The 72,089-nt window shown below is 34.7% G+C and overlaps 3 protein-coding genes and 1 non-coding gene across 5 annotated transcripts; 3 read left to right on the forward strand and 1 right to left on the reverse strand.

Annotated features, from left to right (window-relative positions):
• Nucleotides 1-4,328: 4,328 nt before the first annotated feature.
• Nucleotides 4,329-31,091, forward strand: LOC110663520 (MICOS complex subunit MIC10). 2 transcript variants are annotated; one of them, XM_021822857.2, is made up of 3 exons: nucleotides 4,329-4,611; nucleotides 6,378-6,527; nucleotides 28,946-29,401. In XM_021822857.2, exons 1-2 carry the CDS (start codon nucleotides 4,500-4,502, stop codon nucleotides 6,524-6,526), a joined length of 261 nt encoding a protein of 86 aa, XP_021678549.1. In that variant the 5' UTR covers nucleotides 4,329-4,499; the 3' UTR covers nucleotide 6,527; nucleotides 28,946-29,401. The 2 variants fall into 2 exon arrangements, with proteins under 2 accessions (XP_021678549.1, XP_021678548.1); XM_021822856.2 differs by lacking the exon at nucleotides 28,946-29,401 and adding an exon at nucleotides 30,820-31,091 and having other exon boundaries at nucleotides 4,331-4,611.
• On the reverse strand, nucleotides 14,997-23,938 carry LOC110663532 (uncharacterized). Its single transcript, XM_058140506.1, has 5 exons — nucleotides 22,881-23,938; nucleotides 22,522-22,815; nucleotides 21,006-21,075; nucleotides 15,767-15,896; nucleotides 14,997-15,112 (listed from the first exon to the last, which is right to left on the reverse strand). The coding sequence occupies exons 1-5, from the start codon at nucleotides 23,936-23,938 to the stop codon at nucleotides 14,997-14,999; spliced, it is 1,668 nt and encodes a 555-aa protein (XP_057996489.1).
• LOC131176182 (small nucleolar RNA R71) lies at nucleotides 24,545-24,651 on the forward strand. The gene has a single exon (XR_009146307.1). It is a non-coding gene; the product is annotated as a small nucleolar RNA R71 (small nucleolar RNA).
• Nucleotides 31,092-54,246: 23,155 nt separating the features above from the next.
• On the forward strand, nucleotides 54,247-55,713 carry LOC110663531 (uncharacterized). Its single transcript, XM_021822875.2, has one exon. It carries the CDS (start codon nucleotides 54,247-54,249, stop codon nucleotides 55,711-55,713), a length of 1,467 nt encoding a protein of 488 aa, XP_021678567.2.
• Nucleotides 55,714-72,089: the final 16,376 nt, after the last annotated feature.

The following is a 72,089-nucleotide window of genomic DNA, read 5'->3' on the forward strand; positions in this document are numbered from 1 at the left end:
AATTGACCATTATAAGGTTAACATACCATTACATGGGCAAACCCTAATGTTATTCAAATATCCAAGTTCTCAAGTTCATTCATGCACTATACTTGCATTTCACTTACACAATCATGTTCAAGCACTCATCTCATGCTATGGGCAGCTCATAAACACTTTACTTCAAGTAAATTCATCAAACCCTAACCACCCCCTAGGCTGCTGAAATTTATAGGGATGGATACACATAATTTTTGTTTTATTTTTCTTACATTTTCTACTTATCTCATGGCATTAAGCATGAATCAAGTAAAAGTGCTAAGAGATTGGACACTAACCTTGTTGGAGCTACTCCCAAGCTTACCAAAACCTTTCTTTTTCCTCTTCAAATTGTTGTCCAAGGCTTGCTCTAGTGGTAAGGGAAATGTTTTGTGAAGAGAGTGTGAGGTTTTATAGTGATTTTTCAAGAGAATTTCTAGTGAGAAGTTTGGAATAACAATGGTGAAAGGAGAGAAAAGGGAGAAACGGCTGAAGAAGAAGATGAATGGTAGAATTTGTTTTCATTTTTTTCCTATTTTATCTCTTTTTTATTGGCTTGTTGAGTTGTGATTGGTGGAGGCTTTCTTAATGACATCATGTGATGTCATATTTCCCATTTAATTCATTTTTCTTTTCCTTTTCTTTTCTTTTTTATTCATTTTCAATTCAATTTTTACTAATATTTATTCACATTTTATGTCATAATGATTATTCACTTAACTGGACAAGTCGGCCAAAAATCACCTCTGAAGGCGAAATGACCAAAATGCCCTCCGTTTGGCTTAACAGACTAAAATTGTCTGTACCGATTGAAAAATTTTTCTAAGCATTTTCTTGGCATTCTAATGCCATAAAAACCTCAATGACTCTTTCCTGGAGTCCCAAAAATTATTTTATAAATTTTCTCCTGGGTCTAGGGCTCCTAGTTGCGAGGACCACAACTTCCAACTGGGTTACCCATCGCTAGGGCACCGGCTCACTTAATTTGGTTGTATTTTATTTCTAAAATTTTCTCTAAATTTTTCTTATTAATATTTATGTTAATTATAGCTCCTCACTTTAGTCTAAATATTTTTTTAGACGTTCTAATTGTTCGGACTAATACTGGTCACCGAAACAGTAGAATGTGCGGAATGAATACAGTGAGGGTGTTACAGACTTGCACCGTATTAGTTGATCCATCAACTCCAGCCATCAATATAGAACACATGTAATTGAGACATACATTGGAAGTGTCTTACCCTATGTAGTTTCGGTCCAGGTGTGCTTGCACCATCCCTTACAGCTTTTTGGCCCTTAATTTTGTGATCGGTCCATGGGTTTCTTCCTTGATTGCTACTTGATCTCTATCACAAAGAAAAAAAAAATAAAATAGATAAAATAAACACCTAATATATCAAACTGAATATGCAAAGTACAAAAAGTGGGTTTTGATTTGTATTCGCTAAACTACTAAGCTAAATTAAGAATGCTAGAATATAAACTCAGGCTAATAACATTTATGAATACTCAACACAATTAGACTGCAATAAATTCAGTAGAGATGGTGTATCCCCCATGTAACATGTATCACTCATTGACTAAAGATGCAAGTTTATTTAATTGAGCAAATTGGTTATAGAAGTTAATAACTTCCTCATCTTTTCTTACAGATTAGATTAATCAATAAGTATTTTATAAGTAATCTCTTACCATCGCACTAAATCTAAGACTAGAGTAGCTTATAATTAAGTTTAATGGTAACATTTATCATTAGAAAGACATCCCAATTCATGGTAACAAACTCATTCAACATGGTTCATTTAACCTGGACACTCATTTGTATAATGAAATAAATCATTATGTGCTATTTATAGTCAAATCATTCAAGCTATTGCGTACTCAAATTATCTTAATTTAGTAATATGTTTTCATGCATAATTAATTAGTTCGCCACCCTAACTAACCATATATTCAACATTCATAACATAAATCAAAATATAAGTGATACTCAATATAGAACAAATTTGGATTTTATTAAACTCAAATCAAAGTCTCATGGTAACATGTTCCATGGCTTCAACTATCTCCCTACTGAATTACAAAACTATTCACATATAACTAAGAACATTAAATATAAACAAATTAATAAAAAAAGAGAGAAAAGAATGTTGCCCCTTTTAGAATTAATTTGAGCAACTTAGATATGATTTTGATGATGATGTCACATACTCCAAAGGATGTGGAAACGCTACACAAGCTAAAAGAAGAGGAAAAAATCACACCAGCAATTAGATCAAGTAGTTGATATATTTAAATGCACAAAGAGAGAATTTGGTCACTATGAGTAGAAGAGAATTCAAAAGCTATAGATATGTATTTTGGGCCCTTTTTCATAAAGAAAAATAGGTTAATTAGGACTCCAGATTTAATTTGGAAGTTCTAGTTGCATTCTAGCTTTAAATTTTCTCAAGAATCTTATTAAAGTAGGAAAATAAGAAAACAACTCTCATTGTACAGATCTACCACTTGTACGACCTTGGGGATCCACACATCTCTATTTTATTTATTTTGGATCTCTTAAATAAAATAATTAAACCATTAATTAAGGTCCTAAATCTTGGTCCCACATAACTAACCATAAATACCTAAACACACTCAATATATGACCCTCAATGTAATCTGGTCTAATTGCTCTCTTTTCATATATCACCTTAAAATATATCAACTAGGGTCCATCTAAGCCCGCAAGGTCAGATTCACACTCTAAATAGTAGATCACATATATGCTCCATTAAGCCTATCCAAAGAAGCTCAACATAGATTGATGTCTGAATCTGTTCGCTCAATATATGACCCTCAATGTAATCTGGCTAAATTGCTCTTTTTTTCATATATCATCTCAAAATATATCAACTAGGATCCATCTAAGCCCACAAGGTCAGATTCACACTCTAGTTAGTGAATCACATATATGCTCCATTAAGGCTGTCCAAAGAAGCTCAACAGGGATTGATGTTCGAATCTGTTCGTTTTTCACCATTAGCCTCCAAATATCATGAATAAGATACCTTTAAGCCTATTTTGTCACTGGTTAAGTCTTCATCAAAATCACATTTCCTTTTGCCTTAAAATGCTTGATTTGTTTTTTGCTTCTTTTTGTCCTCAATTCACCTATTTATGCTTCATAACCTCTTACATGCTCTTGTAAATACCTAATAACGTAAAATAGACATTAACAAGCTAATTGAATAAGAAATAAACTCAAAAGACTAAGTATGTAATGATAAAGATACGACATTTTGAGCAACTATCAATAAAATATATATATAATATTTTTTTGATAATATTATAAAAATATTAATTATAGATAAAATCAAATAAAATATTATCATTTAACATTCCATATTTAAAATTTATAATTTAATTAAAATTATAATGTTTTATAGTAAAATTTAAGATGTTGCAGAAATTGTGATGATTTAACATAGTTTTACAACTTAACTCATAATATTTTTCATGAAATGATACTATTTTTCATAAAATAGTTAGTTACAGAAAATTAACTACCTTGATAGAAAATATAAACATATTTCACGTAAAATAAAATACATATATAATATTTTTTATAATACAATAAAAATATTAATTATAAATAAATCTAAATAAAATATTATCATCTAACATTTCACATTTAAAATTTTTAACTAAAATTAAAATTATAACATTTTAATAGTAAATTTTAATATGTCATGGAAACTATGATGATTAAAGTAATTTTACAACTCAACTCATAATATTTTTATAAAATGATATAAAATAGTTAGTTATGAAAAATTAATTATCTTAAATGGAAAATGTAACCTTGTTTCACATAAAATAAAATATATATAATATTTTTTTAATAATATTATAAAAATATGAATTATAGATAAAACTAAATATAATATTGTCATCTAACATTTCATATTTAAAATTTTTAATTTCAATTAAAATTATAATATTTTATAATAAATTTTAATATGTTATGCAAACTATGATAATTTAAGGTAATTTGATAGTTCAATTCATAATAATTTCATAAAATGATATTATTTTTTATAAAATATGTGATTATATGTAATTTTCATAATACTTTAGTTATTTTAATTTTTTCATATTTAATAAATTATTTGTTATATTTAGTGACTTATTACAGCAAGTAAATTTAATTTTATATTTATAATTTTTAAATAAAAATACCATATATCAATTATTTATTGAATTTTAAAAATGAAATAAATTTAGTTTGTTTTAAATCAGTGAAATTCCCTTTTATTATTGTTATTTTGGGCTTTACCTTGCGAAAGCCAAACGTCACTTGGAGGCTCATGCGAGTTTCAAGAAAAGAAAAATTCATTTCACACTCGTTGAGAGCATCTTCAACCGGAGAGAAAGTTCATAAAACAAAAACCCTCACCACCACCAAGCCCATCGCACAACTTCAATAACACATAAAATCAATGGCCGAGAACCTCGACGTCAACGCCAAATGGGACGCCTGTCTCGATCTTACGGTCCGTCGCTTCGTTTACTCTTCCTTGGCTGGGGCCTTTAGCGGTCTCCTTTTCTTCAGTCAGTTTCTTTCTCTTAGCCTCTTGTTTGATTGCCTAGAAAATATATATATATATATATATATATATATATATATATATATATATATATATATATATATATATATTTTTTTTTTTTTTTTTTTTTCTTCTGTGCCTGAAATTTCACTTTTCTTCGGCGAATCTCTTATTCAATGTTTAGTTACCATTCTGTTTCTAAGACTTGGTGTCTGCATAAGTGAATGTCTGTTGATATGTTGAACTGGGCTTGTTTCAATTTGCTCCGATGCAAACCTGTTGTGATTAAGCTACTCGATTTTTTTTTTTTGAATTTTTCTTACCCTCTTGATCATGTTATTTTTATTTATTTTTAATAATTTTCATTGAACCTGGAATTTTGATGCAATATGCATTTTTTTTTTTTTGTGAAATTGATAAGGAAATAGGTGTTCCTAATTAGGGTCTGTTCATAGAGAAAAGTATAAATCTTATTTGAATATAAAGAATTTTTAGGTCATGTCTTAAGGGAAGCTTCACTTGAAAATAAGTTCATTTTAAATATTTCTCTTCATACAATTGTTTTTGTGCGATTATATATGAGATGTTTATCTATTTAAGCTTAATTCTTTACATCATGAGCCATAATTTTTTTCTGAGGGGCCAATGCTTATCAGAGAGGTAATATTATTTTTGAAATAAAAATATTTTTCTAATGATTGATTTACTAAATTGTAACTTAAAAATGCTAAAATTATTGCTATAAGGATCATTTTTACTGGAGTTTGACCAACTTTTCTTTGGAATATTGATGTGGCAATCATATTAGGTGAATCTGATGGTTTGGTATAATTTATTATTAGAGTGAAGGAAATATAAGGTTTTATAAGATTTTATTACAAGGTGAGGGATTGAATGCGGTGCCACATTAATGCTTTTAGGAAGATTTGGTTGGATTCTAGCAAGAGTGACCCTTATTGCAATGGTTTAACAAGTGACTCTTAGGTCACAAATTGAAGTTGATGGATAGTGCTGAATTATAGGGATAAGTATAGAGACTAGGGTGACATTTACCCCGAATGTAGGTGGTCATCCAAATTTAAGAATTTAAGAATATAGTGATAAGCTCCTGTTGATATTGATAGCTGATTTTTAGAGTTTGATGGTCATTATTTGATTTTCCAATCTATGAATTGTCACCCCCCACTCAAAAGAAAAAGAAGAGGAAATAGAACCATATAAACTGCTTTATGTAATTCCTTCCTGATCTACTAATAAATTCTTCAACAACTTGTTCCAAGCAAAGTGTCTACATTGCAGTATTTTGGTTTGGGCAATTATATTTCTAATTCTAATATTATACATGGGTCTTGTTAAAAATATATATTTATGGTTGGCTGGTTATACGGGTTTCAATTTCAAAGGCATAATTCTTCAAGGCACAAAATTTTATCATTTGATCCAATGTCTGTATCAAGTATGTGTGCACGTGTGCATTATACACGCACACCCCATGGGTTAGCAGTTTCTCAAGAGTAGAGATGGCTCAAACATTTATTCCTTTTTGGAAAGTAAACTTAAACTGTATTATTGCTTTTTTTTTTCTTGTTATTATTATTATTGCTGCTGTCTACGTTTTTAGAATGCGAATTTGAATGTTCATCTATGATTTCTTTAATTATTTTAGCACTTTGTAACATGGTGGTGAAGCCTGTATAGTATCCTGTTCCAAGTTCCTGCACTTTATTTATGATCATGAATTTGATCAATACTTTCTTACTTGCAAACTAGGGACTCCGGTGACTCGTTGGGCATCAGTGGCATTTGGTGCTGGAGTGGGCATTGGATCTGCTTACACTGAGTGTTCTCGTATTTTTTATGGATCTCCTACAAAGTTGGCATCTCCTAAGCCGTCAAATGCTCCAGCGCAAGAGACATGAGGTAGGATAACGGTTTATGTGAAAATGAAATTGTAAAATGTTTTTACTCTTTTGCCCTAATAACTGTGATTTATTTTTAATAGTGTTAATGATCAATATATTCCTGTATGATATTACAATGAACATTATGCCTGCTTTTGGTTTTTTCACATGGGATGAATTTTCTAGGTGCAGTTTTTGATATGCATTTTTTTTTTTAAGGAAAACAGCTAATATCGAAGAGAGAGTTTAAAATAATTTCAAAACTTAATTGTTAATTAAATAATAAGGCATTAGAAAAAGTACAAAAAAGAACTTTTTGAACATGTTTTACGAGTTTTGAACTCTCTAGTCTTTAGTTATAGAAAAACAATTATGATGTGAACATCTACATGATTTCTGATTTTCAAAGTTGGGAAATGATTTTCTATTTTTAGCAAAATGAACATGCTTTACAGGTTTCCTAGAAAATGGGAAAAAGTTTTTAATAAAATGATTAATGGAAAATAGTAACTGATTTTCACAAGTAAAAAGGCCCTTGGTGTCTGTGTTTCCCTTCTTTTTATTGGTTGGGTTGATGTTTGTATTTGGTTACTTTACTCAAGACAGTTTTCAAAATAAGAGTCTTAATTTGTACACTTGTCATCATCAAGGTAGTTTGAAAAAGGCTTTCAGGTTTGATAAGAAATAACAAAAATATTAAAGTTTTGAACCATGTGATTATAGTTATAGTTTATAAAGTTGTGAAAGAACTATTTTTGACCATTTTGTATGATATGTTCAAGTTTTGTTGTGTATGTCGTGTCTTTTGCAATAGCAACCTAACATGATCTTAAAATGTGATGCTGCTTATAGTGTTTCCATATCCAAATTCATGTGTCGTATCCATATTTCAGTAAAACAGTAATATCTTTGTTGACTTTTAGCTATATACAGATATGGTAAAGAGATAGTTACAGAGACTAGAACATAAAAGAATCAAGAGAGAGATAAGAACAGATTAAGAGAGAATAGAAAAGATGAGTATTTTATTGATAGAGTTTCAGAATGTCTTCTTGTTGAGCTCTCCAACTCATTTATACAACTATTTTTCCTTGTTCTTGACAGTTATAATTGCTCCTTCCAAGATAACTACTTCCTAATTACTTCCTCCTTCTTTAACCACTTTTCCCTTCTATTCTAACTCCTCTACTCACTAGCATTCAATCTTGACATATTCTTATGCATGATTCTCCGATACATAACAAGACATTCTTGTCCCCAAGAATGTACAAAGTTAGGGAATTGAGCTTGAATATAAGTCCTATTCTCCCAAGTAGCATCTTCAATTGGAATATGAGCCCACTAAATAAGGTCTCGAACGACCTACTGCTATGCTCTAGTAATTGTCCTGGACTGTAGAATCTTCTCAAGCCTTGACAATAATTACATCACTCTCCATAATATGCTGAGCAATTGAAGGAACAACATTGTTGGCCGGCTTCTTTTTAAGGAGAGATACATGAAATACTAGATAAATATGAGAATAAGAGGGTAATTGCAGCTTGCATGCCACCTAACCTACTCTGGCCAGTGCTTGAAAAGTCCCATAGAACCTGGTTGCCAACTTCAAATGCTTCCTCAAGGCAATGGAGGTTTGCCTATAAGGTTATAACTTCAAGTACAACCGATACCCAACAGCAAATTCCCTCTCGCTTATTTTCTTGTCAGCTTACTATTTCATTCTATTCTTAGCTAGCTCAAAATTTTCTTTCAGTAACCCTCAGATTGTCTCTTCTTCTCTTCCAGAAAAAATCCTCAACTACATGCACCGGAGTTGTCTCAGAAGGAATGGGGGGAAGAATTGGAGGATAATACTGATAAGCACCCAAATGAACATTGCCTAAGGATGCAGACCTCTAATAGAACCCAAGAATCATCAACACCAAAATAAGTTTTCTTTGAACAAAATATGATGCAATCTCTATGAAAAAGAAAGAAGCACCAGAATATATATTCAAAGAGGAACAGATCAAGTGTCAACACAATAACCTAACTTGTGGGAGTTACATTGATCATCAAGTAAAATAGGCAAGTGATCAAGTTGTCTAAGTTCTAGTTCTTCCAGAAACTAGCAAGAAAGAAAACTCAAACTCTCTCTAATGGAGGCTCTCATGTGCAGCAGAAAAATGAAAAACTAAATGAAGAAAATGATATTATCTTCCTTATAAACCTAGGGTTACAGAAACACAGGCTGAAAATATTAAGACAAGAGTTAAAAATAATTGTACCATGTTGGCAATCCTAACAAGAATAGTAAGTGTATTAATTAAAGACAAAAAGGTGACAGCAGCATTAATTGCAAAAAGGCAAAAAGTGGCAGCAATTGGTCATTCTTTGTGGCAGAATATTGGGGCCTACTTAGTCAAAAAGTAGCTCTCTTTAATTCAAATGAACCAATGAGCTCTCTCCATGTGGCGTGAACCCTACTAACACCAAGGTGGCTGTCAAGTGGACTCTAAGGTGGCGTGAGGCATGTCCAAGGTGGCTGGTGACGTGACAATGGAAGATGACGTGACTGGTGACATGGCAATGGAAGCTCTAACTTGGCACATGGTGATCCACTTAGATTTTTGCAGCAAGCAAGCTAGGCCTTCCTTATGCAGCTCCCCTCCTAAGCCGAAAACCCTTTTATGATCCATGAGCATGCTTTGAAGTTGCTTAGCTCTCGCCCTAGTGATTGCCCATTTGAAGGGTAGTGGTGCTCCACGGTGATCCTCATCGTCCTCTTCCACTTGAGAAGAATTTGTCCTCGAATTTGTTTTTGCGCCAAGGAAAGGAATAAGATCAGTTACATTAAAAGTATTATTAACACCATAATCACTAGGCAATTATATCTTATAAGTATTATTGTTAATTTTTTCAAGCACTTGAAAAGGGCCATAACTTCTAGGATGCAACTTGGATTTCTTTTAGTTAGGAAACCTTTCCTTTCTCAAATGGATCCATACTAAGTCACCTGGTTCAAAAATCACAGGCTTTCGCCTCTTATTAGCATGAGATTCATATTGCTCATTTTTTCTTTTCTAGATGCAATCTAGTTTGTTCATGCATTTTTTTAATCATTTCAGCCTTTTTCTCACTATCCAATAAAGCAATATGATCAATAGGCAATGGTAACAAATCTAAGGAAGTAAGTGGATTAAAACCATAAACAAGCTCAAAAGGAGAGTATCCACTAGATGAATGCACAACCCTGTTATATGTAAATTCTATGTATGGCATGCATTCCTCCCAAGACTTTAAATTTTGTTTCACTAAGGCTCTCAAAAGTGTGACTAAGATCCTATTCACTACTTTTGTTTGGCCAGCAGTTTTGGGATAGCAAGTAGTAGAGAAAAGTAACTTAGTTCTCAATTTTCCCCATAGAACCTTCCAAAAATGACTCAAGAAATTGACATCCCTATTACTCACGATGGTTCTACGTATACTATGTAACCTAACAACCTCCCTAAAGTATTGATTAGCAACATATGTAGCGTCATCAGTTTTATGACATGGGATAAAATGAGCCATTTTTGAAAACTTATCCACAACAACAAAAATAGAATCATGACCCCTTTGTGACCTAGGCAAACCCAAGACAAAGTCCATGGACAAATCAACCCAAGGATGCTTAGGCACAGATAGAGGTGTGTATAGCCCATGAGGCATCACTTTAGACTTTGCTTTCTTGCAAGGCTCACATCTAGCACAGTCTCGCAACATCTTTTCTCATGTGGGGTCAAAAGAAATGCTCCCTAAGGACATCTAGTGTTTTGGCGGTGCAGAACACCATTTCCCTTTAAGCATGGCAAATGCATGTTTATGTTCTTTACCCTAAACAAATGGCTCATTTTTTTTGACAAGTTTATTTAATGGAGCAGCCAATGAACTAAAGTTAGGCACAAATCTTTAATAAAAACTTGCTAATCTATGAAAATTCCTAACTTCAGATCCATTTTTAGGTGTTGGCCAATCTCTAATTGCTTTAACTTTTTCATCATCTACTTCAACACCTTTGCTACTCACAACAAATCCCAAAAACACAATTCTTTCTAAGCAAAAAAGAATACTTTTTTACATTTGTATATAATTTTTCTTTTCTCAACACATCATACACAAGTTTCAAATAATGCAAATGATCATCAATATTTTTGCTATAGACAAGAATATCATCAAAGTAGACAACAACAAACTGTCTAATAAAAGCTCTCAAAACATGATTCATAAGCCTCATGAAAGTACTAGGGGCATTAATGAGACCAAAAGGCATCACTAGCCACTCATACAAGCTATGTTTTGTTTTGAAGGCAGTTTTCCATTCATTATCAACTCTCATTCTAATTTGATGGTAACAGCTCTTCAAATCAATCTTACTAAAAATATAAGAATCATGCAATTGGTCCAACAAATCATCCAATCTAGGAATAGGGTGGCGATACTTTACAATGATTTTATTCACAGCTCTACAATCAACGCACATCTTATATGTCCCATCCTTCTTTGGCACAAGCAAAACAGGAACCGCACAAGGGCTCATGCTCTCACGAACATGTTCCTTGGCCAAAAGCTCATCTACCTCTCTTTGAAGTTCCTTAGTCTCAGTTGTACTACTTTATAGGTTGGTCTATTCGGAATTTGAGCACCAGGAATAAAATCTATTTGGTATTTAATACCCCTAATAGGTGGCAAACTTGAAGGTATCTCATCCGGAAACACATCCTGGTATTTCTGCAAAAGAGACACAACAGAAGAAGGAAAATTGGGGTCAAGGTCAGAAACATTTAAATATTTCTCCCTATACATGAGAATGCACAATTGCATCCCACCACTCAAAGCTCCTCTCAACTCCCTTCCCCCAACATACAAGCTCATCTTTTTCTCTCTTCTTTCCTTTTGCCCCGAGTCCTCTCCTTTTGCCATTACGCTCACTTTCTTTTCTTTCACTTCTGTCTTTTTCTCTTTTCCATCACTCTTTTGTTTACTCTCTTCACTCTTGTGCTCAACCTCTCTTAATTTTTCTCTCCAACTCTCTTTTCTCTCCCCAACAGCCCTCAATATTCTCATTTGGTCCTCATGTGCTTGTGATGGTGACAAGGCCACCAAGGCTGGTGTGCCGTCATCTTTCTTCAAAGTGTGGTGATTCTTCCTCCCATCATGAATCACATACCGATCATGCTGCAATGGCCTGCCTAGCAAGATATGTGTAGCTATTATGTGTATTACATCACATAAGATCTCATTATGGTAGCTCCCTATAGTGAAAGGTACCACTGCTTGCTTAGTTACCTTCACTTTGTTGCAATTATTTAGCCATTGTAACCCATAAGGTTTAGGATGCTTAAGGGTAGGCAATTCTAATTTCTCCACAAGTAAGGAACTAGCCACATTGCAACAATTACACCCCATCTACAATCATGTTAAACAATTTCTCTTTCACCACACACCTCGTATGAAATATGTTTTCCTTTTGCAACTCATCACTATCTACAATAGGTTGAGCACTCAAGGTCCTCATGGTAACCGATGTAAAGTCATACCCATTGGATGGCTCCTCAATATGCACATCCTCTTCATTTTGATTCCCCTCAACTAGCATCAAAGGCTCGGCCTCCTTTTCTTCCCCACTCTCTACCTCCCCATCTTCCTTAATCACCATGACTCTCTTGTTAGAATATTGGAAAGCATAATGCCCATATCCTAAACACTTAAAACACTTCACATCTCTAGTCCTGGTAGTGGTAGTAACCCCCTTCTACTTATCTTTACTTTCTACCTTATCTTTCCCCTTCCACTCTTCTTTCCTAAACTTAGAAAATTCTTTCTCACCCTTAGAAGTCTTATCTACATTTGGTTTGTGCACTAACTCAGTCAAATTAGTGTAAGAGTGCAACTCAACAACATGTGCTATCTCTATGTTAAGACCAGCTAGGAAACGTGCCATAGTAGCCTCTGGAGGTTCATCTAATTGTGCCCTGGCTAAGGCTATCTCCATTGCCTTATAGTACTCCTCTACACTCTTCTCTCCTTGTGTCATCCTTTGCAACCTTTGGTGAAGTTCGCTAAAGTAGTGTTGGGGAACAAATCTCTCCCTCATTGCTTCTTTCATAGCCTTCCAAGAAGCAATGGGTCTAAGACCTAAAGTCCTTTTCCTAACCATCAATTGGTCCCAACACACTATAGTATACTCCTTAAACTCTACGGCTGCAAGCTTCACTTTCTTTTCCTCACTATAGTTATGACATTAAAAAATTATCTCAACTTGCCTTTCTCACTCCATGTAGGCATCCGGATTCTCTTTCCCATGAAAGGGAGGAATTTTCATCTTAATACTGCCCACATTAGTGTTTGCCCTTTTCTCTTGGCCCCCATACCCATAATCACTATATCTATTCTCCCCAAATCTAGGTAACCTACCTCCTCTTCTACCTCTAGCTCCCCTACTCCTAGGCGGTCTATAACCCCTACCACCATAGCTGTAGTTCCCATACTCAAATTCTTCTTCTATCTCTTCCTCAAACTCTTCCTCAACATGCTCTTCACCCTCAAGGTTCTCCACTCTTGGTTCCCCTATATTTCTCTCTTTCTTGCCTTCTGTCCCTAATACCATCTCTACCCTTGCTCTCTCTTCCCTTGTCATCCCTCAATGTATTCATGTCCAAGGTCAACCTCTCAAATTGTGCAGCAACGGCGTCCCTATACATAGCTTCATCAACTAGGACTCTCTCCCCAGTACTACCGATTTCATTTGACATGATTTTGAGCTGCAAGAAAACAAGTTAGTAGGAAATGGCTAACCCTCTCTAGGTGTTTCACACAAACAGATGACTTTTACCCTATAATGCACTCACACCCTCAAGCCTTTTACCACTCACCTCTTCTTGCTTGGTTCCCTTGGAACTAAGATACCAATGACAATTTAAACACTCACGAATTTTAAACAAAATGATCAAGAACGACAAGGAAGATACGAAAATAGCAATAAGTAAAAATGTGACTCTAGAAGCAAGAAAATGAAAACACCAAAGTAGAGGCAAACGAAATGCAAATGGAATGAAATTTTGAAACTGAGATTATGACAACCTAAGAAGATAATATCAAGCAACAAACCCAATTTTCACAGCCAAATACCAACAATTGCACTGGAAGCGCACACATAGGCACAAATTGACTCAAGTTTTGGTTCCGCATGCAAATGAAGGGATTTTAAGCTGAAATTTACCAGATATTTTCTATAATATGAAGGTAGAATTCAGGTAAAATTTGGTCAAATTCTGGGTTGGTTTGATGGGTGAACTAAAAATAGTCCAATTTCTCCACAAAATGTGGTTCAATAGGCAAACAGTGGTATTTTCACCTCAAATTTGGTATGAATCACAATATTTATACCCAAATGATGCTGGTAAAATTTCAAAACCAAATTAAAACTTTAACCCCACGTTTCTATAATTTCCCCCAATTCAACAATGGTAATAATTCACAATTCCAGCACAAACACCACAAACTCCAATGGGGCAGTAGATATATCATCAAAATTGCATTCCTATCAGTTACTAATCATGTCAATTCCCAATTTCAGTCATCAATTCACCAATCTCTCATAAATTACAATTAGTGCAGTAGGCTAAACATGCTTGATATTATGCAAGAGTTCAAAGAAATTAGCTAGCACAGATGGTATAAGTTGGAATATAGATTAAACCACTCTAAGACAAAACTGAAATCAAAGATAGATTTAAAGAAATTTCTCTAAAGCCCTAGATGAAGATTTTGGTGGCAAGTATTGGAAACAGAAATGAAAAATCAATTGCTCTAAGGATGGCAAGACGGGTTTCAGTCTCAAGAAAAGCATGGAAGATGATGAAAAACAAAAATCCTAGAAATGTCTTCTTTGGCAGAATGTCTTAGAAGCTTAAACCAAACAGAAAAATCAACTAAAGGAAGATAAATAATGAAAAATACTTACTTGATTTGATTCTCTAATACTCTGATACCAATATGATGAGCACCCAAATGAATATTGCCTAAGGATGCAGACCTCTAATGGAACCCAAGGATCATCAACACCAAAACAAGTTTTCTTTGAATAAAATAAGATGCAATATCTATGAAAAAGAAAGAAGCACCAGAATATATATTCAAAGAGGGACAGATCAAGTGTCAACCATAGTTATCAAAGGCTCAAGGCGCACCAAGGCGCCAAGGTGTCTTGGAGCCTAGGTACAAGGCGCAGGCATGCGCCCGAGAGAGCCAAGGCGCAAAAATAAAAAATATATATTAAAAATAAAAAAAAAATTATAATTATGCTATCACACCTCAAGTAACATAAAACTATATAATAATAACTAACAAATATGCAAGTAATAATTAGTTTATAATCCAAAAGAGATAAAAATAAACTACTAAAAGTTAAAAACACTAATAAACTACTAAAAATTAAAGTTTAATGAACTAATAAACTACTAAATGTTCAATCCACATCAATAGAAATATCAAAATCCTCTTCATCTTCTTCATCTTCTTCATTATTCTCCTCATACTCATCTTCCAAATCAACATCTTCATCATCATCATTTTCTTCCTCGTCTTCAAAAAGTGAAGAAGGAGAGAGCATGAAAAGAAAAAAATGAAAAATTGCAGCTGCTGTAACAGTGCAGAAACCAGAACAGAGAGAGCATGGCATTGGCAGCAAAAAAAAAAAAAAGATGCAGAAGAAAAAAGTGTAGTGCAGAAACAGTGCAGGAACAGTGCAGGAAAGAGAGAGAGAGAGAGCTTGGCAGCAAAAAAAAAATGCAGAAAAAGAAAGTGCAGTGCAGAAACAGTGTAGGAACACTGAAGGAGGGAGAGAGAGAGAGCATGGTAGTAAAAAAAAAAAAAAGAAAAGCAGAAAAAGAATACCTAGCATAGGGGAGAGAGAGAGAGAGAGAGAGAGAGCATGGCATTGGCAGCAAAAAAAAAAAAAAGGATACACTGAAACAGAAAGAAAAAAATGCAGCACAGGGGAAGAGAGTAGAGGAGAGCGAGAGGAGAAGAAGAAGAAGAAGAAGAAGAAGAATTAGAAAATAATAAGAAAAAATACATACCAGGTTTGTTTAATCTCTCCCTTCACTCCTCTTCTTCTTCTTCTTATTTTTTTCCTTTTTGCTGGCTGCTGGACAAACTAAAAAAAAAAAACTCTAGTAGCCTAGCTTTATATCCAGCGCCTTGCCTCATTGGGGTGTGCCTCGATGCGCCTCGTGCCACGATGCGCCTCGTGCCACAGTGCGCCTCGATGAGGTGGTGCGCCTTGGCTGTCCCGAGGCGCCTGGGGTTGCGTCTGGCGCGCCTCAGGTGCGCATTTGATAACAGTGGTGTCAACACGATAACCCAACTTGTGGCAGATTACATTGATCATGAAGTAAAATAGGCAAGTGATCAAGTTGCCTAAGTTATAGTTCTTACAGGAACTAGCAAGAAAGAAAACTCAAACTCTCTCTAATGGAGGCTCTCTATATGCAGCCGAAAAATGAAAAACTAAAGGAAGAAGATGATATTCTCTTCCTTATAAACCTAGGGTTATAGAAACACAGACGGGAAATGTTAAGCCAAGAGTTAAAAATAATTATTCAATGTTGGCAATCCTAACAAGAATAGTAAGTGTATTAATTAAAAAGACAAAAAGGTGGTAGCAGCATTAATTGGCAAAGGGCAGAAGGTGGCAACAATTAGTCCCTCTTTGTGGCAGAATATTAAGGCCCACTTGGTAAAAAAGTAGCTCTCTTTAATTCAAATGAACCAATGAGTTCCCTTCACGTGGCGTGAACCCTACAAACACCAAGGTGGCTGCCAAGTGGACTCCAAGGTGGCGTGAGGCATGTCTAAGGTGGCTGGTGACATGGCAATAGAAGCTGACATGGCTGGTGACGTGGCAAGGAATCTCCAACTTGGCACATGGTGATCCACTGAGATTCTTGCAGTAAGCAAGCTAGCCCTTCCTTATGCAGCTTCCCTCCTAAGCCGAAAACCCTTTTATGGTCCATGACCATGCTTTGAAGTTACTTAGCTCTCGCCCTAGTGATTGCCCCTTTGAAGGGTGATGGTGCTCCATGGTGATCCTCATCAAATATTCATATGAGGCCTCAAATGGGATCATTTTAATGGCAGGTTGTATTGTGCCACCATTCTGCTAAGGACAACCATTTAATCCAGGAGGTGGGTGAAGGAGTGGAAGCATGAAAAACATAAGTTTAGATCATTGAATTCAAAATTTTTTTATTTAGGATCACATGCATCATGCAAGATTCATTTTTATCTATTTGATTTCAATGATAAACAGCATATTAAAACTCTTTTAATATGTTTTTTGGATCTACATTTGTCATTTAAGATTTTAGAATTAACAGATTAATTCATTAGAACCCTAGATTAGATCAAGAACAAGTACACTAACCTTTTTGATGCACTGCAGTGTGTTTGGCACCTTTGGGATGCGCCTAGGATACCAGATGTTGTCCCTCTAGCTTGTCCACACCAAGTTCACCAATGGCAGCCCCTTGAATAGCTTCTCAAGCCTTTTCAATCAATTAAAAATTCAGGTTTTGCCGTTTGAGAGATTACAGATGCAAACAAGACACTAGAAACAATTTCTAGTATTTTTAATTCAAGAGATTGTTAGTTAATCTCTTTGAATTGATGAATGATGAAGAAGAAGAGAAGGGAGAGGAGCTATGGGTGGCGGCACCAATAAGACAAATAGCAAATTGTATTTTTTCTTTTCATCATTTCCCTTATATAGCTAGGTCACCACTTAAAACACTTGTCACATGTCACCTTCTGATAGGCTCTAAGTTTAATTGATCCAATCACATTGTGCCAAGTGTCAAACCTATATTTAATCTTGACTTTGATCATCTTACATGATTAAAAGACATATGGCAAGCTTATGTGTAGTGCCATGTGTCACTATCTCATGATGACACATGTCACCCTATGAAATGACCAAAATACCCCTTGTCTTAATTTTGAGTTCTCAATCCAAAATAATTATTTCTCTTCTTCTAATCAATTTATATCAAATATAAATTAATTAATTAATCTCTATTAATTAATTTCTCATAATTAAATTCATATTTAAACACTTTAAATATAAATTTAACTTATACTATACATCTAATAACCTATATTTGATTTCAAGTTATGCTAGGGACTTTGTAATTTAATTACAAACCAAACCTATTTAATTAATCAATTAATTAAATCATATTTAATTTGGTGATTACTTGTGTATGTGTGTGACTTACTAGGCTCATCACTAATTGGCAATGAGACATGATATCAACTCTTAATATCATCAGAACTCTTTCTTACCATAAATGATTTCTCTAAATCATTTTATGCACCTCATAGACTATGGTTAACACCTAGCATAGCATGCCATGACCACCCAATTAGTAATAAGAAATACCTTAAATGAATCTATAATCATATGTTACCATGTACTAGAATCTCTTTGTTACAAAATCCCAATTCGAGCTGGAGTCATGGTTTATGTCAAACTCCATTTGTTATGAATATTATGTTCTCTTTTAATTCCAGTTCTTGATTAAAAAGATTTTTTTAACAGAAACTCTTTTCTGAATAAATCTATCTGTCCTGGCCAGAAGCTTGAAAAAACATCAAGAACAATTGAATGAACATAGGATTTTATTCCTATTTACTTAGGGTAACAGATTCTATCTTGATCAATACCTACCTCCATATATAACTAGTAGGAGCCAACACATGTCTATATACCCATACACAGTACAAGTATGAAAGTAGTATCAAACTCAAACCACCTATATGCAAGATAACTGTGCTATCTCAGGTCTAAAGATTATATGCACTGATATGATTTATGACAATACATTGACAAGAGTAAACTCCATGTGCTTGTCATAAGTGTCACTGATTCGGCATACTTAGCATGTATAAGTGCCTATCATATTTGTTATATGGCATGAGACTCACCATTCCATCTTATTTACATCTCATATAAACAACTTGGGAACAAATATGATTACAATCTTTCTGGACAAGTCATGTCCTTATTGTGAAGTATCCTAGATTGTGAACCAATTTATGATACTTTGTACTAGAAATACTGTCACTCATATTCTTAACAACTTAAGAATAGAATTTTTAACAAAATATCAATGGACCTTTTCTATTACACATAAATATATTATGTAAACGGAAAAGTGAAAATGTCTTTTATTAATAAAATAGGTACAAGATACATACTAAATGATATGCTCTAGGGTATACTGCTAACAGTGGGTTGATGGTGAACAATGCTCGTTAAGTAAGCCTCTAAACATTGATTTAGTCTCTCTGTTTGCCCATCTGATTGGGGATAATAGGCAGAACATTAGGAGAGAGGAGTACCCAATTTCTTAAAAAACTCTTTCCAAATCAAGCTGGTAAAGAGTTTATCCCTGTCACTGACAATGGACACAAAACTCCATTGAGCTTGCAAGTGTTGTTATGGGCCAAAAGCAAGAAATGGCCAAATTTTGTAAATCTCCATACCACTACTAAAATAGTATCATTTCCTCCTGACTTGGGCAATTACTCAATGTTCATGTTGAGGTTCTGCCATGCTTGAGTTGGTAGTGGCAATGGCTATAGCAATCCAGGCATTGCACAAGTCTCTCCTTTAGTGTGGTTTTGACTTGACGATTCCTCTCCTCTCTTGCTTTCAGTTCCTTGCTTTTTTAGAATTGATATCTTGGGGTTCCTACAAAATAAAACACGAATAAATATAGAACAAAAATCAAAATAAGAAGGAAAATTCAGAAAAATTTGGGTTGCCTCCCAAAAAGCGCTTTTTATAGTTTTTAGCTGGACTTTGCTTTTATTGTTCATAGTCTGTCCGGAGAGTTGTCAAAGGTGCAATTGACTCCCCTCTCTATGGGTTCTCCCTCAAAGTAAGGCTTCAGCCTCTGCCCATTGACTTTAAATGCGCTTGAGGTTTCGCTCCACACTTCTACTGCTTCATGCGGGAAGACTTGGGTTACCTTAAAATGCCTGGACCATCTTGATTTTAGCTTCCATGGAAATAGTCAATCTAGAGTTGAACAACAGGACAAGATCTCCGTCTTTGATTTCCTTCCTCGAGATGTGCCTATCGTGCCATCTTTTGGTTTTGTCCTTGAAGATCCTGGTGTTTTCATAGGCGTCCTGTCTGATCTCTTCTAGCTCATTGAGCTGTAGAAGTCTTTTTTTCGCCAGCAGCTTTTAGGTCATAGTTTAGGGTTTGGATGGCCCAATAGGCTTTGTGTTCAAGTTCGACGGGTAGGTGGCAGGCCTTCCCATGGACCAAGCGGAAGGTTGTTGTTCCAATGGGAGTTTTATATGCAGTGCGGTATGCTCTTAATGTATCATCTAGTTTCATGGACCAAGTCTTTCCTTGAGCGATTGACTGTTTTTTCAAGGATATGTTTTAGCTCCCGATTTGAAATTCTACTTGGCCGCTGGTTTGGGGATGATAAGGAGTTGCCACTTTATGAGTTACTCCATATTTTTTCAATAAATTTTCAAATTGTCGATTATAGAAGTGACTTCCTCCATCGCTGATTATCGCTCTTGGTGAGCCAAACTTTGTGAAGATGTTCTTTCTGATGAATTTCGTTACCACTCTCTCCTCATTTGTTGGTGTGGCTACTGCTTCTACCCATTTTGACACATAGTCAACGCCAACTAGGATATACTTGTTTCCAAAGGAAGTTGGGAATGGGCCCATGAAGTCTATTCCCTATACATCAAATAGTTCGATCTCAAGTATACCGTGCAGGGCATCTCATTCCTTCTTGAAATGTTTCTCGTTCTTTGGCATTGATCACAAGCTAGCACAAAGGACTTTACATCCTTAAACAGATGTGGCAAGTAAAACCCTGCTTGCAAAACCTTGGCTATTGTTTTTGTGGTGCCAAAGAGTTCTCTATATAATGATGAATGGCAGTGTTGCAGAATGCGATCTATTTCCTCTTCCGGTATGCATCTTTTTATTAGCCCATCATTACATCTCCTGTACAGTAGAGGTTTCTCCCATGTATAGAAATTGGGGTGAGCACTATCGGTTTAAACCGAAAAACCAAACCGAACTGCCTTAAATTCGGTACTTCGGTTCGATTTTGTGTTTTAAAAAACTCGGTTATTTCGGTTCGGTTCGGTTTTGAAGAAAAAAATCGGTTTGAACCGAACCGAACCGAATAATATTTTTTATTTTTGAATTAATTTATTTTTATGGGGAATTTATGAATTATATATAATTATATATATATAAATTGCTAAATTTCATTAATTAATGATTATTAGGTTCAAACTAAAGTTAAAATTAAACCAAATAACTTAAAAATCAAGTCCAATTTAAAAAATCAAGCAAAATTCGGAACCGATTGGTTTGAATCGAACCGAAATAAAGCGGTTCTGTTCGATTCGGTTTGAACCGAATACTCACCCTTATATAGAATCGCACATCATGCAGAAATTTCTTCTTTTGCTGATAAGTCATGTTTGGAGGCGATACCCTGCATACAGGAAAATTAATAAAGTCAGCATACTATGGAACATATCCCTGGTAGTAAAATGAATCATCAATTGGCAAATCCTCGATGTCTCCTGTGTCTTCCAGTTTCAGCCTGGAGAGATGGTCAGCTACTTCATTTTCATATCCCTTTTTGTCCTTGATTTGAAGGTCAAATTCTTGCAGGAGTAAAATCCATCGAATCAGCCTTGGTTTTGCCTTCTTGTTCAAAAGGTACCGAATGGCAGCATGATCTGTGAATACAATGACTTTTGACCCAATTAAGTAGGATCTGAATTTGTCAATTGCAAACACTATTGCTAGGAATTCCTTTTCTGTGGTAGTATAATTGATTTGTGCGTCGTCGAGTATCTTGCTGGCGTAATAAATGGCGTGGAGCTTTTTATCTTTTCTTTGCCTAAGCATTGCTCCAACTGCATAGTCACTTGCATTGCACATCATCTCGAACGGTAGCTCCCAATTTGGTGGTTGCATTATTGGTGCTAAAATCAGGGCTTTATTGATTCTGTTGAAGGAGACAAGGCAATTTTCATCAAAATCAAAAGAAACATCTTGACTTAACAAGTTGGTAAGTGGCTTAGCTATTTTGGAAAAATCTTTAATGAATCTTCTGTAGAAGCCTGCATGTCTCAAAAAGCTTCGTACTCCTTTGACTGATGTTGGTGGTGGCATCTTTTTAATGATTTCAATTTTTGATATCAAATGTCCCAGACCTATACCTTCCCTTACCATGAAGTGGCATTTTTTTCAATTTAGGACCAGGTTTAATTCTTCACATCTTTGCAATACTTTGGATAAGTTAGCTAGACAATTATCAAAAGTAGTTCTATAGACAGAAAAATCTTCCATAATATTTTCAATATAATCGGAAAAAATGGTCATCATTCATCTTTGGAAAGTAGCGGGGGCATTACAAAGACCAAAGAGCATTCTTCTATATGCAAATGTTCCGTAAGAGCATGTGATTGTGGTCTTTTGTTGGTCTTCTGGGTGGATAAGAATTTGGAAAAATCCCGAATACCTATCTTGATAGCAGAAGTAGGAATGTTTTACTAATATTTCTAACATTGAGTCTATGAAAGGAAGAGGAAAATGGTTCTTTTTGGTGACACTATTCAATTTCCTATAATCTATGCACATACGCTAACCAGTAACTACCCTAGTAGGGATTAGTTAATTGTTTGCATTTTGAATGATAGTTGTCCAACCTTTCTTAGGCACTGTATGCACTGAACTAACCCATTTGCTATCAGAGATCGGGTATATAATATCTGCATCTAATAGTTTCAGAATTTCCTTTTTTACTATTTCTTTCATGTTTTGATTAAGTCTTCTTTGATGTTCAATAGTGGGTTTACTGTTTTCCTCCATAGGTATCCTATGCATGCAAATGGAAGGATTAATCCCTTTCAAGTCTTCTATTTTATACCCTATGCTCTTGCTATGGGTCTTAAGCACCCTTAGCAATTTTTCCTCTTCTATTTCAGATAGACTGACATTGACAATAACAGGATATTCAAGATTTGAGTCCAGGAATGCGTACCTTAGCGTAGAGGGAAGAGGTTTCAGTTCCACTTGTTTGGTGTTTTCCTGAAGCTTGTCTTTGGGCTGTTCCTCCTTTAACTCTTCTATAGCGAAAACTTGAGCCAATAGTAGGGGTGGATTAGCTGTCAAGGATTGCGCACAGGCTGCAATTTCCGTGTTGTTCTTCTTTGCTGTGTGGCTTTGCACGATGGATGCTCCTAGAGGATCTTTAGGTGTGCTTTAATGAATTCCTCTTTAACTTGCTTGTCAATTATATCAACCTTGAAGCATTCATCAGGTTCAAGTTTGTGTTTCATTGCGCTAAACTGGTTGAACTCCACTTCTTCATCTCCTACATTGAGAGTTAACTGTCCGTTCTTAAAGTCTATGACAGCTTCAGCAGTTGCTAAAAAAGGTCTTCCTAGGATTATAGGGATGTGGACGTCCTCTTCCATTTCCAGTATAATAAAATCAAATGGGATAAAGAATTTTCCCACCTTGATAGGGATGTTTTCTAGAATGCCCACAAGGTATTTCACAGATCGATCAGCCAGTTGTAATGAAATTATTGTAGGCTTAAGTTCCCCCACATCAAGCTTCTTATATATTGACAAAGGCAGTAGACTCACACTTGCACGTAGATCACAGAGGGTTTTGTCTATATTCATGTTACCGATAAAACAAGGTATGGAGAAGCTTCCTGGATCCTTGAGTTTTGGTGGCAGCTTGTTTTGCAATATGGCACTGCATTCCTCTGTAAGAGCAACAGTCTCATAGTCCTCCAGCCTTCTTTTCTTTGATAAAATGTCTTTGAGGAACTTAGCATAAGATGGCATTTGAGAGAGTGCTTCTGTAAAAGGAATGTTTATATAGAGTTTCTGCAAAACTTCTAGAAACTTTTCAAATTGCTTGTCCAATTTGGCTTTCTGGAATCTCTGAGGAAAGGGTAGAGGAGACTGATATGGTTCTGGTAGCTTCTTTTTCTTCCTTGCTTCCTCTTCTTGATTCTCTTTAGCTTCTTCCTTTTTCTCCTCTGTTTGGTTTTCACATTTATCAAAGGTTCTCTTAGTTGATTCTTCCTCTGAATGTTCTAAAATTTTTCCACTCCTCAATGTAACTGCCTTACAGTACTCTCTTGGGATCATCTCCGGTTGACTAGGCAGCTTACCAGCAATTTTGCTTGAAGAGCTTGCTTGTTGAGCAATTTGATTTTCAAGCATCTTGTTATGGGTGGCAAGTAGGTCCATTCTGGAGGCTAGCTGTTTGATTATTTCATTTTGCTGTTGTTGGGCTGCTAGGTAGCATTCCATCATGGATTCCATAGTCGACCTTCGTTCAGGATGTTGGCTCTGAGGGGGTGGCAGTGGCTGTGTAGGGTTTTGTCCTCTATTTAGAAATCCTGGGGGTGCTGGTGGTCTTTACCCTTGCTGTTTGTTCATTGGCTAATTCCGTGAATTTGACCATGAGAAATTTGGGTGGTTCCTCCATCCAGGGTTGTATGTATTTGAATAGGGATTGTGGGACTGTCTCTAGTTGAAGTTTCCTCCGTTATTCACAAATTTAATCTGTTCTGTGGGGAGTTTACTAAAGCTGTTATACTCTGAACCCATGTATCCTCCTCCACAGCTGTCATCGTGTTGACTGTTCATCCCTATAGCATTGGCTTGTATTTAATCAAGCCTCTTTGTGAGCTGGTCAAATTGAGCATTTATCATGCTTAGGGCATCCACTTCTAGGATTCTTGCTGTTTTCCTTGTATTCCCCCTTTCATTTACTGCTCGTAGTTGTGATATGCGACCCTCTCCAGAAGTTCAAGTGCTTGATCCACTGTTTTCTCTATTAGATCACCTTCTGCTGCTGAATCTACTGTGCTCTATGTAAAGGGCAGTAGCCCATTATAGAAGTTCTGAATCAGGAGCCAATCTTCTATGCCATGGTGCGGGCATTCTCTCTGTAGGTCCTTATATCTCTCCCATGCATCATAGAGTGATTCACCTTCCCTTTGCCTAAAGGTGTTGAGTTCAACTCTCAACTTTGCAATCTTTGCAGGTGGGAAGTACTTTGCTAGAAAAGCTTGTGAGAGGTCTTCACAAGTGGTGAATGTTCCAGTTGATTGAGAAAGTAACTACTTCCTTACTCTATCTCGAAGGAAAAATGGAAATGCTCTTAGTCTTATGGCTTGATCAGAGACTCCATTCATCTTGAATGTGTCACAAAGGGCAAGAAAGCACTGGAAGTGGTAGTGCAGATCTTTTGTTGGTGAACTCCCAAACTGGGTATGTTGGATCATTTGGAGCCATGCCGGTTTTAATTCAAAATTGTTGGCATCCACTGTGGGTCTTGTAACACTAGGCTGGAATCCTTGTATAAAGGGAGCTCCGTAATCCTTCAAGAGTCTCGGTCTGTTGTTATTGTTGGCCATATTTGGAATTTCTGGATTTCTTCGATCTTGTTCTTCATGTTTCTTGTCCCTCCTGATAGTTCTTAGGGTTCTTTCTATCTTTGGATCCAAATCAAAGACTTCTTCCTCTTGTCTTGTTCTGGTCATGTACTAATCCAATCACCTGAGAAAGAATAAGAGAATGCCTAAATCAGCTAAATTACTTATCACTTAATATTACTAAAAAATCCTCGGCATCGGTGCCAAAAACTTGTTTGCTGGTTTTACAACAACGCAAGTGCACGGATCGCGAACAAGTAATAAAGTAGTGAGTAGAGTATCGTCCCACGAGAAATTTAATTAGTAAATACCCAAACTATACAGTGATTTTCGTTGTCTAGGCTGTCGAATAAAATGAGAGAATGAAGTTTGTCTATTTTAAACGCTAGAATAAAAAAATATATAATAAACTTAAAATGGAATAGTCTATTTTGAAATAATTCCGGAATTAAGATTTCATACTTTAATTTTACTATGGATGTAATCTTGTCTATTTACTGAATTGAGAATCGTTTGCCTTGATGGAAATTAATCCTACGATATCCTAAGTCCTCTTAAGGCACCTAAGGTGTATTTTAATTAACCTAAATCCTACTTTCGTGGCGATTAAATTAATTAAAACCCTTTAAGATCTTTGACTAATTTCGAAACTCCACTAAGGTCATCAGCCTATCTCTAGGTCAGATTTTTTAGGTTCAAAATCTTGATTTTCTAATATTAATCTTCACCTTTCAATCCTCCAATTAATATCTGTAATCAATACTAAGTGGCTACCAACACATAGCATGCATTAAGATTACAAGAAATTAAATCAAGGAACAAATCTCAAATCCAATATACAAAACTTAATGTTTGTCCATAATAATGATTACAAGCATTACTCTCCTAATTCCAAAATATGAAAATTACTCACTCATGGTGAGTTCAGCAAACATGATAAAAATAAAGTAAGAGACAATAAAAATTCTTTAAAAGAAATAGAACGAAAGAACCAAAGAGGATCTGCAGTTTTGATCTTGTGGAACTTCAGCTGAAGCCTCCTCCTTGATACTGATGTCCCTGGACTCCCTGCTGCTCTAGACGGCTGTGAGAAAGTGATTATATGGCTCTAGGATTTCCCTTCTCTCCCCTTTTTTTTCTCTTTCGCAGCTTCTATTTATAATAGTTGGCCTAGGATTAGGTTTTCTTCTTTTAGAGTCCCCAAAAGTGTTAGGAGTCTCTTTTCTCTGTCAAAAACTGAAACTGGAGTGAAATAAGGAAACTGGCTATCGATTGATACACGGCCCAGGACCGTGTAACTAACTGTAGTTCTGAAGGTTTGCATCTCGTGATGTCACAGAAGATTACACGGGACATAGCTGGTTACACTGGTCCAAGTACACGACCTTTGTACTTTTTTTTTTCAGAGAATTCTTCAAACCTAGCCCGGCAGAGACTTACACGGGTTTCTATGATTTACACAGGTCTGAGTACACGGCCCATGTACTGCGTTTCTTCCTTGTCTCTTTTAGCTTTCCCTTTGCAGTAGGTTACACGGGTCTGTGTCTTTGCTTACACGACTCGTGTAAAGTGTATCAACAACACTTCTCTTCCCTTTGTGTTTTTCCAAGCTTTCTTTTGTACTTCTATACCTTGGAACTTCATCCAAACACCTGAAATGATGCAAAAAACATGGAATTTAGAGTTTTTCAATGGAAATCACAAAAGTTAATGAAATTAATAACTATGAATGAGATTGCTTGCCTACATGCTATGAAATAGTATACAAATGTGCTTAAAGATATCTATATAATACAAGTGTATCACATATAATATGGCCGCTCGTATAGCTGTACGGTAAAACTTTTTGGGAATGCAATGATCACATAATACTCCCATGGCACGTCTCCAATTCAACCATCAGGCTTTAATCCTATGACTAACATCTACTTAAAGAATTAAGCCGAGATATTTAAAGTGATTACTTTGGGGCAATACCGCTCAATCCAAACTAACTCCTTCCCTATCACCAGTTTAGCCTTCCTGAACTTGCAATGTATGTATTCTGTCTTCGTTCTACTTAACTTAAAGTCCTTTGACTTCAGAGTAATTCTCCAAAGCTATTGACTCCTTCTTGCGTCTCATCTATCAAAACTATATTATCCGCAAACATCATGCACCAAGGGATACTATCTTGTATATGTTTCGTCAATTCATCTAGAACTAATGTAAAAAGGTAAGGGCTTACAGCTGAACCTTGGTGTAATCCAACTGAGATAGGAAAATCTTGTATCCCCTCCCACTGTGCACACAATAGTAGTTGCTCCTTCATGCATATCTTTCAACACCTGTATGTACCTGATATATACCCTATTTTGTTCTAACACTTTTCACAAGACATCTCTTGAAACACTATCATAAGGCTTCTCCAAATCGATAAAAACCATGTGTAGATCTTTCTTCACATCTCTATATTTCTCTATCAAGCTTCTAATAAGAAAGATCGCTTCCATAATTGAACGACCAGGCATGAAGCCAAATTGATTGGGAGAGTTAGAAGTGTCATGACGTAGTCGAGATTCCACAACTCTCTCCTACAACTTTATAATAACTCATGAGTCTAATTCCCCTATAGTTTAAGCAGCTTTGTATGCTTCCCTTCTTTTTAAAAATAAGTACTAAAATACTCATCTTCCATTCATCAAGTATTTTCTTTGAGTTTAAAATCATATTAAACAATTTAGTTAACTATGCCACTCCCATATCTCCCAAACACTTCCACACTTCAATTGGTATTCCATCAGGTCCACAGGCTTTACCCACTTTCATTCTCTTAAGTGCTTCCTTTACTTCTGAAGATCTAATCCTTCTAGTATAATTCACATTCTTTTTTATTGCTTTGTAGTCTATATCCACGCTATTACCACTTTGACTATTATTAAAGAGATTATTAAAATAATTTCTCCATCTTTCTTTAATGTCCTCATCTTTTACCAACACTTGTCCTTCTTTATTCTTAATGCACCTAATTTGATTGAGATCTTGACATTTCTTTTCTTTTCTCTTCTCCTTGCTAATATATAAATATCTTTCTTCCATTCTTTAGTTTCAAATTTTTTATATAACTTTTCAAAGGCCTGCGCTCTTGCTTGACTAATTGCCTTTTTTGCCTCTTTCTTTGCTATCTTGTACTGTTCATATGCCTCATTATTATCACACCTTGATTAGCATGCTTCAAGGTTCTAAAATTGATTAAAATTTCTGGCCCCCTTATAGGCATATCACTTGCTTTGGCCAATAACTTGCACAAGAAGAGGATTTAGGTTTCTTTGGTTTTAACCTTATGGAAGAGCTGAGAAACAATTTCTCTAGCTTTAATTCAAGAGTAACAACTTTTAAATTCACTTGAATTAAACACAAAAAAGTGTTTGGCTTGAGAGAAAAATGGAGGAAGAAGAAGATAAATCTCTAAAGTTGTCTTCAAAAAAGAAGACTTGGCTTTTTCATACTTCAGGAATTCCTATAACCCTAAAGCATAAAGTAATCTCTAACATTTAGGGATTTCACCAAAAACAAAACGGCTTATTCTACTTTAGGGGTTCTCATAATCCTAAAGTTGTCTTCTAATCTCTAACATTTAGAGATTTTAATTCCGTAAAGTCAATTAGTGAAAGACCACTAATTATTACTAACTTTACAAGTGTTAACATCTAATTCACCAGTTAGATGTGTTTTCAACTTTTGATTGTGCCACTTGTCCAGTTTGTATAAATTAGAGATTTGAACAAGTCATATCACTTTAGAGATTTTGATATCCCTAAAGTGTTATGAAAACTTTAATAAGTCATTTACACAATTTTCTTTCATGAGTTCTCAAGCTTGGTGTGTTTTCGAACTTGGTGTGTTGCAGCCCTATGCTTTGGAACCTGGTTTGTTTGCTTCTGTTTCAAGTTCTGTTTGGATTCTTGTGGGCATTATTGTACCTGAGGGTTGCTGGACTTGTTGCAGTGTTCTGAGGATGGTTTTGGGCCCTTTTTATGTCGCTGTTATCAAGCTCTTGTGTTTGTGCAGCCTTGTAAGTTGCTGGTTGTGCTATTTGTGAGCTGTTGTGAGGGAGTTATTGGCTTCAATAAGAATCTCATCAAGGGGGAGTGTTGGAATTGATGAGATTCCGTGCTCCAACTTGAGGGGAGTGTTATAAAATAGGAAGTAAATATGTGTAGGTATTCCTGTATTGGTTAGCATAATTTTAGGGATTTTATTCTTTTCCTATTAAGGGATTTGAGTTGTATATATTTGTGTGTGTGTATTATGAATGAATAAAATTAAGGATTTCTAATTTAAAATTAACACTTTTCAACAGCAATTCTTTTTGCTTCTTGTAAAAAAGCAAATTTTTTGCTTTGAATAAAGACCACGTTTAATGTGCAACCAAACAATAATTTTTTACCTTTTGCTTTTAGATTAGCAGAAGAAAAAAGAAAGTTGTTTGTTAGCAGCTACTCAAATGCGACCTTCTTGTTGCCTTGAAACTCTGGGTTGTAATTTGTGCTTCTGCACCTGCAGTGATTTTTTTGATGTATGATATGCATTCTTTGTTTGATTTCATGATTATAAATCTGAGAAACCAAAAACAATAGTGTATACTTGAATTATGCCTCTTATAGCTTTACTTCAAAATTTCAACTCCTTAAATTGATGCATATATCCACTAATCCAGCGACTAGTATACTGCCTTGCTTTAAAGTATACGCCCTCTCATTCTTCTGGTGGCAAATACTTTTCTTGAAGCTTGGCTTTTTATCACTTGCCATGTATTAGTTCATTGCTGGCCTAATCTTCTCATATCATAACACCATACCAACATAATTTAGCCACTCCAATAAGCTTCTTCTCATTATGATCTTCCCCCATGCCATGCCAATCAAAGTATGATTTATGGAATTGAGCCAATCACAAAACAGTGCAGAACATAACATGCCTGTCAACTTTTCATAGTGATGTCATCCTTCAAATCTTGTGGTTGAAATGGTCACCTCTCTTGCCTAGGTATTTTGACAATCCCTCTTGAGTTCTTTTTGAGAAAGGATCGTACCAGTCGTTGCTCTCATTGGTTACTTGTTAAGAGTTAATATTAGACACAATCTTAAGAAATTCTTATCCGTTTCGGCTTTCCTTGAATCCAATCTTATTTTTGTATCTTTATTTTCTTGATGAAGAGAATAAAACTTTGGTTGCCACCATAGCTGATAAGAATTAAAGCAACAAACTTCATAGATCTTGAAGCTCTGATGCCAAACTGACATAGGATAGCTTGCTGGATTTTTGGACTTATTTGAAAGGCTAGAATGAGTAGGAATTTGGGCATCCAAGCAAAAAGCTTTAATGCGAATAGGTTTGAAAAGTAGAATTGAACTAGAATTAGAGGGTGATAGCGTTTATAGGGGTAAAATGTGTATTCTAGTTTTTCTGTGACAAAATCCTGTCAAATGTACCTAATTGAAATAAATTTCTTCATTCAGAAAGATATTAAATTGTCAAAATTTGAAAATTTCAGACAATGTTAGTATATTTGTCCCTTTCATTTCTGAGAATTTAGTTGTAATGTATGAGCTCTTCTACTTTCCTACTATTGGACGTGTAATACTCTATTCATCAATATCATACTCATCAATTTTGAAGCAAATAGATGTTGACAAGCATGCCATTGACATTGTTGCCTTAGTGAATAATATTACACTCATTGCAAAAATCTATATAATAGTTTGGTGCTTTTATTTCCAGGATGACAAGGAGCAACTTGCGATTTGAAGCTACAATCAAGATTTTCTTGAAATTGAGTTTGCTATTGGCTTTTTGACAATGTAGTTCAAATATTGGTGTTGATGGAAATTTAACTTTAACCTGATCTCTGATAAATTTGCAGTGATTTCTGTTAGCTTGTGTCTTTACTGCGGTAAATTTGCAGTTGGGGAAGGGAAAAGGAAATAATTGCTTAAGTTGATAACATTTGTTAACATCTCAATACTAGTACCCCTCTTGAGCCATTTTAAACATGAGCGTAATCAAGCTGCCAATAACTTCTTTAGATAAACAAGGTGCTGCTTTATTATTATATTAAAATTTTAAAAAACATGTATGTATTTTAAGTGTCTAGAGAAGTAATGTTTAGCTTAATTGAGAAGTTTCTTTGAGAACTTATAAACAAGCTTACAATCAGAAAACATATGTAATAATGAGGATACAAAAACACCCAAACCAGGGCAATTCGCAATTAAGCAGCTAGTTCAATTGTTAGCTAATCGAGTATGATTATGACAAACTGTATTTTGTGGATCGCATTGAATGTTAAATCAATGTATATAATTGATCCGGTCCAATCCAATCCGTAAATAATAAAAATGACGTACTGTTTTATATATTCTCTAATATGCTTTAAGCCTTGATCCGTATTGATTGCGTTTGGTTGCCATTTGGTTTTTGAAATACGGAATTGTATAAGTTTGGATTATATATGTATGTATATATATTCTTTTTCCATTTTGCAATGCGTGCTATATTCCACATTATTTGCCATTCATGATTATGAATCCGTGTGTGATTTTGTGCAACTATTACGTGCATATTTGGACGTTATTTCTCTCCCCTTTTTGTGACACTATGGAATTGGATGGTGGAAAACTCACAATTTAGACTTGGCATAAAATGTATAGTAAAGCATCTTATGTGCTAATAGAAATGTCCGCCCACTTACGTAAATAGGTCTTTTCTCTCTTACCAATCTCCATATTTCTATAATATAATATGTTGACTTTTTAAGGAAAATAAAGTTATTTTTAATTTTTTGGACTTAAATAATAAACTTATTAAACTATGAAAATACTTATGTATACACGAAAAACATTTTTATGGGAATTTTAAAAAAAAAAGCATTTTTCATGAAAAATGCTTTCCATATACAATTTATTTTTTAAGAAACAAATGGAACTTAAAAGAATATGAAATGTATCAGGATTTATCATTAGGGATTGTAAATGCTTTTGCATGTTTGGATTAGAATTTAAAAGTGTTGGTTTTGGCCATTTTTCCTATATTTTTCTTTCTTTATGTTGTCCAACTAAAAGAAATTTGTACACAAAAACATATAATTTGGTGTTTGTGAGCACATGTTGAGGTGTGATCAGATCAAAGATATCTCATAGGCTTTATGGTCATTTTTATGACGATTCGATCGTCGGATCGGCGATCTAAGACCACTGTTGAACTCAGCAAGACAGGATTAACCCTGCTCCGATCGGACACTGTTTGAAAAAGGCAATTATCAGACTATTCAGATCGCTCAATGAGATTTTCGAGCTCTTATTAACCCGTAAATAAAATATAATTATGTGATAGTTATTAACAATTTATGGGCTTCGTTTAGGTGTGATTGGATCTACGATAGCTTATGGGCTTTCTGGCCATTTTATTGACGATTCGAGACCACCGTTGAACTCAGCACATCAAGACCTTCAAGATGGGATCAACCTCGTTCTGATCGGACACTATTTGAAAAAAGTGATCATCGGACAATGTAGATCACTAGGTTAGATTTCGAGCCTTTTTTATTCCGGTAAATTAAACATAATTATGTGATTATTATTAACAATTTATGAGCTTCGTTTAAGTATGACTAGATTAACGATATCTTGTAGGCTTTCCGATCTTTTTTTTTTTACGATCTGATACCATCATCGAACTATGCACGTTGAGACTTTAAGACTAATTTCGCTTTAATTGGACACCATTTGAAAAAAGTGATCATCGAACGTTTGATATCACTAAGTGAGATTTTCAAACCTTTTCGGTTCCTATAAATTAAATATGATTATGTGATAATTATTAACAATTTATGTGCTTCGTTTGAAAAAAGGGGATCATCGGATGATCGAAATTAAATATAATTATGTGATTATCTTAACAATTTATGAGCTTTGTTTAAGTGCGATCGGATTGTCGCAGGCTTTTTTATCATATTTTTCAACGATTTTGACCATTGGATCGGTGATCCAAGACCACCGTTAAACTCAGCGCGTAGAGACCTTCAAAATAGGACCAACCTTGCTCTGATCGGATACCATTTGAAAAAGACAATTATCGAACGGTCTAGATCACTCAATGATATTTTTCAGCCATTTTGATTCTAGTAAATTAAATATAATTATTAATAATTTATTGGCTTTGTTTAGGTGCGATCTGTAACGCTCTCATCGTATGTAGTCCGTACATTCTACTTTTCCGACGACTAATGTCTGTTCGGACAGTCAGAATGTCTGGAACTACACTTAAACTATAGTGAAGAAACATAAATTGATGGAATAAATGTTAAGAAAATATAGGAAATAATTTTGGGACTTAATTTAAGGTTTATTTAGGTAAAAATGACATTAAAGATGTCAAAGAAAATTTAAGAGAATTTATTAATCGGTCCAGACAAAAATAACCTGATAAGCACAACGAATGGCATTTTGGTCATTTCACCCCATAGATGAATTTAAACCTAAATGTCAATTAAACATGAGAAAAATTAAAATAATTAAAATAAAATTAAAAGTATAAATTGATTTATGAAAATGAGAAAAGAAAGAAGAAGAAAAGAAAAGAAAAGAAAGAAATAGACTTATAACATAAGCAATGACATTATAAAAAAATTAAGTACAATAATTATATATATATATATATATATAGACATAAGAGACAAAACTCACCAACCCAAAGGCATCTTCTTCATTTCTTCTCTCTCCTTGGCCGGCCACCATGTTTGTTTTCTTCCACCATTTTTATAAAGCTTTAAGCTTGAATCTCTCTCTTCATTCACTCACCAAAACTCATAGTCCCCTTCATTAAAAATTAATCCTACACCTAGACAAAGAGATTTGAAGCAAAGAAATTTGGAATTAGTGAAGTTTGGGAAACTTGAAGTTGAGTCACAAGATATTAGTGCAAGATACCACTCCCTTTCTTCTTTAAATCTTGTAAGCATGATGAAATAAGTGAGTATAACATGAAATTAAAAACAAATGATAAGAAATTTAAGGACCCTAATTTCGGCAGCCATGAAACTCTTTGGGGTTTGATGCTTTTAAATGATGAGAATTAGTTCCATGAGGATGTTTGATAAATTGATATGATTAGAAGTTTGAATGAGTTAAGTTTGTATAAAGTGGATAATTGAAATTAGGGTTTGTGTACATGAATTGGGAATTTAGTCTTATGCTTAAGATTGACCTAATTGAGATGAAATTGTTGCTTATAGAGGTGCTATGTATGCCAATTGAAGTAAGGGAGTTGGAGGAAATTGAAAAATTGGGAGTGCTTTTCTCTGCAGGTTTGGGACTCATTGAGTCCAGCTTGAGTTTTGAGCCATAACTGAATTTGTGTTGCTCCAATTGGTATGAGGCCAATTAAAGGTGAAACCGCAAAACACTCCATTTTTCATGAAGAAACCATGCCCAAATTCTGTTCAAAACTTGACCTAAACACTGCCCCAATTCAGATGACCATGCACAGAACCCAGAAAATGACCAAATGAACAATACGAATTCATTTGGTCATAACTCCCTCTATACTGATCAAAATGACTTGAATTTTATACCATAGGAAAGCCTAGACATTGAGCTATAACTTTTATGAAGAACATAGAGCCCAGAAATGCCTCTAACCAAACCAAATTGCCAGCCCAAGTTGAGACACAAATCTATCAAGAACCATGTTGTCTAGAAATTGCTGGACATGAGCTTATCCGACCAGTCTTGGTAATAAGGCCATTACAAAAATCCAAATGCAATGAAACTAGTGGAAAATTTTCAATAAGACATAGATCTACAATATTGGTATTTTGACTAAAACCCAGAAATCAAAGGAATTAGGTCATTTGGCTAGGTCAACTTAACACACAAATTCTGGAAATTGCCTAAGTGACTACTTGACCCCAGAACAGTCCTTTAGTCATATCTTCCACTAGAAAACTCCAATTGGGATGAGCCATATCTTTCCAAAAACCTAAGAAATAGGGCTCAAACTTTGTTTTAGACATTGTCCTCAAACTGTGAATGCAAGAACCCTAAATTTCGAGTCAAAGCCACTGACCTGAATTGAAATCATGTTGACACGGGGTATAGGAATCCAGGCCAGTTAATTGGCTCTAACTAATTCCACAAAACTTAAAAAATTGTGATTCAAATTTCTCAATGATCATAAGACAAAGGGCAACAATTTCTATGAAGATTACTGTGCCGAAAAGTGACTGCAACATGTTCCATTAATTAGGTAAACTCTAAGTCCAAAAGCTGCCTAGTTAAGGAACCGGAATTAGGAAATGAATCAGTTATGGTTATCTGACCATAACTTGACTTCTAAAAACCTAATTGACATGATTCAAAAGGGAAAATGAAGACAAGACATAGAGGAACAACTTCCATGAAGGAAGTGTGGTCAAACAGTGGCTACAAACTGATCAAATGGATAGGTAAAAGTAAGACACAAAAATTGGACCTAAAGAAAGGTTCATGAGATAAATTATCTTATAGTATGAATTTAATCCTAATAAGCCATTAAATACTAAATCACATGAAAGAGATATGTGGGACCTATTTTCCCACTATAAAGTGACATGAACATTTCTAATAAATAAGTAATAATGTTTAATTGCCTATAATATACCTAAACTTATTTATTTAATTTGGATCAATTGGTATACCAATTAGGGACTACAGATAGCAGTACTGCCCATAAGAATAATCATTAACAGATAAAATCTATCTGACATGATTGTTCTATAGGCCTTATGCTTGCCCATTGGCTATTGTGCCCTAATAATCTGGCTTAAATGCCTACCCGCAAGCCTCATGCCTGACATGACCGACGTATACTGGATAGACATATGGCTGTCTAACTAGTATACTCCCGTGTATCCAACTTTTATAATCTGTTATAGGTTTCTTAGCCACTAATAATGATTAATTAAGACTGAATATATAATAAGTAAACATAAAAGATCCCGATAAATTCAATTGTTTCCAAAGTGAAATAAAAGTGTAAACGACCTACATATTATGAATTGTCATATAGAATTATTATTATTATTAATTATTTAGATGTTGTTATTTTAAATTGTGCACCACTAAGCGTTATGCTTAGCGCATTGGTTTTTTCATCGCGTAGGTACTCAAGACCAGTCCCAGCCGCCGCAACAGTAGTGCTCATACAGAGGCCGATCAGATTTGCCAGTGTCTACTAGTCACCTAGACAGTTGTAATTTTGTTGGTAGGGCCCATGTATGTCTAGATTTTGTCTTTTTGTTCATTGTACATAATCACATGATGTATTTCATTTTGGATTATAATTAAAATTTGAGATTGTGCATAAACTTGTAAATTATTGTCTATAAATTTCTATATGAATGCAATAGACGATACCCTTTTGAAATCTCATAAATAATTGTGAATGATATGATACAATAGAATATGATATGGAAAAGTGTGAAATGAATATGAATATGTTAACAAGAAATTAGTGGAACCCGCCAGATGCTAACAAAATAGAGGAGGCTCTGTCCGGGTCTCCACAGAAACAAGTTATGGAAAAAAAAAATTCTACACATGGATTACCTGTTTTAAATGATATTAAAAATTTACAATGGACATCATAAGTCAAGATTGCTTCGACACCGAATGTGACACTTCTTGCTCAGCTATACAGTAGACGAGTAAGGGGCATTACATGTAATGGTATCAGAGCAAAGGTTTAGGCGGTTGTGATGAGGAACTGGTTGCACCAATTCCACACCAAGGGCCAATAACTAGAGCAATGGCTAAGAAGCTTCAAGGCTTGGTGCATAAGCACATTACCAAGTCCAACGTCTTGCAAGTATTCGGTTTGGACTTGGAAGAGGGAAGCCAACCTTGCTGTACATTCCTTTGCATATTTGAGAAGCCAACAGACCAAGTGGCTTCCGTCCAAGGTGGCATACATGTGGCAGCCACGTGAGCAAGTCCATCCTAGTTGGCATCCAATGTGGCACCCAGGTGGAGTGCCTAAGTGGCAGCACAATTGGCAGCCCATCTCCACCAATCTTTTGAAGATGCTTTTGTCCATTTTGCAAAGATTGGAAGCCATAACTTTGTCCAAGAGCTCTAGCCATGCTTCAGCTATTTATAGGAAAAGCAAAGTTACTACTTTTAACTTCAAGACAAAACATCTCTTTTCAAATTGTCTCTCATTTGTAGCCTGCCAAAGCTAACCTTCCTATTAATGTTTGAACTTCGTATCTATTTTTAGGAGAGATTGGTGTATTAACCAAGACTTGCACATGTCCCATGGTTGTTGAAATGTCTTGGCAGAATACACCAACCCATATTTCTGCCTTCTTTTGTTTCATTTTGGAGATAGAATTCATATGGTAATTTTTTGAGCAAAATTGCTGGAGTTTTGCTTCAAAGTTCTTCTTAGAACTCTCTCTATTTTTCTTAGCAAATTCTTGCCTTGATTTGTTAAGTTTTATTATATGTTCAAAGTTGTTCATCAACATAGGTGAATTGGTCTTGTTCTTGGCTGTCTTTCTTGGGAATTATATTTTTAGTTCTCCATCTTCAAGGTGAAGGGTTGAAGGTTCAAGGGAGTTTCTTGGCTTGTTTTGAAGACGGTCCTTTGGTCTTTCTTCTTAGTGGAATCAGCAACTAAGGGTAGAAACCGTATCATTTGGTATCAGAGCTTAGGCTCTCTTCATAACAGGTTGTTCATCCATTTTGCTGTGTTCTTGTTTTTTCCTTTCCCCTTCTTTTATCTTCCTTGTGTTTAAGCCTTGAAGGTTCTTCAAGTCCTTGTGTTTTCTGGTGTTTTTAAGAAAAGCTGAACATATTCAAGGCTTAGTAGTGAGTTAACACTTAATACTACTAATCTTAGGGTATATTAGAGTCTTTCTTGCATCTGTCCTTGTTTTTCTAGTTTTGTCACATTTGTGTTGTTTTCTACCTTAAACCTTTTCTTCACAACCTGGTTATTTACATCTTTGTGGCTTGTGAAGTGTGTTGTTGAAGTGTTTAGTGTTGGATGTGTTGAGTGTATTTGTTGTGTGGTTACATGATATAAAAAAAAAAAAAAAAGAAAGAACAAAAAGAAAGAAGAAAAAAAAAAGGGTGCTAAAGTATATGTTTGAGTGCTGGAATATTGTAAGTTCAACATTTCTTTTTGGTGGCTGTTTTGGGGGAGGTATAACCAAACCAGCCTAGAAAATTCTAAAACTTTATAGGGTTGCTTTGTTGGCGAAATTAAGCCTAGAAATCCAAAACGTCAAGGTTCTTTCTGGAACCTCTAGACTTGATTTTCCCTACTAAAATTATGTCTTGTTGCTGCCCTTAAAACAGTTTTACAAAATTCCAACTTTGCCTTTTTTTCGGGGAGAGGCAAAAATAGCAAGCTAATTTCGACTCCTATTTCACTTCATTGCTCTAGAGCTTGGTGTCTTCATTTCTTGCTTCAAGTGTCATAACAAACACTTATTCCACACGTTCACGTTTTGCTTGAGAATGCTTGAACATATATTAAAACTTGATTTAAACTTGCTAGAATTGCATTAGTTCTGACAAGAACTTGGTAAGCAAGCTTGAGTGGAAAAAGGCATCGAATGGCAAGAACTCCAAAAGGGTAAAAGCCTATAAACTGAGTACAAACACTTTAGTGACAAAAAATTGAGTGAATTTGTGAGGTTATTTTCTGTTTTACTAACTTTTTTGTGCAGGTATTAAAAATGTCACAAGAACAAACTAGTGGATAATCATTTTTACCAACAAGCACTTGTTCAACATTTGGAAAGAATTGGTAGACAATTGAGCAGCCTAGCTGATCGAATTGAAAGAATTGAGCAGAATAGTGGGAATGGTAGACAAAACACAAATGAGGGGCAGAATAGGGCTAGGGGATCTAGAGTGAACAATGCACCACCTATAGATGATTGGGGGGATGAAAATGATGATGATTCTGATGAAGAGGATGACCAGCACTCTGCTGCACATGATGACCACCATAGACAGAGAGGGATGAGAGGTAATAGGGGCGGAAGAGGTGGAGGCAGAAACTTGAGAGGAGGTAATATGGAGGAAGCAAGAGGGAGAGGGAGAGTGGATGGTAACATTAGTGGGATCAAAATGAAAATTCTGCCATTCCAAGGCAAAGCCAATCCGGATGCATATTTGGAGTGGGAGAGGAAGGTGGATCTCATTTTTTATTGTCACAATTATAGTGAGGAAAAGAAGGTGAAGCTTGCAGTAGTTGAGTTTACAGATTATGCCATAGTTTGGTGGGATCAATTGCTCACTAAAAGAAGGAGAAATGGGAAGAGGGGTGTTGAAACTTGGGATGAGATGAAGCAAATCATGAGGGACAGATTTGTACCTCAACATTACTATAGGGAGTTGCACCAAAGGTTGTAAGGGCTGGTGCAAGGAAACAAAAGTGTGGAAGAATATTTCAAGGAGATGGAGATGGCTATGATAAGAGCCAATGTAGAGGAGGATAGGGAAGCCACTATGGCTAGGTTCCTAAAGGGGCTGAATCTTGATATTGCCAACATAGTGGAGCTACAACACTATGTAGAGCTTGATGACATGTTAAATATGGCAATCAAGATAAAAAAAAAAAAAAAAAAAAAAAAAAACAACTAAAGAAGAAGAAAGCATTCAAAATGGGTGTAGGTATGAATTTGGGCAACAATGCTCCATGGAAACCGAATTGAAAGAAGGGTGAAACTAGTGATTCTAAGGCTGTTTCTAAGGAAAAGAAAGAAGAGACTAGGGGTGGAGAAAAGCCTAGTGCGACTGAGAAAGGCAAGGGATAGAATACCTCTAGTGGGATGAGGCAAGGGACATTATGCATCTCAATGTCCTAACAAGAGGGTGATGGTGATGAGGCCGAATGGGGAGATCAAATCAGAAGATGATGATAATGCTAGTGAGAGTATGCCTCCTTTGGAGGAAGCTAGTAATGTAGAGCATGCCGTGGGAGGAAATATTCTGGTGGTTAGGCGTGCACTAAATGCACAAGCAAAGGAAGAAGAGGGAGATGCACTACAAAGGGAAAATATTTTCCACACTAGATGCTTGGTGAATGGTAAAACTTGTAGCATGATTGTAGATAGTGGTAGTTGTGTGAATGTTGCCAGCACACTCATGGTTGCGAAGCTTGGCATGTGCACCATGAAGAATCCTAGACCATACAAGTTGCAATGGCTGAATGAATGTGGGGAAATTAAGGTGAACAAGCAAGTGATGTTGGCTTTTTCTATTGGAAGGTATAAGGATGAGGTGTTGTGTGATGTGGTGCCAATGCATGCTGGACATATTTTGCTAGGGAGACCATGGCATTATGATAGGAAGGTAGTGCATGATGTGCTATCAAAGGCACTAGGGTCGCACATCGTTTAGGTGGCAACGACACGATAAAAGACTGAACACGTTATGAATAGTACAAAAGAAGAGTTAGAAAACTTAAAAACGGTGAAATAATGATATGAAAGCCAAAGTAAAGGATTTGAAAGATTTGACAAGATTTCATATGGATTTGGAACCGAAGTTCAATTGGGTGGAATTGAGGCAAGATTTTGGCTCGCCAAGCAAATGATGTAATTTTGACGTGAAATTTAATATGGGGCCCATTTGGGATGCAGCTAAAGTCATTCTAAAGTTGGAACAAATTCCATGTAAGTTTGACCGGGGCTCACTAAAGCAGCACCCAAAACGTGTTCTATAGAAAATCAGGTTCGGACTTGAAGATCGCGTTTGCAGGAGCTAAAAAAAGGTTAAATGGGATATCTTAAGCTTGTTGCTTTTGACCAAAATAGAACTCATTACATGTGCTTTTCGGGCCACTAGGATCATTTTGGCCGCAAAGAAACAACAAAAACTAAAGAAATTATGTATAGCAAGCGCATAAAATCATGATCAGACAATTTAAAAGCACTGAAATAATGATATTAAAGGAAAAATCAAGGAACAGGAATGATTTTGCACCGTTCCGAACAGATTTGGAGCTAAAAGTTCCAGTGGGGCGAATTGAGGCGAGATTTTAGATCGCTGGGCAATCGATGGAAGTTCTACCTGAAATTTAGTATCATATTCATTTGGGACGCAGCTAAGGTGATCGTAAAGTTCGAAAGAATTATGGGCAGGTTCGCTATCAGTTAGCTAAAATAGCCCCTGAAACAAGTTTTAAGGAAAACCAGGGTTGAAGATGACATTTCAAAAAGCTAAAACAAGTTTTTTAGGATATTTAAGGATTACTTTATGACAAAAATAAAAGTTAATTGATATGCTATCGAGGGTACTAAGGTAACAGATCTTTTTAGTGGTAATGAAATGGCAAAGACTAAAGAAGTTATGAATAGTAAAATGTTTAAAATAAGAGTCAGACAACATAAAAACAGTGAAATAATGATATTAAAGGTAAAATAAAGGATTCAAAAGATTTGACAGAGTTTCATGCGGATTTGGAACCAAAGATTCAATCGGAATGAATAGAGGTGACATTTGGGATATTTTAAAGCTGCTTTTGACTGAAGGAAAACTTATTAGTTGTGTTTTCCGAGCCACTAGGATCATTTTAGTGGCAAAGAAATGGAAAAAGCCAAACAAATCATGAATAGCAAGCGCTCAATTTAAAAACACTAAAATAATTATATTAAAGGTAAAATAAAGGGTTTGGAAACATATGAAAAGGTTTCATACTGATCTGGAGCCAAAGGCTGATTGGGGTGAGATCTTAGATCACTAAGCAAATCATATAATTTTGGTGTGAAATTTAATATGGAGTCTATTTGGGATGCAACTATGGCGATTGCATAGTTCGAACGAATTTTGGGCAGGATTGATGAGTATTCACTAAAACTGCCCCTAAAACACGGTTTAAGGAAAGCTTGGGTTAGGACATGAAGATCACATTTTTGGAAGCTAAAACAAGTTATTTGGGATATTTTAAGATTGATTTTGATGAAAATAAAAGTTAATTGATGTGCTATCAAAGGCACTAAGGTCGTACATCGTTTAGGCGGCAACGACAGGATAAAAGACTGAACACGTTATGAATAGTAAAAAAGAAGAGTTAGAAAACTTAAAAACGGTGAAATAATGATATAAAAGCCAAAGTAAAGGATTTGAAAGATTTGACAAGGTTTCATACGGATTTGGAACCAAAGTTCAATTGGGGCAAATTGAGGCGAGATTTTGGCTCGCCAGGCAAATGATGTAATTTTGACGTGAAAAATATGGAGTCCATTTGGGATGCAACTAAAGTCATTCTAATGTTGGAACAAATTCCATGTAAGTTTGACCGGGGCTCACTAAAGCAGCCCTCAAAACGTGTTTAATAGAAAATCAGGTTCGGACTTGAAGATCGCGTTTGCAGGAGCTGAAAAAAGGTTATTTGGAATATCTTAAGGTTGTTACTTTTGACCAAAATAGAACTCATTACATGTGTTTTTCGGGCCACTAGGATCATTTTGGCGGCAAAGAAATGACACAAACTAAAGAAATTATGTATAGCAAGCGCATAAAATCATGATCAGACAATTTAAAAGCACTGAAATAATGATATCAAAGGCAAAATCAAGGAACATGAATGATTTTGCACCGTTCCGAACAGATTTGGAGTTGAAGGTTCCGGTGGGGCGAATTGAGGCGAGATTTTAAATCGCTGGGCAACCGATGGAAGTTCTACCTGAAATTTAGTATCATGTTCATTTGGGACGCAATTAAGGTGATCGTAAAGTTCGAAAGAATTATGGGCAGATTCGATGTCGGTTAGCTAAAATAGCCCCTAAAACAAGTTTTAAGGAAAACTAGGGTTGAAGATGACATTTCAGAAAGCTAAAACAAGTTATTTAGGATATTTAAGGATTACTTTATGACAAAAATAAAAGTTAATTGATATGCTATCGTTCCGAACAGATTTGGAGTTGAAGGTTCCGATGGGGCGAATTGAGGTGAGATTTTAGATCGCTGGGCAACCGATGGAAGTTCTACCTGAAATTTAGTATCATGTTCATTTGGGACGCAACTAAGGTGATCGTAAAGTTAGAAAGAATTATGGGCAGATTCGATGTCAGTTAACTAAAATAGCCCCTAAAACAAGTTTTAAGGAAAACTAGGGTTGAAGATGACATTTCAGAAAGCTAAAACAAGTTATTTAGGATATTTAAGGATTACTTTATGACAAAAATAAATGTTAATTGATATGCTATCGAGGGTACTAAGGTAACAGATCTTTTTGGTGGTAATGAAATGGCAAAGACTAAAGAAGTTATGTATTAAATAAGAGTCAGATGACATAAAAACAGTGAAATAATGATATTAAAGGTAAAATAAAGGGTTCGAAAGATTTGACAAGGTTTCATGCGGATTTGGAACCAAAGATTCAATCGGAATGAATAGAGGCGACATTTGGGATATTTTAAAGCTGCTTTTGAACGAAGGAAAACTTATTAGTTGTGTTTTTTGAGCCACTAGGATCATTTTAGTGGCAAAGAAATGGCAAAAGCCAAACAAATCATGAATAGCAAGTGCTATAAAAAATGATCAATCAATTTAAAAACACTAAAATAATTATATTAAAGGTAAAATAAAGGGTTTGGAAACATATGAAAAGGTTTCATACTGATCTGGAGCCAAAGGTTGATTAGGGTGAGATCTTAGATCACTAGGCAAATCATGTAATTTTGGTGTGAAATTTAATATGGAGTCTATTTGGGATTATATTATCTCAAAAAAGAAATATAAAATTTTTTTCGAGTTCTCTATAGAGCATGTTCCATGGTTAACTCGAAGAGTCCTAATTAAATGGTGGGAACTGATTCAGTTGTCTTTTCTCCAACAGAAAGGTCCGCTAATGAGTGGACATTTAGCAAATTCATAATTAAAAGGATAATATCCTATGATGAATAGGGAGATTCTCTATTCAAACAAAAGAAATTAAATTTCGGAAACCAAATTTTTTAACTAAGTTGGGCAAATAAAAAATTAATTTCAAATTATTAAAATACAGACCCATTAAATTTTTTTACTTAATTGGGCTAATAAGAGAAACCTACCTTTTAAAATTTTGTAAAGATTTTTTTTGAGGCTAAACATGAGATATAATTAAAATACTCTAAATTAAAAATTAAAATTTTGGAGAGGCTATGGCTTTGTTTCAACCTCTGACTTTGGTGCTGGATGGATGTAATAGTTAGACTATGTGTTTTGTGTATTTAACTCACAATTTAAATCTTTTTAAATTTTTTGTTTGCTTAAAAGAAAATTTTAAAAATGTGGGCCGCTAATTTTTCAATTTTTTTAGGTCAACAAAAACTATGCTTTTAAAAATTAAAACATGGGATCAATAATTTATTGTTTAATTGGGCCAATAAAAAATTTTTGAAATTACTTGAATATTAGCCCATTAAATTGTTTGCTTTAAGCTAATAAAAAAAAATCAGTTAATGACGATTATAATATTTAGATATATAGTGCCAATGACGAATATGATAACTAGAGCTAAGTATTTTATGTACATTAATCACAATTTAATTCTTTTTAAATTCTTTTTTATTACTAAAAAATAAATTTAAAAAATATCAGCAACTAATTTTTAAAATAATTTTGGCCTTTTAAAAAAATAAGTTTCAAAATATTAGAACATGAGCTCATAGAATTTTATTGAGGCTAAACATAAGAGATACTTAAGAACAGACCCATGTTTAATGTATTCTAAATTAAAAATTAAAATCTTAGAGGAGTTATGGCTCTGTTTCAACACTCAAGTTCATTGTTAGATGAATATAACATTTAGACCTAGGTGTTTTGGTTATTTAACTCATAATTTGAAGCTTTTAAAAATATATATTTTTTATTACTTGAAGGAAAATTTTAAAAATTTGGGCCACTAATTTTTTAATTTTTTAAGGTAAAAAAATTAATCTTTCAAAAATTAAAATGCGAAACTATTAATTTTTTGTTTAATTGAGCCAATATAAAAACTTTTAAATTACTAGAGTATTAGTCCACCAATTTTTTTGCTTTATTAACTTAATAAAAAAAATCAATTAATGACGATTATAATATGTGAGGCCAATGACGAATACAACAACAAGACCTAGGTGTTTTATATACCCCTCACAATTTAACTTTTTTAATTTTTTCTTACTTCAAAATTAATTTTAAAAATCTTGGCAATCAATTTTTCAACCATATATTAGGCCAAAAAATAAAATAAGTTTCAAATTATTAAAATATATGCTTATTAAACTTTTTATTTAATTGGGCTAATAAAAAAATAAATCTTTTAAAATTTTGTTAAGATTTTTTTGAGGCTAAATGTGAGAGATGGTTAAGAACATACCCATTTTTAAAGTACTCGATATTAACAATTAAATTTTTAGAGGGGTTGTGGCTCTGTTCCAACACCCAAGTTCATTGTTGGACGAACGTAAGATTTATACATAGGTATATTAATTCATAATTTGAAATTTTTTAAAATATTTTTTTATCACTTAACTAGAAATTTTAAAAATGTGGGCTATTAATTTTTAAATTTTACTAGATCAATAAAAACTAATCTTTTAAAAATTATAATATGGACACATTAATTTTTTTTGTTTAATTGGGCCAAAAAAAACTTTTAAATTACTAGAAGATTGGCTCATTGAATTGTTTGATTTATTGGGCTAATAAAAAATATCAATTAATAAGAATTATGACATTCAGATATATAGGGCCAATGATGGATATGATAACTACACTTAGGTGTTTTATGTACTCGTTCACAATTTAATTCTTTTCAAATTCTTTTTTTACTTAAAAATAAATTTAAAAAACATCAGTGACCAATTTTTCAAAAAATTTGGGCCCATAAAAAAAATAAAGTTTCAAAATATTAGAATATGGGCTTTTTAAATTTTTTGTTTAATTAAGCTGATAAAAGAATAAACCCTTAAAAATTTAGTATAAATTTTTTTGAGACTAAACGCAATAGAAAGTTAAGAAAATACTTACATTTAAAGTACCCTAAATTAAAAATTAAAATTTTAGAGAGACTGTGCCTTTGTTTGAACCTTCGAGTTCGGTGTTAGACGGATGTAACATTTAGACGTGAGTGTTTTGTGTATTTAACTCACAATTTAAATATCTTTAAAATATGTAATTTTCATTAAAGGAAAAATTTTTAAAATGTGGGCTACTAAATTTTCAATTTTGTAAGGAAAACAAAAACTATTCTTTTATAAATTAAAATATGGAATCAATAAATTTTTTTTACTAAGGCCAATAAAAAATTCTGAAATTGCCAGAGCATCAGCCTATTAAATTTTTTGTTTTATTAGGCGAAAAAAAAAATATCAATCAATGATGATTATAACATTTACATATATGGAGCCAATGTTGGATATAACAATTAGGCCTAAGTGTCTTATGTACCTTGCTCATAATTTAATTCTTTTTAAATTCTTTTTTAATACCTAAAAGTAAACTTCAAAAAATATGGGCATCTAATTTTTCATCTAAGTTGGGCATTTGAAAGTAAGCTTAATGTGAGCTTATTAAATTTTACATTTAAATGGGTTAATAAAAAAAGAATCAACTTTTAAAAATTTGTTAAGATTCTTTTAAGACTAAACACGAGAGATAATTAAGAACATACCAACATTTAAAATGCTCTAAATTAAAAATTAAAATTTTAGAGGGGTTGTGGCTTTGTTTGAACCCTGAGTTCGATGCTGGACCAATGCAATCTTTTTTACTATTCATAACGTGTTCAGTCTTTTATCGTGTCGTTGCCGCCTAAACTGCCTAAACGATGTGTGACCTTAGTGCGTTCGATAGCACATCAATTAACTTTTATTTTCATAAAAAACAATCTTAAAATATCCCAAATAACTTGTTTTAGCTTCCAGAAATGTGATGATCTTCATGTCTTAACCCAAGCTTTCCTTAAACCGTGTTTTAGGGGTGGTTTTAGTGAACGATCATCAATCCTGCCCAAAATTCGTTCGAACTATGCAATCGCCATAGTTGCGTCCCAAATGGACTATATATTAAATTTCACACCAAAATTACATGATTTCCCTAGTGATCTAAGATCTTACCCCAATCAACCTTTGGCTCCAAATTAATATGAAACCTTTTCACATGTTTCCAAACCCTTTATTTTACATTTAATATAATTATTTTAGTGTTTTTAAATTGACTGATCATTTTTTGTAACGCTTGCTATTCATGATTTGTTTGGCTTTTGTCATTTCTTTGCCACTAAAATGATCCTAGTGGCTCAGAAAACACAACTAATAAGTTTTCCTTCAGTCAAAAGTAGCTTTAAAATATCCCAAATGTCGCCTCTATTCATTCCGATTGAATCTTTGGTTCCAAATCCGCATGAAACCTTGTCAAATCTTTCGAACCCTTTATTTTACCTTTAATATCATTATTTCACTATTTTTATGTCGTCTAACTCTTATTTTAAACGTTTCACTATTCATAAATTCTTTAGTCTTTGCCATTTCATTACCACCAAAAAGATCTGTTACTTTAGTACCCTCGATAGCATATCAATTAACTTTTATTTTTGTCACAAAGTAATCCTTAAATATCCGAAATAACTTGTTTTAGCTTTCTGAAATGTCATCTTCAACCCTGGTTTTCCTTAAAACTTGTTTTAGGGGCTGTTTTAGCTAACTAACAGCGAACCTGCCCATAATTCTTTCGAACTTTACGATCACCTTAGTTGCATCCCAAATGAACATGATACTAAATTTCAGGTTGAACTTCCATCGGTTGCCCAGCGATCTAAAATCTCGCCTCAATTCGCCCTACAGGAACCTTTAGTTCCAAATCTGTTCGGAACGGTGCAAAATCATTCATGTTCCCTAATTTTTCCTTTGATATCATTATTTCAGTGCTTTTAAATTGTCTGATCATGATTTTATGCGCTTGCTATACATAATTGCTTTAGTTTTTGTCGTTTCTTTGCCACCAAAATGATCATAGTGGCCCGAAAAAGCACATGTAATGAGTTCTATTTTGGTCAAAAGTAACAACCTTAAGATATCCCAAATAACCTTTTTTCAGCTCCTGCAAACGCGATCTTCAAGTCCAAACCTGATTTTCTATAAAACATGTTTAGGGGGCTGCTTTAGTGAGCCCCGGTCAAACTTACATGGAATTTGTTCCAACTTCAGAATGACTTTAGCTGCATCCCAAATGGACCCCATATTAAATTTCACATCAAAATTACATCATTTGCCTGGCGAGCCAAAATCTCGCCACAATTCGCCCCAATTGAACTTCGGGTCCAAATCCGTATGAAACCTTATCAAATCTTTCAAATCCTTTACTTTGGCTTTCACATCATTATTTCACCGTTTTTAAGTTTTCTAACTCTTCTTTTTTACTATTCATAACGTGTTCAGTCTTTTATCGTGTCGTTGTCGCCTAAACGATGTGCGACCTTAGTGCCTTCGATAGCACATCAATTAACTTTTATTTTCATCAAAAGCAATATTTAAATATCCCAAATAACTTTTTTTAGCTTCCAGAAATGTGATGATCTTCATGTCTTAACCCAAGCTTTCCTTAAACCGTGTTTTAGGGGCGGTTTTAGTGAATGCTCATCAATCCTACCCAAAATTCGTTCGAATTATGCAATCGCCACAGTTGTGTCCCAAATTGACTCCATATTAAATTTCACACCAGAATTACATGATTTGCCTAGTGATCTAAGATCTCACCCCAATCAACCTTTGGCTCCAGATCAGTACGAAACCTTTTCATATATTTCCAAACCCGTTATTTTACCTTTAATATAATTATTTTAGTGTTTTTAAATTGACTGATCATTTTTTTGAGCGCTTGCTATTCATGATTTATTTGGCTTTTGCCATTTCTTTGCCACTAAAATGATCCTAGTGGCTCGGAAAACACAACTAATAAGTTTTCTTTCAGTCAAAAGCAGCTTTAAAATATCCCAAATGTCACCTCTATTCATTCCGATTGAATCTTTGGTTCTAAATCTGCATGAAACCCTGTCAAATCTTTCGAACCCTTTATTTTACCTTTAATATCATTATTTCACTGTTTTTATGTCGTCTGACTCTTATTTTAAACGTTTCACTATTCATAACTTCTTTAGTCTTTGCCATTTCATTACCACCAAAAAGATCTGTTACCTTAGTACCCTCAATAGCATATCAATTAACTTTTATTTTTGTCACAAAGTAATCCTTAAATATCCGAAATACTTGTTTTAGCTTTATGAAATGTCATCTTCAACGCTGGTTTTCCTTAAAACTTGTTTTAGGGGCTGTTTTAGCAAATTGACAGCGAACCTGCCCATAATTCTTTCGAACTTTACGATCACCTTAGCTGCGTCCCAAATGAACATGATACTAAATTTCAGGTAGAACTTCCATCGGTTGCCCAGCGCTCTAAAATCTCCCCTCAATTCACCCCACTGGACCCTTTAGTTCCAAATATGTTCGGAACGGTAAAAAATCATTCTTGTTCCTTGATTTTGCCTTTGATATCATTATTTCAATGCTTTTAAATTGTCTGATCATGATTTTATGCGCTTGCTATACATAATTTCTTTAGTTTTTGTCGTTTCTTTATTGCCAAAATGATCCAAGTGGCCCAGAAAGCACATGTAATGAGTTCTATTTTGCTCAAAAGCAGCAACCTTAAGATATCCCAAATAACCTTTTTTCAGCTCCTGCAAACGCGATCTTCAAGTCCGAACCTGATTTTCTATAAAACACGTTTTGGGGGCTGCTTTAGTGAGCCCCAATCAAACTTACAGTCAAACTTACATGGAATTTGTTCCACTTTAGAATGACTTTAGCTGCATCCCAAATGGACCCCATATTAAATTTCACGTCAAAATTACATCATTTGCCTAGAGAGCCAAAATCTCACCTCAATTCGCCCCAATTGAACTTCGGCTCCAAATCCGTATGAAACCTTGTCAAATCTTTCAAATCCTTTACTTTGGCTTTCATATCATTATTTCACCGTTTTTAAGTTTTCTAACTCTTCTTTTTTACTATTCATAACGTGTTCAGTCTTTTATCATGTCGTTGTCGCCTAAATGATGTGCGACCTTAGTGCCTTCGATAGCACATCAATTAACTTTTATTTTCATCAAAAACAATTTTAAAATATCCCAAATAACTTGTTTTAGCTTCCAGAAATGTGATCTTCATGTCTTAACCCAAGCTTTCCTTAAACCGTATTTTAGGGGCGGTTTTAGTGAATGCTCATCAATCCTGCCCAAAATTCTTTCGAACTATGCAATCGCCACAATTGCGTCCCAAATGGACTCCATATTAAATTTCACACCAGAATTACATGATTTTCCAAGTGATCTAAGATCTCACCCCAATCAACCTTTGACTCCAGATCAGCATGAAACCTTTTCATATGTTTCCAAACCCTTTATTTTACCTTTAATATAATTATTTTAGTGTTTTTAAATAGACTGATCATTTTTTTTAGCGCTTGTTATTCATGATTTGTTTGGCTTTTGCCATTTCTTTGCCACTAAAATGATCCTAGCGGCTCGGAAAACACAACTAATAAGTTTCCTTCAATCAAAAGTAGCTTTAAAATATCCCAAATGTCGCCTCCATTCATTCCGATTGAATCTTTGGTTCCAAATCCGCATGAAACCCTGTCAAATCTTTCGAACCCTTTATTTTACCTTTAATATCATTATTTCACTGTTTTTATGTCGTCTGACTCTTATTTTATACGTTTCACTATTCATAACTTCTTTAGTCTTTGGCATTTCATTACCACCAAAAAGATCTGTTACCTTAGTAACCTCGATAGCATATCAATTAACTTTTATTTTTATCACAAAGTAATCCTTAAATATCCGAAATAACTTGTTTTAGCTTTCTGAAATGTCATCTTCAACCCTGGTTTTCCTTTAAACTTGTTTTAGAGGCTGTTTTAGCTAACTGACAGTGAACCTGCGCATAATTCTTTCGAACTTTACGATCACCTTAGCTGCGTCCCAAATGAAAATGATACTAAATTTCAGGTTGAACTTCCATCGATTGCCCAGCGATCTAAAATCTTGCCTCAATTCACCCCATTGGAACCTTTAATTCCAAATCTGTTCGGAACGGTGCAAAATCATTCCGGTTCCTTGATTTTGCCTTCAGTGCTTTTAAATTGTCTAATCATGATTTTATGCGCTTGCTATACATAATTTCTTTAGTTTTTGTCGTTTCTTGGCCGCCAAAATGATCCTAGCGGCCCGAAAAGCACATGTAATGAGTTCTATTTTGGTCAAAAGGAACAACCTTAAGATATCCCAAATAACCTTTTTTCAGCTCCTGCAAACGCGATCTTCAAGTCCGAACCTGATTTTCTATAAAACACGTTTTGGGGGCTACTTTAGTGAGCCCCGGTCAAAGTTACATGGAATTTGTTCCAACTTTAGAATGACTTTAGCTGCATCCCAAATGGACCCCATATTAAATTTCACGTCAAAATTTTATCATTTGCCTGCCGAGCCAAAATCTCGCCACAATTCGCCCCAATTGAACTTCGATTCCAAATCCATATGAAACCTTGTCAAATCTTTCAAATCCTTTACTTTGGCTTTCATATCATTATTTCACCATTTTTAAGTTTTCTAACTCTCCTTTTTTACTATTCATAACGTGTTCAGTCTTTTATCGTGTCGTTGCCGCCTAAACGATGTGCAACCTTAGTGCCTTCGATAGCACATCAATTAACTTTTATTTTCATCAAAAACAATCTTAAAATATCCCAAATAACTTGTTTTAGCTTCCAGAAATGTGATCTTCATGTCCTAACCCAAGCTTTCCTTAAACCGTGTTTTAGGGGCGATTTTAGTGAATGCTCATCAATCCTGCCCAAAATTCGTTCGAACTATGCAATCGCCACAGTTGCGTCCCAAAAGGACTCCACATTAAATTTCACTCCAAAATTACATGATTTGCCTAGTGATCAAAGATCTCACCCCAATCAACCTTTGGCTCCAGATCAGTATGAAACCTTTTCATATGTTTCCAAATCCTTTATTTTACCTTTAATATAATTATTTTAGTGTCTTTAAATTCACTGATAATTTTTTTTAGCGCTTGCTATTCATGATTTGTTTGGCTTTTGCCATTTCTTTGCCACTAAAATGATCCTAGCGGCTCGGAAAACACAACTAATAAGTTTCCTTCAGTCAAAAGCAGCTTTAAAATATCCCAAATGTTGCCTCCATTCATTCCGATTGGATCTTTGGTTCCAAATCCGCATGAATTCAAAAATAATCTCTTTCCCTTCGACTTCAGAGACAATTCCTTTTTCTGTTATGGACATAATTGGGTATAACATATGAAGGAATGGGTTTCCTAGAATGACAGGATGAGATTATCCTTTTACCAAGATAAATGGGATTTCAAAGCATATACCTTGGTTACAGACAACTGTATCTGATTATTTGTATTTTACACTCATTTTACTACTGTCTGCTGTGTGTAGTTCTTCTACTATTTTAGAGAAGTATTTTGAAGGTACTAATCCTTCATTTATACAACATAAATCTACGCCTGAGTCTATTAAGGCAATTGTACTAAATAAGTACTCCTTTTGAACAATTATAGTTACTTTAGTATGCCATTTGTGAGTTATAACTCGATCTATTCGGTTGACATACTGAAGACTATTTATTTCTACTGGTTCTTCTTCTTCTTCCTTTTCTGTTGTTTCCATAATTAATGGAGATTCATTTTTTACTTCTAGCAACACTATTCTTTCTTTTAGAAATTGTAATTGAGTTTTTACCGAATTTATTTCTTGTCTTAATTCTTTTATAGTTGGTTCTCTAATGGCATTTTAATGTTTTTAATATGTGTAAGAGATAAAAGGCATAAAGATTTCAATGATTCCTTATTAGGAATTGTAGAATCATCTCTTTGCGATGCATCGATTTATTTTTCGTGCTATCCCAATTTCACAATCTCTGTTAAAGATCCTCATGTTATGAAAGCTTTGTCATTAGACATAAAAACCTCAGGGTATAATATGTTACCAAGATCTGAAAATATAATCCTTATTTATAGGATTCATTACAAAGCAATGAATACGGTAGTACCTAATCTTAGGGAAGAAACTACTAAAGTTAATTTCTCCAAAAGGAACCACTACTTTCTTTGTCACCGACTTAGAAAAGGGAAACTTAGTAGTTCCTAAGTCTATTGAATGGGAACAGGTTAATTTACTTGAAAATTGGATTTTAGAAGAAGCCATTCCTCCTAAAAAGGAAGAATCAAGTGATCTTGAATCCATTATAGAAACTAATAATGGAACGGTAGCAATATCTTTTGCTAGAACTAGGTCAAGAAATTCATTCTCAGGAAGATCGGTGGTTTCAGAACCAATCTTACCTAGGTCATCCATATCGGGAATAGATCTAGAACGAATGAATTCAATGAGTACAATAGTGACTCAGAGAACAGAGGAACAGGTAGCCCAGCCCATATACGGACTAGGAAGTGCCTCTTCAAGCCCAAAAGAAACAGTAAGCCTTAAAAGGCCCGAAAGCCCAACACCATCAGATATGGGTTACGATAGAGAAAGCCTTAGGCAGCCTAGAAAAATCATGGCTCTAACAAGAGAAGAAACTCCATTTGAAAAATGGTTTCAAATGAATTTTGCCCCAGAAAAGCAAAACTCTTATTTAAGAGAGTATGCTTGGTATCAAGAGAGAGGTGGAAATAAAAAATTCCCAGAATTTATGAAATTCATGATGGCCTGTAAAAAGCAGCCATATCCAAACTTTGAAGATAGGATGTTTTTTATAACCCTAGAATCATCCTATAGGAATTTCATCACCTCAAAAGGAAAGCTCCTAAAAGGAGTACATCCACCATTAACTGAGTTATCTTATAAGATAACAGAAAATCAAGAAGTTGAGTGTTCACCCTTCTCCAAAACAGATAAGCAAGGCAATTTTGCCAATCTTAGTCTGTACACCATAGGTCAACAATTGAATAGGGTAGAAACACAAATTCAAAACTTTAAATCAAGAGACTACCGTCCCGAAAGAGGAGAAACTTCTAAAATCAACGGTAGAGAAAAAGGTTTTATTTAAACCAATAGAAATAGAAAAGGTAAACCTAAAGATCATACTGAAATGATAGAAGAAATAACTAAAAGGTTAACAGAGTTAAGTGTAGATTCTGCAAGGAAAAAATCAATCACCCCTTTAACTAAGGATCTAACTTTTGAAGAAGAATTAAGGAATAGATTAAATAATCTAAACCTTGCCCCTTTAAACAAGGAAGTAGAAAGCTCAGAATCTGAAACAGAATCATCTAATGAAGATGAAATTAACAACATTGAAACAATGTTCAAACAATCTGAACCCTTAGAGGTGAATAGGATAATGTATCCTAAACCTAGGGCAATAGTAGAAATGAAGCCTTATTATCCAAGGCCGTCTCCAGTTAATCTACAATATGAAGATACAAGTTATAATTATGTTCAATACGATGGATCTTCAATTGTAGAATGGAACATAGATGGACTTTCTGATTATCAAATCAAGAATGTCATCCAATTCATGACTATGTATGCCATATCTGCCAGAGTTGAAGGAAGTAATTCTGATCAGTCAATAGCTAAAGCCATAATAGCTAGTTTTACCGGCCAACTAAGAGGTTGGTGGGACTTTTCCTTATCTGAAGAAGGAAAAGCACAGGTTCTTAATGCTGTTAAAACAGAAACAAGAGCCGAAGGTCCAACTGCAGTGTCAGATAGTGTTAATACATTATTATACACTATAGGAATGCATTTTATAGGATCAGCTAGCCTGTATATGGATAGATCTCAGGAACAGTTAATGAACTTAAGATGTCCTGATTTATCTCATTTTAAATGGTATAAAGATAACTTATTTTCCCTTATTTTCACTAGGGAAGATAATCAATATGATTTCTGGAAAGAAAAATTTCTTTCTGGATTACCCTCGTTATTTTCTGAACGAGTAAATAAACAAATTAGGGATAAGAATGATGGTTCCCTACCATACAATCACTATACCTACGGAGAACTTGCCTCAGAGGTAGTATCGGCAGGTATAACATTATGCAATGAATTAAAAATTCATCGACAACTACAAAAGGAAAGACTCACCGGTAAAAGAATACTCGATGATTTCTGTGAACAACTAGGATTACCACCTGTAACTTTTCTTTATAAAGGCAAAGTTAAAAGGGGGAGGAAAGTAGGAAAAGGCAAAAAATTTTACCGCAACAGATATCCTAAAAAGGATAAAGGAGAATCGTCATATAGGAAAGCTCCAAAAAGAAAAACAGCATCATCTTCTAAAAAGAAGAAAAAAGAAACCAATGTAGTATGCTACAAATGCGGAAAAACAGGACATTACGCTAATAAGTGTAGAGTTAAACAACAAATACAAGCTTTATCAATCGATGAAAATCTTAAAGAATCATTGATTAAAATACTCTTAAATGATACAGAACCAGAAGATTTAAAAGTAAATGTGATAGATTATACTTCTGAAGAATCTTCTACTGATCTGATAAAGCATCAGAATGTGATGGAAAGTGTGATTATTACAAATCACTATGTACCTTAAATGGTCTGTGTTTTAACAAAAGAACAAAACCTGTTATTAGATCTTATAGATATAATTGAAGATCAAGAAGAAAGAAGAAAAAGACTAGAAGAATACTTAAACGTATTCAAGGATAAAAGTCCTTTAGAAAAAAGAATTGAAGAAAGAAAAACCCCATATGATATTAAAGAAATTATGGGTAGAATTAAAGAGGCTAAAATGCCAAGAGAACCAACTATAAAAGAATTAAGACAAGAAATAAATTCGGTAAAAACTGAATTACAATTTCTAAAAGAAAGAATAGTGTTGCTAGAAGTAAAAAATGAATCTCCATTAATTATGAAAACAGCAGAAAAGGAAGAAGAAGAAGAACCAGTAGAAATAAATGGTCTTCAGTATGTGAACCGAATAGATCGAGTTATAACTCACAAATGGCATACTAAAGTAACTATAATTGTTCAAAAGGAGTACTTATTTAGTACAATTGCCTTAATAGACTCAGGAGCAGATTTATGTTGTACAAATGAAGGATTAGTACCTTCAAAATACTTCTCTAAAACAGTAGAAGAACTACACATAGCAGACAGTAGTAAAATGAGTGTAAAATACAAATTGTCAGATACAGTTGTCTGTAACCAAGGTATATGCTTTGAAATCCCATTTATCTTGGTAAAAGGATTATCTCATCCTGTCATTCTAGGAAACCCATTCCTTCATATGTTATACCTAATTAAGTCCATAACAGAAAAAGGAATTGTCTCTGAAGTCGAAGGGAAAGAGATTATTTTTGAATTCATCTCTTTAACAATAGAAAGAGAAATTGATATACTTAAAAGTAATATCAAAAATAAAGAAAAATTTATAAATTCTCTTAAATGAGAAATAGAATACAAAACAATTCAAGAAAAGGTTAATGAACCTTTAATACAGAGAAAGATAAAAGAATTACAAGAAGAGATGGCTAATAGCATCTGTGCAGAAGTTCCAAATTCTTTTTGGGCTAGAAAGAGTCATATGGTTAATCTACCATATGAACCCAATTTTTATGAAAAAATGATTCCTACTAAGGCTAGGCCTATTGCGACGGGTCCAAGACATTTAGAAATTTGCAAAAGGGAAATTACTAACCTCGAGGCAAAAGGGCTTATTAGAAAAAGTCAGAGCCCATGGAGTTGTCCGGCTTTTTATGTTAAAAATGCTGCTGAACTAGAAAGAGGAGTCCCGAGACTAGTCATCAATTATAAGCCTTTAAATAAGGCCCTTAGATGGATCAGATATCCACTGCCTAATAAAAGAGATCTGTTAAACAAACTCTATGAGGCCCAAATCTTTTCTAAGTTTGATATGAAGTCTGGATATTGGCAGATCCAGATAGCTGAAGCAGATAGGTATAAAACTGCCTTCACTGTACCATTTGGGCATTACAAATGGAATGTAATGTCGTTTGGGCTTAAAAATGCCCCATCATAATTTCAAAAAATAATGAATGAAATATTCAATGCTTATTCAGCATTTTCAATAGTTTATATTGATGATGTCCTTATTTTCTCCAGGACAATTGAACAGCACTTCAAACACTTAAATGTGTTTATAAAAATTATTAAGAAAAATGGTTTAGTAGTTTCGGCTAGAAAGATTAAACTCTTTCAGACTAATATTAGATTTTTAGGTCACAATATTTAAAAGGGATCTATTATTCCTATAGATCGAGCCATTGAATTTGCCAGTAAATTCCCAGATGAAATAAAAGACAAAACACAACTATAGAGATTCTTAGGCAGTCTTAATTATGTTGCTGACTTTTATAAAAGCCTAGCCCAAGATGCCAAACCACTCTTTCAGAGACTAAAAAAGAATCCAAGCCCATGGACCTCTGAACACACCCAAGCAGTCAGAAAAATAAAACAAAGAGTCAAATCACTGCCCTGTCTAGCAATTCCAAATCCACAGTCTTATAAGATAGTGGAAATTGACGCACCTGACAAAGGGTACGGAGGCATCTTGAAACAGAGAATAGCCAATAAAGAAACCCTGGTTAGATTTACCAGTGGAATATGGACAGGACCTAGAGTTAATTACTCTACGGTTAAAAAAGAGATCTTATCTATAGTTCTCTGTGTTCAAAAGTTTGAATCTGATTTATTAAATCAGAAATTCCTAATAAGGGTTGATTGTAAAAGTGCAAAAGAAATATTACTGAAGGATGTTAAAAACATCGCATCTAAACAGATATTTGCTAGATGGCAAGCCATCTTATCAATATTCGATTTTGATATTGAATTTATCAAGGGAGAAAATAATTCTTTGCCTGATTTTTTAACTCGTGAGTTTCTTACAGGAAATGAATTCAAAGGCATCGATAACTCCTTCAAAACGAACCCATAAGGTGTCACCACCACCGCCTAAAATGGTGGATAAACTCAGAGATGATGCTTATGCAATCAGCATCAAGGCAAACAATGCTAAGGAGGTTAATTACCCCTATATTCCAATTAGCTACTGTTTCCTTATGCCAATGGATAAAAAACACAAGGAACTGAGGCCTTATGAGGTGGTAAATTTCTACACAGAACATCACACAGTGAATCCTTATTTACCAAAGGACTACACTTATTATCAAGCTATCCTAGCAGAAACTGATTCAGTAGTCTTCTCTCCAACATAAAGGTCCGCTAATGAGTGGGCATTTAACAAATTCATTATTAAAAGGATTATATCCTATGAGGAATGGGGAGACTCTCTCTTTAAACAAAAAGAATTAAATTTCAGAAAACCCAGGTATTTTAATTATTTTGATTATATGCAAGCCTGTACTGGTGCCTTAATTTATGAAAATAGGCAAAGAAAATTTAGCTGGTTCATACAGTTCCAGTTAGATAAGGAACTATTCGAATTTCCTTCTTGGTTTTACGAATGGTTCTTTAATTGGGGAATATTTCCCATAGCCCTACCTAATAAGGTTAGAGAGGTCATTGAGCAGTTCACTGACTCAAATAAATCCTTAAAGGATACAAGACTAATGTTCACTATCCTATATAAAGCTCCATGGATAGTTAGATGGGATTATATTATCTCAAAAAAGAAAATGAAAAAATTTAGCGAGTGTTCCACAGACTATGTGCCTTGGTTAACTCGTAGAATCCTAATTAAATGGTGGGATAAGTGTGACTTCTTCGAGTCACCCTCTGTTTATTCCTCCAGAGGATTAATTCACCTGGCTAAAAAGCCATCATTGCCCAGTCCTTCAGTCTCATCAAATCTGTCAGATTTATTCAAAGACCTACTCAAATCAGTGCCGAAAGACGACCTCCGCCGACAACTTTTTAGCACACTACAAGAAGACGACAAAGAAGCCAGCTCAAAAGTTGCCAGTAGAAAAGCAAAAGATTCTGCAGAATGCTCTAAGTCACGTCAAAAAGATGATAGTGACAGTGACACTGAAATGGAAGGACAATATTGGGAAGACAGCCAAGACCCTTATGACCTGTAAAGGGTATCAGATTCCTTCTAGTCTAAAAAGACAAGCCACTGCCAAGCATCCACTAATTCCTGTCTGCCACTTAAAGTGACGCATGCCATGACGATTGAAGATTCCTTCTAACTTCTATAAGAAGGCCTCCCGACTTGCTTAACAAGCAGATGCAACATAGAGTGTTTCTAGCTAAGTTTTCTTTGTAAAAACTTCGTTTGCAAGTGTGTTCTAAGTTTCCAAGAGTGTACTGTTTTTATTATCAATAAAATATATGGTATTTTCTTCATCTCAATCTTCTTTTCCAAAGTTAGAAAAACAATTAGATGTTTTAATTGATCAAGCTAAAGAGTTGAACCAAGAACTTGAAACACTGTCCCAAAATACTGTAGATCTTCTTGGCCAACATTCTGGTAAGTATGACTATTGGGTTTACTATTCACCTCCGCCTTCTGCAAACATCCCTATTGAATCCATCAAGCCTACTGGTTGGGAAAACGCTGTAAGTATTACTGTTCATTAAACTGTTTAAACATTATTTGAAGCACTGTAAGCATTTTACTGTTTATATTACTAATAAGTATGCTCTGCACTTGCCCTAAAAGGGATCCTGTGCATCAGAAAACTGTTCATGTCAACTTATATTAATCGTCTTTTGTTTTATTTGCGTTGTCTTGATTTGACTAATAGGCGTGAAGTAGAATTATTTAGAGCTGCTTTAATAGAAAATGGTAATGATTTGTGTAATCAACATCTAGAAGAGCATAATGAGTATTGTGACTGTAGAGAGCATGAAAGGTTGTTAGTATTGTTCAGAGTCCTTATAAATCTATTAGATATTTGGTTAAGAAATAATAATTTTTAAATATTCTTCTTCATATTAAGTTTCTCATCATGTCTGTCGTTTTAAGAAGTGGTATATCGGCTGGAAACTACTAACTGCTTGAGCCCTTCATTGGTGGAAGGTAGAGCGAATTGTAGCTACAACGCCACGTACAACTACTAGTTGAGCGATCCTTGCGTGTCAGTTGGTATCAGAGCCAGTTAGGAAATAGGTTGAACAAAGGAATCATTATTTCACCGTTTTTAAGTTTTCTAACTATTCTTTTTTACTATTCATAACGTGTTCAGTCTTTTATTGTGTCATTGCCGCCTAAACGATGTGCGACCTTAGTGTCTTCGATAGCACATCAATTAACTTTTATTTTCATAAAAAACAATATTAAAATATCCCAAATAACTTGTTCTAGCTTCCAGAAATGTGATCTTCATGTCCTAACCCAAGCTTTCCTTAAACCGTGTTTTAGGGGCGATTTTAGTGAATGCTCATCAATCCTGCCCAAAATTCATTCGAACTATGCAATCGCCACAGTTGCGTCCCAAAAGGAATCCACATTAAATTTCACTCCAAAATTACATGATTTGCCTAGTGATCAAAGATCTCACCCCAATCAACCATTGGCTCCAGATCAGTATGAAACCTTTTCATCTGATTCCAAACCCTTTATTTTACCTTTCATATAATTACTTTAGTAACTTTAAATTGACTGATCATTTTTTTGAGCGCTTGCTATTCATGATTTGTTTGGCTTTTGCCATTTCTTTGCCACTAAAATGATCCTAGTGGCTTGAAAAACACAACTAATAAGTTTTCCTTCAGTCAAAAGCAGCTTTAAAATATCCCAAATGTCGCCTCTATTCATTCCGATTGAATCTTTGGTTCCAAATCCGGATGAAACCCTGTCAAATCTTTCGAACCCTTTATTCTACCTTTAATATCATTATTTCACTGTTTTTATGTCGTCTGACTCTTATTTTAAACGTTTCACTATTCATAACTTCTTTAGTCTTTGCCATTTTATTACCACCAAAAAGATCCGTTACCTTAGTACCCTCGATAGCATATCAATTAACTTTTATTTTTATCACAAAGTAATCCTTAAATATCCAAAATAACTTATTTTAGCTTTCTGAAATGTCATCTTCAACCCTGGTTTTCCTTAAAACTTGTTTTAGGGGTCGTTTTAATAGCGACGGTGAACACGCCCATAATTCTTTCGAACTTTACGATCACCTTAGCTACGTCCCAAATGAACATGATACTAAATTTCAGGTTAAACTTCCATCGGTTGCCCAGCGATCGAAAATCTCGCCTCAATTCACCCCACTGGAACCTTTAGTTCCAAATCTGTTCGGAACAGTAAAAAATCATTCCTGCTCCTTGATTTTTGTCCTTGATATCATATTTCAGTGCTTTTAAATTGTCTGATCATGATTTTATGCGCTTGCTATACATAATTTCTTTAGTTTTTGTCGTTTCTTTATTGCCAAAATGATCCAAGTGGCCCAGAAAAGCACATGTAATGAGTTCTATTTTACTCAAAAGCAGCAACCTTAAGATATCCCAAATAACCTTTTTTCAGCTCCTGCAACCGCGATCTTCAAGTCCGAACCTGATTTTCTATAAAACGCGTTTTGGGGGCTGCTTTAGTGAGACCCGATCAAACTTACATGGAATTTGTTCCAACTTTAGAATGACTCTAGCTGCATCCAAAATGGACCCCATATTAAATTTCACCTCAAAATTACATCATTTGCCTAGAGAGCCAAAATCTCGCCTCAATTCGCCCCAATTGAACTTCGGCTCCAAATCCGTATGAAACCTTGTCAAATCTTTCAAATCCTTTACTTTGGCTTTCAAATCATTATTTCACCATTTTTAAGTTTTCTAACTCTGCTTTTTTACTATTCATAACGTGTTCAGTCTTTTATCGTGTCGTTGCCGCCTAAATGATGTGCGACCTTAGTGCCTTCGATAGCACATCAATTAACTTTTATTTTCATCAAAAACAATATTAAAATATCCCAAATAACTTGTTTTAGCTTCCAGAAATGTGATCTTCATGTCCTAACCCAAGCTTTTCTTAAACCGTGTTTTAGGGGCGTTTTAGTGAATGCTCATCAATCCTACCCAAAATTCGTTCGAACTATGCAATCGCCACAGTTGCGTCCCAAATGGACCCCATATTAAATTTTACACCAGAATTACATGATTTGCCTAGTGATCTAAGATCTCACCCTAATCAACCTTTGGCTCCAGATCAGTATGAAACCTTTTCATATGTTTCCAAACCCTTTATTTCACCTTTAATATAATTATTTTAGTGTTTTTAAATTGACTGATCATTTTTTTAGCGCTTGCTATACATGATTTGTTTGGCTTTTGCCATTTCTTTGCCACTAAAATGATCCTAGTGGCTCGGAAAACACAACTAATAAGTTTCCTTCAGTCAAAAGTAGCTTTAAAATATCCCAAATGTCGCCTCCATTCATTCCGATTGAATCTTTGTTTCAAATCCGCATGAAACCCTGTCAAATCTTCCGAACCCTTTATTTTTCCTTCAATATCATTATTTCACTGTTTTTATGTCGTCTGACTCTTATTTTAAACGTTTCACTGTTCATAACTTCTTTAGTCTTTGCCATTTCATTACCACCAAAAAGATCTGTTACCTTAGTACCATCGATAGCATATCAATTAACTTTTATTTTTATCACAAAGTAATTCTTAAATATCCGAAATAACTTGTTTTAGCTTTCTGAAATGTCATCTTCAACTCTGGTTTTCCTTCAAACTTGTTTTAGGGGCTGTTTTAGCTAATTGACAGCGAACCTGCCCATAATTCTTTCGAACTTTACGATCACCTTAGCTGCGTCCCAAATGAACATGATACTAATTTCAGGTAGAACTTCCATCGGTTGCCCAGCGATCTAAAATCTCGCCTCAACCACCCCACAGGACCCTTTAGTTCAAATCTATTCGGAACGGCAAAAAATCATTCCTGTTCCTTGATTTTGCCTTTGATATCATTATTTCAGTGCTTTTAAATTGTCTGATCATGATTTTATGCGCTTGCTATACATAATTTCTTTAGTTTTTGTCGTTTCTTTATCGCCAAAATGATCCAAGTGGCCAAGAAAGCACATGTAATGAGTTCTATTTTGGTCAAAAGCAACAACCTTAAGATATCCCAAATAACCTTTTTTCAGCTCCTACAAATGCGATCTTCAAGTCCGAACCCGATTTTCTATAAAACACGTTTTTGGGGCAACTTTAGTGACCCCCGGTCAAACTAACATGGAATTTGTTCCAACTTTAGAATGACTTTAGCTGCATCCCAAATGGACCCAATATTAAATTTCACGTCAAAATTATATCATTTGCCTGGCGAGCCAAAATCTCGCCACAATTCGCCCCAACTGAACTTCGATTCCAAATCCGTATGAAACCTTGTCAAATCTTTCAAATCCTTTACTTTGGCTTTCATATCATTATTTCACCATTTTTAAGTTTGCTAACTCTTCTTTTTTACTATTCATAACGTGTTCAGTCTTTTATCGTGTCGTTGCCGCCTAAACGATATGCGACCTTAGTGCCTTCGATAGCACATCAATTAACTTTTATTTTCATAAAAAAACAATCTTAAAATATCCCAAATAACTTGTTTTAGCTTCCAGAAATGTGATCTTCATGTCCTAACCTAAGCTTTCCTTAAACCGTGTTTTAGGGGCGATTTTAGTGAATGCTCATCAATCCTGCCCAAAATTCGTTCGAACTATGCAATTGCCACAGTTGCGTCCCAAATGGGCTCCATAATAAATTTCACACTAGAATTACATGATTTGCCTAGTGATCTAAGATCTCACCCCAATCAACCTTTAGCTCTAGATCAGTATGAAACCTTTTCATATGTTTCCAAACCCTTTATTTTACCTTTAATATAATTATTTTAGTGTCTTTAAATTCACTTATCATTTTTTTTAGCGCTTGCTATTCATGATTTGTTTGGCTTTTTCCATTTCTTTGCCACTAAAATGATCCTAGTGGCTCGGAAAACACAACTAATAAGTTTTCCTTCAGTCAAAAGCAGCTTTAAAATATCCCAAATGTCGCCTCTATTCATTCCAATAGAATCTTTGGTTCCATATCCGCATGAAACCTTGTCAAATCTTTCGAACCATTTATTTTGCCTTCAATATCATTATTTCACTGTTTTTATGTCGTCTGACTCTTATTTTAAACGTTTCACTGTTCATAACTTCTTTAGTCTTTGCCATTTCATTACCACCAAAAAGATCTGTTACCTTAGTACCATCGATAGCATATCAATTAACTTTTATTTTTATCACAAAGTAATCCTTAAATATCCGAAATAACTTGTTTTAGCTTTCTGAAATGTCATCTTCAACCCTGGTTTTCCTTAAAACTTGTTTTAGGGGCTATTTTAGCTAACTGACAGCGAACCTGCCCATAATTCTTTCGAACTTTACGATCACCTTAGCTGCGTCCCAAATGAACATGATACTAATTTTAGGCAGAACTTCCATCGGTTGCCCAGCGATCTAAAATCTCGCCTCAATTCACCCCACAGGACCCTTTAGTTCGAAATCTGTTTGGAACGGTAAAAAATCATTCTTGTTCCTTGATTTTGCCTTTGATATCATTATTTCAGTGCTTTTAAATTGTCTGATCATGATTTTATGCGCTTGCTATACATAATTTCTTTAGTTTTTGTCGTTTCTTTATCGCCAAAATAATCCAAGTGGCCCAGAAAGCACATCTAATGAGTTCTATTTTCGTCAAAAGTAGCAACCTTAAGATATCCCAAATAACCATTTTTCAGCTGCTGCAAACGCGATCTTCAAGTCTGAACCTGATATTCTATAAAACACGTTTTGGGGGCTGCTTTAGTGAGCCCCAGTCAAACTTACATGGAATTTGTTCCAACTTTAGAATGACTTTAGCTGCATCCCAAATGGATCCTATATTAAATTTCGCGTCAAAATTGCATCACTTGCCTGCCGAGCCAAAATCTCGCCACAATTCGCCCCAATTGAACTTCGATTCCAAATCCGTATGAAACCTTGTCAAATCTTCCAAATCCTTTACTTTAGCTTTCATATCATTATTTCACCGTTTTTAAGTTTTCTAACTCTTCTTTCTTACTATTCATAACGTGTTCAGTCTTTTATCGTGTCGTTGCAGCCTAAACGATGTGCGACCTTAGTGGCTTCGATAGCACATCAATTAACTTTTATTTTCATCAAAAACAATCTTAAAATATTCCAAATAACTTGTTTTAGCTTCCAGAAATGTGATCTTCATGTCCTAACCAAAGCTTTCCTTAAACAGTGTTTTAGGGGCGGTTTTAGTGAATGCTCATCAATCCTGCCCAAAATTCATTCGAACTATGCAATCGCCACAGTTGCTCCCAAAAGGACTCCATATTAAATTTCACACCAAAATTACATGATTTGCCTAGTTATCTAATATGTCACCCCAATCAACCTTTGACTCCAGATCAATATGAAACCTTTTCATATGATTCCAAACCCTTTATTTTACCTTTAAAATAATTATTTTAGTGATTTTAAATTGACTGATCATTTTTTTGAGCGCTTGCTATTCATGATTTGTTTGGCTTTTGCCATTTCTTTGCCACTAAAATGATCCTAGTTGCTCGGAAAACACAACTAATAAGTTTTCCTTCAGTCAAAAGCAGCTTTAAAATATCCCAAATGTCGCCTCTATTCATTCCAATAGAATCTTTGCTTCCATATCCCCATGAAACCCTGTCAAATCTTTCGAACCCTTTATTTTGCCTTCAATATCATTATTTCATTGTTTTTATGTCGTCTGACTCTTATTTTAAACGTTTCACCATTCATAACTTCTTTAGTCTTTGCCATTTCATTACCACCAAAAGGATCTGTTACCTTAGTACCCTTGATAGCATATTAATTAACTTTTATTTTTGTCACAAAGTAATCCTTAAATATCCGAAATAACTTGTTTTAGCTTTCTGAAATGTCATCTTCAACCCTCGTTTTTCCTTAAAACTAGTTTTAGGGGATGTTTTAGCAAATTAACAGCGAACCTGCCCATAATTCTTTCAAACTTTATTATCACCTTAGTTGCGTCCCAAATGAACGTGAAACTAAATTTCAGGTAGAACTTCCATCGGTTGCCCAGCGATCTAAAATCTCGCCTCAATTCACCCCATTGGACCCTTTAGTTCCAAATCTGTTCGGAACGGTAAAAAATCATTCTTGTTCCTTGATTTTGCCTTTGATATCATTACTTCAGTGCTTTTAAATTGTCTGATCATGATTTTATGCGCTTGCTATACATAATTTCTTTAGTTTTTGTCGTTTCTTTATCGCCAAAACGATCCTAGTGGCCCGAAAAGCACATGTAATGAGTTCTATTTTGGTCAAAAGCAACAACCTTAAGATATCCCAAATAACCTTTTTTCAGCTCCTGCAAATGCAATCTTCAAGTCCGAACTTGATTTATTACAAAACATGTTTTGGGGGCTGCTTTAGTGAGCACTGGTCAAACTTACATGGAATTTGTTCCAACTTTAGAATGGCTTTAGCTGCATCCCAAATGGACCCCATATTAAATTTCACGTCAAAATTACATTATTTGCCTAGAGAGCCAAAATCTCGCCAAAATTCGCCCCAATTGAACTTCGGTTCCAAATCCGTATGAAACCTTGTCAAATCTTTCAAATCACTTTGGCTTTCATATCATTATTTCACCGTTTTTTATTTTTCTAACTTTTCTTTTTTACTATTCATAACGTGTTCAGTCTTTTATCGTGTCGTTGCCGCCTAAACGATGTGCAACCTTAGTGCCTTCGATAGCACATCAATTAACTTTTATTTTCATCAAAAACAATTTTAAAATATCCCAAATAACTTGTTTTAATTTCCAGAAATGTGATCTTCATGTCTTAATCCAAGCTTTCCTTAAACCGTGTTTTAGGGGCGGTTTTAGTGAATGATCATCAATCCTGCCCAAAATTCGTTCGAACTATGCAATCGCCACAGTTGCGTCCCAAATGTACTCCATATTAAATTTCACCACAGAATTACAAGATTTGCCTAGTGATCTAAGATCTCACCCCAATCAACCTTTGGCTCTAGATCAACATGAAACCTTTTCATATATTTCCAAACCCTTTATTTTACCTGTAATATAATTATTTTAGTGTGTTTAAATTCACTAATCATTTTTTTTAGCGCTTGCTATTCATGATTTGTTTGGCTTTTGCTATTTCTTTGCCACTAAAATGATCCTAGTGGCTCGGAAAACACAACTAATAAGTTTTCCTTCAGTCAAAAGCAGCTTTAAAATATCCCAAATGTCGCCTCTAGTCATTCCGATTGGATCTTTGGTTCCAAATCCACATGAAACCATGCCAAATCTTTCGAACCCTTTATTTTACCTTTAATATCATTATTTCACTGTTTTTATGTCAGCTGACTCTTATTTTAAACATTTCACTATTCATAACTTCTTTAGCCTTTGCCATTTCATTACCACCAAAAAGATCTGTTACCTTAGTACCCTCGATAGCATATCAATTAACTTTTATTTTTGTCACAAAGTAATCCTTAAATTCCGAAATAACTTGTTTAGCTCTCTAAAATGTCATCTTCAACCCTGGTTTTCCTTAAAATTTGTTTTAGGGGTTGTTTTTGCTAACTGACAGCGAACCTGCCCATAATTCTTTCGAACTTTACGATCACCTTAGCTTCGTCCCAAATGAATATGATACTAAATTTCAGGTTGAACTTCCATCGGTTGCCCAACGATATAAAATCTCGCTTCAATTCACCTCACTGGAACCTTTAGTTCTAAATCTGTTCAGAACTGTGCAAAATCATTCCTGTTCCTTGATTTTGCTTTTGATATCATTATTTCAGTGCTTTTAAATTGTCTAATCATGATTTTATGCGCTTGCTATACATAATTTCTTTAGTTTTTGTCGTTTCTTTATCGCCAAAATGATCCTAGTGGCCCGGAAAGCACATGTAATGAGTTCTATTTTGGTCAAAAGCAACAACCTTAAGATATCCCAAATAACCTTTTTTCAGCACCTGCAAACACGATCTTCAAGTCCGAACCGGATTTGATATAAAACACGTTTTGGGGGCTGCTTTAGTGAGCCCCGGTCAAACTTACATTGAATTTGTTCCAACTTTAGAATGACTTTAGCTACATCCCAAATGGACCCCATATTAAATTTCACGTCAAAATTACATCATTTGCCTAGAGAGCCAAAATCTCGCCTTAATTCGCCCCAATTGAAGTTCGGTTCCAAATCCGTATGAAACCTTGTTAAATCTTTCAAATCCGTTACTTTGGCGTTCATATCATTTTTAGTTTTCTAACTCTTCTTTTTTACTATTCATAACGTGTTCAGTCTTTTATCGTGTCGTTGCCGCCTAAACGATGTGCGGCCTTAGTGCCTTCGATAGCACATCAATTAACTTTTATTTTCATCAAAAACAATTTTAAAATATCCCAAATAACTTGTTTTAGCTTTCAGAAATGTGATCTTCATGTCTTAACCCAAGCTTTCCTTAAACCGTGTTTTAGGGGCGGTTTTAGTGACTGCTCATCAATCCTGCCCAAAATTCGTTCGAACTATGCAATCTCCACAGTTGCGTCCCAAATGGACTCCTTATTAAATTTCACACAAGAATTACATGATTTGCCTAGTGATCTAAGATCTCACCCCAATCAACCTTTGGCTCTAGATTAGTATGAAACCTTTTCATATGTTTCCAAACCCTTTATTTTACCTTTAATATAATTATTTTAGTGTCTTTAAATTCAGTGATCATTTTTTTTAGCGCTTGCTATTCATGATTTGTTTGGCTTTCGCTATTTCTTTGCCACTAAAATGATCCTAGTGGCTCGGAAAACACAACTAATAAGTATTCCTTCAGTCAAAAGCAGCTTTAAAATATCCCAAATGTCGCCTCTATTCATTTCGATTGGATCTTTGGTTCCAAATCCGCATGAAACCCCGTCAAATCTTTCGAACCCTTTATTTTACCTTTAATATCATTATTTCACTGTTTTTATGTCGTCTGACTCTTATTTTAAACGTTTTACTATTCATAACTTCTTTAATCTTTGCCATTTCATTGCCACTAAAAAGATTTGTTGCCTTAGTACCCTCGATAGCATATCAATTAACTTTTATTTTTGTCACAAAGTAATCCTTAAATTCCGAAATAACTTGTTTTAGCTTTCTAAAATGTCATCTTCAACCCTGGTTTTCCTTAAAACTTGTTTTAGGGGCTGTTTTTGCTAACTGATAGCAAACCTGCCCATAATTCTTTCGAACTTTACGATCACCTTAGCTGTGTCCCAAATGAACATGATACTAAATTTCAGGTTGAACTTCCATCGGTTGCCCAGCGATCTAAAATCTCGCCTCAATTCACCCCACTGGAACCTTTAGTTCTAAATCTGTTCTGAACTGTGCAAAATCATTCCTGTTCCTTGATTTTGCCCTTGATATCATTATTTCATTGCTTTTAAATTGTCTGATCATGATTTTATGCGCTTGCTATGCATAATTTCTTTAGTTTTTGTCGTTTCTTTATCGCCAAAATGATCCTAGTGGCCCGGAAAGCACATGTAATGAGTTCTATTTTGGTCAAACGCAACAACCTTAAGATATCCCAAATAACCTTTTTTCAGCTCCTGCAAATGCAATCTTCAAGTCCGAACTTGATTTTTTATAAAACATGTTTTGGCGGCTGCTTTAGTGTGCCCCGATCAAACTTACGTGGAATTTGTTCCAACTTTAGAATGACTTTAGCTGCATCCCAAATGGACCCCATATTAAATTTCACGTCAAAATTACATCATTTGGCTAGAGAGCCAAAATCTCGCCTCAATTCGCCCCAATTGAACTTCGGTTCCAAATCCGTATGAAACCTTGTCAAATCTTTCAAATCCTTTACATTGGCATTCATATCAATATTTCACCGTTTTTTAGTTTTCTAACTCTTCTTTTTTACTATTCCTAACGTGTTCAGTCTTTTATCGTTTCGTTGCCGCCTAAACGATGTGCGACCTTAGTGCCTTCGATAGCACATCAATTAACTTTTATTTTCATCAAAAACAATTTTAAAATATCCCAAATAACCCAAACTTTCCTTAAACCGTGTTTTAGGGGCGGTTTTAGTGAATGCTCATCAATCCTGCGCAAAATTCGTTCGAACTATGCAATCGCCACAGTTGCGTCCCAAATGGACTCCATATTAAATTTCACACCAGAATTACATGATTTGCCTAGTGATCTAAGATCTCACCCCAATCAACCTTTGGCTCCAGATCAGTATGAAACCTTTTCATATGTTTCCAAACCCTTTATTTTACCTTTAATATAATTATTTTAGTGTTTTTAAATTGACTGATCATTTTTTTTAGCGCTTGCTATTCATGATTTGTTTGGCTTTTGCCATTTCTTTGCCGCCAAAATGATCCTAGTGGCTCGGAAAACACAACTAATAAGTTTCCTTCAGTCAAAAGCAGCTTTAAAATATTCCAAATGTCGCCTCCATTCATTTCGATTGTATCTTTGTTCCAAATCCGCATGAAGCCCTGTCAAATCTTTTGAACCCTTTATTTTAACTTTAATATCATTATTTCATGGGTTTTATGTCGTCTGACTCTTATTTTATACGTTTCACTATTCATAACTTCTTTAGTCTTTGCCATTTCATTACCACCGAAAAGATCTGTTACCTTAGTAACCTCGATAGCATATCAATTAACTTTTATTTTTGTCACAAAGTACTCCTTAAATATCTGAAATAACTTGTTTTAGCTTTCTGAAATGTCATCTTTAACCCTGGTTTTCCTTAAAACTTGTTTTAGGGGCTGTTTTAGCTAACTGACAGTGAACCTGCCCATAATTCTTTTGAACTTTACGATCACCTTAGCTGCGTCCCAAATGAACATGATACTAAATTTCAGGTTGAACTTCCATCGGTTGCCCAGCGATCTAAAATCTTCGCTCAATTCGCCCCATTGGAACCTTTAATTCCAAATCTGTTCGGAACGGTGCAAAATCATTCTGGTTCCTTGATTTTGCCTTCAGTGCTTTTAAATTGTCTAATCATGATTTTATGCGCTTGCTATACATAATTTCTTTAGTTTTTGCCCTTTCTTTGCTGCCAAAATGATCCTAGTGGCCCGAAAAGCACATGTAATGTGTTCTATTTTGGTCAAAAGCAACAACCTTAAGATGTCCTAAATAACCTTTTTTCAGCTCCTGCAAATGCGATCTTCAAGTCCGAACCTGATTTTCTATAAAACATGTTTAGGGGGCTGCTTTAGTGAGCCCCGGTCAAACTAACATGGAATTTGTTCCAACTTCAGAATGACTTTAGCTGCATCCCAAATGGACCACATATTAAATTTCACGTCAAAATTATATCATTTGCCTGGCGAGCCAAAATCTCGCCACAATTCGCCCCAATTGAACTTCGATTCCAAATCCGCATGAAACCTTGTCAATTCTTCCAAATCCTTTACTTTGGCTTTCATATCATTATTGAGTCTTTAGCATCCAATCCTAATTCAGCAAACCTTTTAGTTAGTTCGTTAACTATTTCTGAATGATCTCCTAGTTTAATAGGTGATTGTTCAGTTTCCATTGGTTTAAATAAAACCTTTTTCTCTGTGGTTTGTTTTGAGGTTTCTTCCTTTTCAGGTTTGTATTCCCTTGATTTAAAGGTTTGTAGTTGAGTAACCCAAGCTTTCCTTAAACCATGTTTTAGGGGCGATTTTAGTGAATGCACATCAATCCTGCCCGAAATTCGTTTGAACTACGCAATTGCCACAGTTGCGTCCCAAAAGGACTCCATATTAAATTTCACTCCAAAATTACAAGATTTGCCTTGTGATCAAAGATCTCACCCTAATCAACTTTTGGCTCCAGATCAGTATGAAACCTTTTCATATGTTTCCAAACCCATTATTTTACCTTTAACATAATTATTTTTGTGATTTTAAATTGACTGATCATTTTTTTGAGCGCTTGCTATTCAT

The sequence above is a fragment of the Hevea brasiliensis genome, chromosome 18, assembly GCF_030052815.1.
Source record: "Hevea brasiliensis isolate MT/VB/25A 57/8 chromosome 18, ASM3005281v1, whole genome shotgun sequence".
Lineage (NCBI taxonomy): Eukaryota > Viridiplantae > Streptophyta > Magnoliopsida > Malpighiales > Euphorbiaceae > Hevea > Hevea brasiliensis.

Bases quoted from the DNA above. Each gene is read 5' to 3' on its own strand.
- LOC110663520 (XM_021822857.2), top strand. From the start codon at position 4,500: ATGGCCGAGAACCTCGACGTCAACGCCAAATGGGACGCCTGTCTCGAT. The intron at 4,612-6,377 runs GTCAGTTTCTTT...CTTGCAAACTAG, and splicing joins TAGCGGTCTCCTTTTCTTCA to GGACTCCGGTGACTCGTTGG.
- LOC110663532 (XM_058140506.1), bottom strand. From the start codon at position 23,938: ATGGAATCCATGATGGAATGCTACCTAGCAGCCCAACAACAGCAAAAT. The intron at 15,897-21,005 runs GTGAGTATTCGG...ATCTGCCACAAG, and splicing joins ATGTGCGATTCTATATAAGG to TTGGGTTATCGTGTTGACAC. The intron at 15,113-15,766 runs GCACGAGGCGCA...CACTTTTTGAAG, and splicing joins GTGGCACGAGGCGCATCGTG to ACGAGGAAGAAAATGATGAT.
- LOC110663531 (XM_021822875.2), top strand. From the start codon at position 54,247: ATGATAGAAGAAATAACTAAAAGGTTAACAGAGTTAAGTGTAGATTCT.